The sequence below is a fragment of the Quercus lobata genome, chromosome 5 (assembly GCF_001633185.2).
Source record: "Quercus lobata isolate SW786 chromosome 5, ValleyOak3.0 Primary Assembly, whole genome shotgun sequence".
NCBI lineage: Eukaryota > Viridiplantae > Streptophyta > Magnoliopsida > Fagales > Fagaceae > Quercus > Quercus lobata.
In genome coordinates, this window is record NC_044908.1 from 51,419,277 (window position 1) to 51,476,446 (window position 57,170).

The following is a 57,170-nucleotide window of genomic DNA, read 5'->3' on the forward strand; positions in this document are numbered from 1 at the left end:
TCCTCCTTCCTGTTTTGATTTTTTTAGTCAAAGATATATTTACTAATTTCAATTTTTGCTTAATTTCCGATTGTTACTAAGGGGTTTTGTGTTTTTTTTAGGCTAACTTTATAATCTACTTGATAATTTAATGTGCTTTTGATTTTAATCCTATCAGGGGGTTTCTCTACTTGAAAAAAGGGTCAAAATTAATGAAGTCCTTGCTTTTTATGAATACAGGTATATGACCTTTGTTTTGACGCTGAGAAGAAATGCAAGCCTTTTGTTGTTAATTTTCTGTTCCAATTTTGTTTCAGGCCCTTTTGTTCTGTTATAGTTTTCACCGATTTAATTTTGATTTCGTTTTTTTTTTTTTTTTTTTTTTTTTTTTTGGTATGAATATGTATTGTGTAGAGAGAGTTGGAGAGAGAGAGAGATCTACGGGAGGCCCTTCACTACTGTCAGACTAATGCCCTCTAATACTGATGAAGAGATTGCTGTATTAATTGCTGATCTGACATAACCAGATGAAGCATGGAGTTGAATATAATTGCTGATCTGACACAACCAGATGAAGCATGGAGTTGAATATTATGTATATGAGATTGGTCTAGTATTGGACAGATTCTTTTTCTTCTCTTTTAGTTTTATACTCTTGCACAGATTGTTTGTTCTTCTCTTTTCCATTATTATTATTATTATTATTTTATTTGAATGCAACCAAATGACCAATATTTGGAACTCTGGCATATTTTTTTTATATATGTTTTATTTAATTATTAGGTGTCTATGTGTTAGGAGGAACTGGAGCATGACTATAAGAAGAAGAATAAAAAGCCAATTCAATCTGCATATTTTATAATTTTAATGAGAACCAAAGCAGTCACAATGAATCTAAGAGGAGATATGAAAAACTTGAAACCTTTGACTTTCAATTCTTTTATTCGTTTGTATATTATATGACTAAACATGTACCAAACATTGACTTTGTTATCATGCGATTGTTCATAATTGTTGGCTCATTCTAAGAAATCACAATGTGTATCACTATTGCACTCTTTTCTTTGTAAAAAAAAAAGGGGGGTATTTGGTATCGGATGTTGATTGAACTCTTTTCTCTGTAAAAAAAAGAGGGGGGGGGGGGGGTTATTTGGTATTAGATGCTGACCGGTAAAAATAAGCTGAGTGGATGTGTTTTGTTTGATTAAATGATGGAGATTACTAACAAATTGTTTCTTATGATTTAGTATTTATTTGTGTCTTACACATTACAATTAAGTGTTGGATTTTGAAAATTTTCTTGGTTTTAATAATTGAAGGATGGGAGAGAGGAAGATGCTAGACAACTACTACTCACTTGTCTTCAACCCAGAGGTTTTTGAGGGGTCAAGCATGCATGATGCTCCCCATAAGTAGATGTTATTGGTGACAATTATTAAGGTATTCGAAGGTTCTGATTCTACTTCAAATGCATAGATGCTTTGTTGAGCTTACCATCAAGACTAACCCACAAAATGTCGACTATATTGTTGAGTTTGGTGCTACCAAAAATTTTGAACCTATGTGAAGAGGATGAGGTCAAATAAAAGTCTTGCAATCTTTTGTACATATAACATGGTTTTTAACTAAATATTTTGATTATTCTTTTAATTCATTAGGCAGCAGAGACAATAACCATTAAAGAGAAGTTGGAGAGATGGAAGATGCAATGAAATCTTTAGAGAAGAAAAGCCTTGGATTTGAAAAGAAAAATGGACATCATTACTACATTGGATGGGATGAAATCTATGAAGTAATTATTTGCCTTACCAATTCTATTTTTATTTATTAGGGTAGGCTATCAAATAGCCTATGTAAAAGATTATATGATGATATATCAAAGTAGAAGGCCATGAAGGTTGTCTCTGGCCTTTCAGGTATATGTTTTTATTTTTTGGGATGCTCTTCAAAGCATATACTTGGTTATGTGATGGCAATGTTTCTTTTAAATTTTCCTTCAAAATCACTCACTTTCTTAAAGTAATTTTTATTTTCTTTAGTTTCTAATATCTGGGTCTTTATTTTTCGTTCAACTTTTATGGGTTCAGTTCTTTTTCTTTTATTTCATGGACTTAATCAACAAACAAGGTACCCCCTCACGGTACTGCTCTTTCTTATCAATTTTCAGCTTCAATCTTCTTGGGTTTAATCCTTATTCAAATATGTTAAAACTTTTAAGGTTTTTGTTTTAATTGGTGGTAGTTGAGACTTGAGTGAGGGTCTTGCAAAATATGCAAAAGTGTTAGTAGTAGGGGCTGATGGATTGGGCAGTGAGCTACTAAAAGACTTGGCTCAGTCAGGTTTCCAAAATCTCAAGGTTATAGACATAGATAGGATTGAGGTAATCAATCTCAGGAAAAAAAAAAAAAAAAAAATCAATTTCATGGTTTTTTTTAAAAAAAAAAAAAAATCATCACACCCATGTCATAGGTAATTTAGAAGATGTTACCATATAATAATAATAGAAAATTAAAAATAAATAAATAAATAAAGAAGAATGTTATTTGGAAGATGTTGAAGCACTTGGGCAAAGTAGGTCAAGTATTTATCTTCCTATTTAATGATTAATTGTAAGCATATAAAATAGGTAGTCATGAAGGTTTCAGTTGCAATAGTGAAACTTGGGATAGTATTTAACATTTTATGGCTTTTACAGAAATTATGAACTTGAAGCAGAGGAATGAATTTTGTTGCCAAGTTGTGATGGGTGTGAACCCTCATCCCTCAATTTTTAGCAAAGACAACATTCTTGGTGGCTGTGATGTTAAAGTTTACTTCATGCTTTTTCATTTCATTTTTTACAATTTCGTGGAAAGAGTAATGGAATTGAAGTTGAATAAGATGAAAGAGAGAATCTTTTTTATGTTATGGCAATGGTATCTTCTACATCGTCACAATTTGGCATTCCAACTTCTATGATTGGTGAGAGTATGTATTGGTAACTGTTTCTTCACTATGTTAGCATGCTTGACACAGCAATACGTGATGGAAATGTATGGTGCTAAGGACATAGATATAGTTGTTTCTTCAAGTAATTTCTATTTGAAACCAAGGTAAACTACATATAGTTTCGATAATGTTTTATAGAAAAAGAATGATTGAAACTTTACTTTTAGTTTTAATATAGAGCTACATTCCATTTGCAACGAGATGTTGACTCCAATTCCATTGATGATTTACGAAAGTCCCCTCTCTATATACCTATTATCAATCAGTTATTTATGAAATGTTTTCCACATTGTCATTTGACCCTTTGACAATAGATTAATAGTTTTGTACATGAGCTATAATACTACTTAGATTGATTACTTGATGAACAAATTAGTCTCTTATTGGTTCTTTTATTTTTTTTTACCATGTGGTTGATTAATTATCTTTTTATTTAATAGTCCGTGCATCGCAAGGGTTAGCAACTAGTTTATATATAAATGTGTGATTAGGGTGGAATTACTTTTTTTCCCCTACCCTATACACTCTTATAACAGTTACAAAGACAGAAAAGTTTGTAAAACTCAAGTAAGCAGACTTACAAAGAGTCTCGGCAAGGTGGTGTAGAGCACTCTAACAAATTATTGTAAGAAAGATCTATTTGGCTGCACAAAAAACATAATTATCATAACTCTGAACAAGAACAAAAAAGGAACATTTTAAGAGTATTTTAATATAAAAAATTCAATAGAAACAATTTGATATGTACAAAATATTGTTAAAATAAATCATTTCAATATTCCATAAACAACCTTGAAATAAGGCCTTTGCATATTTTAACTACTTTAACTGTCATTCAATGCTTTCGTTCTAGGCTTTCTTCCCTAAATTAGCTTCAAAATTAAGGATTTTGGCTAATTGATATCGTCCTTAAAGTAGTAGTATTACTGAAAACATGAAACATGTAGTCTAAATCAGCATTCTAAGCTATCTTCCATATTGCACTATTCCTTAAGATATAAATCTGGCTTGTCAATGTTAATGCAAGATCAATTCAAGCTCATTCCACTGAGCTTCTGTAGCCAGCAATTTATCTTTCAGAATGATCTTCCCAAATATCAAACAACCAACATAACTTGGAAAGTAACTTTTCCAGCAACTGATTTGTACTAGAGCCACAGGCAAATTGAAAATAAAAGCTGCCAGTAAAATTTGTTATTTCTCCGTAGCACATGGCAATTAATCATCCAAAGAGAGAGAGAGATGTGCAACTAACCCCTAAAGAAATCATGAGATAATAAATCACTATCCAGGCTCCAGAGTAATATATATAATATCATGTTAAATATTAGGAAAATATATATATATATATATATATATACCCAGATTATGGATGAAAACCCATACTAGCAACTTTCAACAATGATATCTGCCCAAGCTTTATTCATCGATTAAATGCAAAACATTGATTAAATGTCTACACTGTATAAGTGAAATAATACTAACAGTAATCCACTCTTATAGGTGAAAGAAAAGTTATGTTTTTCTGTTCATTTAAATGGCCACCATTTTTCTTGTTCACTGAAATAAAAACATGATTACTTTGTATCTTCAAATACCATCCGAATCAAAGGCATTTATACTTATAATAATGATAACTCACACACTGCTATCTAAGAAAACACCATGCTCCAATACTTGAGATGCTTTACTTACAACATCTCCTGATTTTTCATTGTCCAGATGTATGCAGGGATTTCCCCCAAAATTCTTACAGTTTCTCAAAATCCTAAAATACGTAACTGAATTATATCAAATTGACCATCATCAAGTCAAACATTTATATCATTTGACAAAGTAAGTACCAAACATACAATCTTACTATGCCTCTTATGTTTCTCGCCATATAGGAAAATCCTGATTTGGCCCATCTATATCACTAATCCTCCTGTATAAAGGATGCAAACCATAAGCCAAAACCATTGATTAATATACAAAAACAAACTCACATCATATCAAGCTACTAGATGGATATGAGAAAGCTTTTAACTCACAACTGAAGTAAATTATTCAGAAGAGATATATTTGGTAGAATAGGTCCCTCGAGCCCACTTGCATGCATTTCTCTTCAAGAATTTAAATTTGAATAAGAATATACGCTAAATTTAGACTCATAATAAGAATATATGCTAAATTTGAATAAGAATATACACTTAAAAATATACGATAAAATATATAATATAATTTCTATATATATATAATTTAAATACTATTGATAGTCATTTTTATATTTTGTTAACTCTTTAAAAAAAAGTTGTAAGGATATTATTAGATATAAAATGTAAATTGTCTATTTTAAAAAAAAAAAAATTATTGTGAAGCACTTTTTTTTTTTTTTTTTTTTTACAATTCATTTATTCTACACTCTTTGATTTTTGTACTTAATAACTCACTTGGATAAATATTTATGATATGATTCCACATTTGATTCTAAAATTAAGAAATAAAATTATTTAAGAATAAATAATTTAGGACACATGGCGCAAAATTAGAACTCCAATTTAGAATTTTAATTTGAGTTTTTCTCAGTTTTACCTATTATTATTATTATTTTGATAGACGTATAATAATTGAATATATATACCACCATTACTTTTCATTATAATAGAGGTAAGCATTTTCTACATCAAAAGACACGATAGACATATATATACTCTCTAATTCTAATCACATAGTCTAAGAAGCTGAACTTTAATCATATAAGGCTTAATTGTATTTGTTTAATTAATTCATAAATTCATTTTTTTCATAATGTATTTGCTCATATAAAGTTTTTTTTTTTTTTGGGTGTGATTAAAGTGCCTCTGTAAGGTTTGATTGTATTTTTATATTATTACTAGTGTGTAACCCCATTCATATGCATCAGTATAATTAAAAACAATCACAATCATATGGTTCAAATTGTGTGTATATATATATATATATATATATATATTTTAGAAGATGTTGAAATTATACATGGTATAAACTTATTACACCTTTTTTAAGTCATAGATTTTTAAAATATATAATGGTTTCTCATTATATATTTATATAGTTTAGAATTTAATTGGATTTAGACTTCTCGATTTTTGCACCCAATAATTCACTTGCTACAAAAATTAAAAAAATTAGATAGACACGTAGTGCAAAATTAAACTCCAATTGAAATCCAATTTAAAATCTAATTGAATTTGGATTTTTTCAATTTTTACATTCAACAATTCACTTGACACAAAAATTAAAAAAAATATATATAATAATAATAATAATAGGTAAAGTTAAGAGAAAATCCAATTAAATTTCAAATTGAAATTCAATTAGAGTCTAATTTTACACCACATGTTCAATCTATTAGGTTCTAAAAGTTTAGAATAATTGGCAAATCATGAACACAAACTTGTCTAGATATAGATCCTAGAGTTTATAAGTATTATTAGATAATACTTAAGGTGATACAAATCAAGATTCAAAAACATACAAGCTGTAGAAAGAAGAGTTCGGAATCTGCCTGGTTCGATCGATTGAAAGACAGGCTCAACCAATCGAAACACGTAATTACAGAATTTTAAGTTGGCCCAAAAAACAGTTCAAGCCCATTAAGGATTAAGGTTTTAGATCTACTTCTTCTAGTATATAAAGGAAACCTTAAGCACATTTTTAAAAGGTTTTTCAAAGAGAGAAGAGTGTGCCTCTTTTGTAGATCTAGGGTTTTGTACCTAAAAACTCTCTAGAGTTTTTGTTGAGTTGTGTGTTGAATCTTTTGTGAGATCGAGAGGTGTTTACCTTCATACACACACATAAGGCTATCAAGATCAAGATTCGCACCAAGAACTTAATGGTTGTTTCAGTTGCTACATAATGAACATTCAAGAAGATCAAGATTCACAAGTAGAAGAACTTGTGGTTGCTACAGATCAATGAAAGAAGTAGTCCATGGACTCGGAGCTATCATGGGGTTATGGTAGTAAGTTTTTACTCGAGATAGCAATAGGATGTTATTGGTCTAAGTAAGAAACCTAAGTATTCACTTGGCTTGGCTAATTAATTAGGTTAAACAATCTAGTTTACAGGAATCTAAAACTTAACACCATCTAATCTAAGTATTTAAATTTTTGTGCCAAGTGAGTCAATTCAATGTAAAAATTGAATTTCAATTAGAGTTTAATTTAGCAACATGTGTTCCATCTAATCTAAGTTTTTTAATTTTTATATAAAATGAGTTAATTTAGTGTAAAAAATGAGGAGTCCAATATAAGTAAACCATAAAAAACATAATTTTTGAATGATTTTATAATTATGAGCCTTTTTTTGTAGAACTAAAAAAATTCAAGTTATAAGTCACATATATATATATATATATATATATATCTATATATAATAATAATAATAATAAGTGAAATTGAGAGAAATTTAAATTAGAATTCCAAATTAGAGTTCTAATTTTGCACCATGTGTCATAAATTATTCATTCTTAAAGAGTTTTATTTCTTAATTTTAGGGTTTTTTTTTTTAATAAATCCTCCACTTTTGGAAAAATTCTAGAGATACAAACTTTTTTACAAAAACTTTCATAAACGGTTGATGTGATAAGTGATTATTGGTAAATAAAAAAGTGATGTTATTGGTGGGTTCTAATGAGAACTAGTAAGAAATTGGCCATAACAAGAGTTTGTAAAAAATATGATAAAATAGTACGTGGCCTTAGAACTACTCTTGGCACAATTAAGTTTTCTTTTTTTTTTCTTTTTTTTTAATCCTCCAATTTCAGCAATTCAATTGCCACAATTCAATTTTTTTATTTTTGGCAATATCATTGTTGAAGTTCTTTTTTCTCTCAACCACATCCATTACATCATTTCCCCCTCCTCTCTCTTACTTTTTCTCAGAATTTTAGTAACACCATTGCCGAAATTCACTTCTCTCCTCATTTTGCCAAATAAGTTTGAACAATATCCATATTACAAAAAAAATTTATTTTTTACAATATTCAACCAAAAGACTCGCTGCATAAGACCTTTCTACACGTCATATGTTGTGAAATTTTAAAATACTCGCAAGTGTACGAACCGTACCGAAGTATAGTTGGACAAGAACGAGGTCGAACCCACAGAGACTTGTATGAATGTAGGAAAATTAATTAAACCTTAACCAAATTAATCCTAATCTAGTTTAAATAAAAATTGGTTGGTTACAATAAAGTAAACTAAGCAATTAATAAAATTAAGCAAAGAGTTAAACTAAGAAAAATATATAAAGTAATAAAAAGATGTAAACAATCAAGAGAAAGGAATTAAGGTTTTGGAATCCGCCTTCTAAGTCATATTAGCATATATTTATGATCATTAATTTTTCCCAACTCACTACATGTTAATCTAGAAATCAATCTTGCTATCATGGAAAATATCATCATTAAAATCCTTATTTTAAAAATCAAAAGCATGTTCTTCTTCGCTTCTTAAGTATAAAATCAAATCATCAATTGTATCCGTAGCCAAACAAATCACAAGTGATATCCAATTTTATAATCAAGAATTAATAAACCAAGCATTCAATTAATTAAGACAAATCCTAAATCATGAGAAAAATATGATTGAACTCATATCTAGAATCGCATCTTAATCAATTGATATGAAGCAAGAACAATTTAAATCATTAAAGAACAATTATTGTGGGAAAAATCAAATCACATAAATATAACTGATAATCCTTAACAAGGTTTCATCCTCAACCCTAATTATAAATTTAGCTACTCATAGTAATTGAAAGAAAACATAAAAATAAAATACTAATCATTAAACTAAACAAATAGAATTGAGAAAGAAATAGTCACAGTGCTAGAGAACAGCCATAGACAAAAAAAACACGTTCTGCTCCTACGCACCAGTCCTAGCCGCAGCCTCTATATGTTCAGTCACTTATTTTTTCTGTTTTGCTCTCTATTTATATCACACAAAGACACGCACTTCAAAAGAGAAGCCGCCTGACTCTATGAAAATTCCTAATACAAGTGAAACTAGGATTGTAAGCCACACACTACACTTCAAGTTGTGCCTAGTCGAAACCAAAGACTAGCCCAAAAGAGAAGCCCAAGTTAACAAAGAGCAATTAAAACCCCAAGCCTACTGTATATCTCTTTGACCCATGAAAGCACTTCTATTGTTATTTTTTTAATTTCTTTTTCTTGTGCTCCACATGTCTCCAGGTCCTTATTCTTTTCATGTTGGCTTTGAATCAATAGGCCTGAACCTCCTTTCTTTAATTTTCTTTCTACTTGCTTAGCTCGTGTTGCTTTTCTTTTCTTTACTTCATGCCCTCCACGTCCTTCAAGTTGGGTTAGCGATTGACTTAGCTCCACGTTGCATGTAAAACCCTTATCACCTATTAAACAAAGATAATATATAATCAATCACAAGATAGCATAAAAATATGGTAAAAAATGCAAATATGAGAGTATTTTATCATATATATTTCATGCACATCATCATAAATGACATATGAATAGTATGAATCTTAGTATAAAATGAGAGGTAGCTAATAAATATGAACAATATGAATCTTAGTATAGATATGAGAGGTAGCTAATAGACTTGGGCCGGCTAACTAATGTTTTTAGAGCATTGTTTAATGAACTATCTTAGAAAAGTTTTGATACTTTTTTTTTTTTTTTTTTTTTTTTTTTATGGAAGATATAAAAAAAAAAAAAACTGTAAAATAAAAAATAAAAATAAAAAGTAGTTATATTTTTCTTTTTCCATAAAAAGTTTCTAAAAATATTTTCTAAACAAATACCCTTAAGGTATCCATTAAATTTTTCCATAAACTTATGTGAGAGATAATTGACTACAAGCCTGTTTGGTATAAGTTTCAACTTTTAGCTTTTAATTTTTATATGTACGGCTTTTTAAAACCTTACTTTTTCTTGTCTTTTCTTACTTTTTCAAATTTTTTTCAAGGTACAAATATATTTTTCTACACTTTTAGCAAAAAGATTTCAGCAAAAAGTTAGATAAACTATTTCTAAACGGATACTACATTTTTTTTTTTTTTTAGAGAAAAATAATTGACTACATTGATCTTGATAATTACACTACCTATAGAATTCAAAGAACCTAAAGGAGTATCGATTAGGTTACATATTTGTAATTAAGTGACAACTACATCTAAGTGCCTAGATTAGGGAGATGCAATATCGATGGTTGAATTTCCACCTTGATGTTTGCTACCTAATGATTCCGACGCTCTTATTTGATGAATATGAGTGATACAAAAATTTGTAATTAATGAAAAAAGATTATTTAAATGGAATAGATAAATTATAAATAAAAGTCCAATACAAGTATACCTAAATAATAAATTAGTTTTAAAATTTTAAAAAAATAAAATAAAAAGAGAAGGTTTTAATTAGAATTTGACTAAAACTTTATCTCTGTTGACTGTTGGGAAGCTAGCTAGCATATGAGAGCAGCTCCTGGTCATTTTCGAACTTGGCCATGTCTTCTTCATTCATGTTCACCCATGTCTCAATTCCATCACCATCTTTGGTACTTATCATGACTACCTCATTCTTAATAGGAATGCCTGGACAACACACCCAGGTGGGCTTTCCCATACCAAAATCAACTTCATACACAGGAAACCTACACCAACTACTAAAGTTACAGAAGTTTTGGAATTGTTTGCCTTCCTTTCCTAGAAAATCCAAATCTCCAACAGGGCCATCTTGTAGTTTCTTCGAGTACTCAGAATTGATTTCCAAGAAAGCGTTCCTAAGCTGCCTCACTAAAAAATGGTAATCCTTCTCCATCTCAACCGGTATTTCTGCTGTAATCGCAACCCCCCAAAGATTCCCAAAGGAATGCACTGGAAGTTGTGGAACCATCCTCTCTCGCAGGTTCACTGCATGAACTGCTGGTACTTGCTTAGGTTTTGTTGTCCTTGTCCGAGCCATCACCATGAAACGCATCCATATGAATGCTGAAACGACCTCAACGCGTGATGCAACCCTGTCTTCTGGACCAAATGCAGCAGAGGCTTCTCTTTTTAGTGCGGCTATGCTCGATTTGTTGAACACAAACCTTCTGGTCACAATCTTTTCTTTTGAAATATAGACTTCATTTGGCATGAACCCAGTTATATCTTTTGAAGGAAAATGGATGTGTGCATCAAAAATAGGGCTTATAACTTCACTTTCTCCTCTACATGTGCCAGCCCATGAATTAACAAAATTGACTACAGATGTTCCATCAGCAAGCTTATGTGAGATACACACAGCAATTGCAATTCCACCACACTCAAAAATATTATATTGGACAGCTAGGAGAACTTCCTTTCCAAAATCATTGCAGCTATCAAATGGTAGCAATTGGATTAGATCGTTGCCATTTGGATTGTGTATTGCTTGTGATAACTTGCATAGGACTCGAGCTTGAATATAGTCTACACCCTTGTCGTTACAGTTGATGGAGAATTCTTCATTAATAGGTGTTCCAGCTAATGGAAAGAAGTGAGTTAAGGTTTCAGCTAGAGACTCTTTTAGCAAACGAGATCTTTCAAATGGTTCAACATCCACAAATTTCTTAGAATCATAGAACCAAATGATAGGAAAATGAAAGGGAGGTGCAAGTTGGTCTATGAAGGAAAGCTTGAACTTCCTAAGGTGATGGGGTGTCGGAGATGATGGCTTAATTATCTCCTTGGAGATTATCTCAACATTCATCACCATCTTGCTTTGTACAACCCCAAATTACAAGGAAAGGAAAAATGTTATGCTTCTTCAGTTCAAGTCCATGTAGCCTCATTATATAGAGGAGGAATGACAATTTTAGGTACCTGATTTGGTAATTTTCTTTCGAGAAATATTCCTATTCAGTTTAGTGGCTTGTAATCACAATATTAAGGCTAAATTGCAAACTACACTCCTCAAATTGCAAACTAATTTTTATTGTTGTTATTTTAACCTTTTATTTATTTATTTAAGGGGTTAAGGATTATGTTTGAGGGAACAAAGTTATTTTTAGAGTAATATTATATCTGCAATATTTTCACTATAAATCTTATGTGACGAATTTTTTTTTTTTTTTTAACAAGATAAAAATTTTACTCTGGCCTAATCTAAGTGTATATGTGTGTGAAACTCCCTCATAGAGACTTGAACCCTGGTCCTTGCTCCCCACACCCTACAAACACTTATATATACTTGGTGTCAGTATTAATTGCAAATTGGAATTAGTAATTGCTTACTAGTTACTATATAAAATTTATTGTGAAAATGTTATAAATATAGCATTATTCTTATTTTTATTAAACTCAAATTCTGGTGATTCTCAAGTTAAGGCATTACTCTCTTTTTTTTCTTTTTCTTTTTTCTACTTTTTGTTTCGTACAAATCTTTTACTTAGGAAATACTTTCTTTCCGCACAACTACTATGTCCACCAAACTAAGGTTGCCTATTTCTCTAAAGCTTCGTCACTTTCATGAAACTTGTCAAGTCAAAAAAATTGGCAAGCATTTATGACCAAATTGTCATCCATTTCGGCCAAAAGAAAAGAAGTATGAATTTGGTTTGCATGTATAGGTGTTGTTCTTGGCCACCTTCTTTGACAATTCTTTAGACAGGGGTGGGGAATTCAATTGTGATCATGATGTTCCAAGTCAAGTCTGCTTAGCCCAATTCAAGTTTTCAAATTGGTTTAACTAGAATCAAACTCACAACATATAGCATTATGCTAAAACACCAAGGAGTTCTTCTATGTCCACAACAAAATTTTACAACATTTTCACAACAAATTTAGATGTTGACCCATCATTAGTCAAAATAAAAATAAAATAAAATAAAATTTTAGGACGATCGTTTGAACAATGCTAGGACTACAACTATTTGCACAACTTTCACCATAACTCGCCACGTGACTAGTTGTAAGCGGTAGAGAAAAAGTGGTCGTAGTATTTTTCTTTAAGGAACTATTTGGATATCGCTTATTGTTGAAAACTGAAAACACTGTAACAAAATAATTTTTAAATGTGTGAATAATACCATGGGACCCAGTTTTAAAGAAAAATTTGCTGAAATCCATACTTGTGGATCCTGTGAACAGTGCACGGGACTCACAGAAAAAACGCAGACACGCATTTTGTTGCTTTTCATCACAATCCAAACCCAGCCTAACATAATCAAAGCTCATTAGTCTTTACTCTAATATTAAATTGTGACTCAATTTGCAGCTCAAAGCAAAAGGTCGTAATCCATCACAATCAAAGACTCAAGGAGCTAAGGTTTGGTAGGTAGAAAGGGGAGGAAGATCTAATTAGATAGAAGCATTCAACATTTGGCAATTGTGTTTGTAGGGAATCAAAGTCAAACACATTCATTCAAAAACCAAAAGAACGAAAAGGGAGGATGTTGCGAGATTCATGTCAAGTCTATTTCTTCAAAACCTTTAAGCGTTAATTGATCCCTTAAAAACAAATCAAATGACTGTGCTTGGATTCTTTACTTTCTTTTTTTTTTTAAATTCAAATGACTCTATGTTTGGCTTAAACATTTTTATTTTTTATTTTAATTCAAACTGCTATGTGTGTGAAATTTTGACTGTTTGTAGAGTCAGGTTGCCAAAGTTAAGAGTTTGGGACTTTATAAGATTTAAGTATTGTTTAATTACTGCTATTTGGCTCTACCTAAATGATTTGCTGAGGGATTTTTTTTTTTTTTTTTAAGTTTTTTTTCCCTGCTTTAAAGTTTTAACCTGGCAACGCATTAGAAAAACATAGGACATATTATAATAATTTATAGAAAATAATGTTGAGTGGCTGAGGTAGTTTTAACTTTTGTTTCAATGTCTGAGTGTCATTTTTTTAACTTCAAAACAATAATTAGTTTTGTATTTAGAAGAATGCTTGACATAAATTTTGTACATTAAAAGAAAAATTGTCAAAAATTTAATGATTTTTTTTTTAAACGGTCAAGTTCAATTTTAACAAATGATTTTTGTCTTTTATTTTATATATATTTTTAATATAAAAATATATATTAGTTTGGATTTTTATATATTAATTTATTTTTAAATTTTTAGTGTTACTTTTATTGTTTAGTGGTGCTTCCTTTTTTCTTTTCTTTTTTTCTTTTTTTTAATGCATAGTTTGGCACCTCCAAACGAATAAAGTCATGGCTGTCCCTATGAATCATTATTTTGTTAGTATAAAAATGTTAGGCTTTCGAGTGATAGCACAAAGTGGTATTTTTCTTATTCAATTTCAAGGAAAGGTTTGCTCATGAAGATGCATGCCAGCGTTTAAAATTTCATTTAAGCCTCATGTATATTAGCCATCTCTTGCCTTCTTAAAAAATAAAAATTGTTAGCCATCTCCTGTCCAGAAAAAAATTCGTAAATTAAAGTACTTCAATTCTTTATGTTATTTGCTATTTCATGACATTATCACCCAGTTCGTATATGGCGGAGATGCTTAATCATTGCACTTAAAGTAAAAGTGTAGATGAATTGTTGAGGAAGGTTTGTGCCTTCTCTTTTCTCCTTTATTATTTTATGCAATTTATCTATGTTTTTATATGTCCATGTTCTCTTATTGGCCTATCCTTTTAAATTATACACATTATCTTTAGTTTTGAATCTAGAGACTCTAGACATCATTTTAATGAGTCGATCACATGTAAAACAGATTCTACATGGTTTGCATTTCACAATCCACACACTATCCGATTAAAGAGGGTTTTTCTATTGTTAAAAAAAAAAAAAAAAAAAAAAAAAAATCAAAGTCTCCCATATTCATAATCTGTATTATTGAGACTCAACAATGATGTTTGTTTATGAGAACAAAACACACAGCATTTACAATCTAAATGCTTTGATGAAATTGATGAGAAAAATAAAGAGATATTTCTCTATGTATTGTTCTCTACAACACCACTTGTAAGTGAAAAATTATGTCACATGCACAAATGAGCTCTTGACCCCTTTATATAGACAACCAAAGGGTGTGAACTCAAGAGATGGCAACTATTTGGCAATGGACACAACTCTTTGAAAACAGACTGAATCGAGCCCACTATTGGGCATACTCTATTTGAGTTATGTTTGACCCAATAGTGGCAGAAGTGACATCTGATGTGGTGAGGAAAGAATTAAATTCGAGTGTAATGGGGATAACTTGTCGCAACCTAGTGGCTGTGGTGTGTCAGGGAACATATTTGAGCCTGCCTCCACCTGAAAATCAGCCTGATGTTAGAAACATAAATTAATAAGTTAGGTACTTAAATAGTTAACTACCCTTGGAAGAAAGATGTTATTGTTTTATGCTCGAATTTAATTCTTTCCTCACCACATCAGATGTCACTTCTGCCACTTGATTTTTTGCAACATAAGTGTTATAACCATTGTACTCAATGGGCACTACAGTCTTAGTTGTTATTCCATCATATTTTTCTTCAGGAAGACATCGAAAACTTGTGCGATAATTGTCAGCTTCACTGCCTAATTCTGGAAACACTGAAGCTGGGGCTGGCATAGACTGTGCTTCAAGAGAAGCTTCAGCTGTGGAAGGATATGAAACAGCAGTAACGGGGGTTAAAGTTGATGGGGAGAAAAGGTTGCAATCTAATGGCCCTGTTGGAGGGATATAGAACATTTCGAAGGCTTTGTCCATATCCAGATCGAGGTCAACCTGATGGAAGACAAATGAATAGCTGAGATAAGTATATATTTTTAGTTATCTGCACTTTCAATTCCCACAAAATAATAATATTGACAACTGTTTTAAGCTGAAAGTAAAATTCATTCTCACTTCTGTAGTCTTTACTTCTGCCACTAGATTTTCTGAAGCACATGCATTATAATCATCGTTACATGCAAGGGGTGCTGCATTGTCAAATCTTGTCGTGCAATTAATTGGATGGTATTCAGTTGCTCCGGCAATTCTTGAGATGCTGGAGCCAATGTTGGTTCAGATTGGGTTTCTTTATGAGAAGTTTTGACAGTGATCGGAGCTGAAACATCAGGAGTGGTGAGGGGTAAACTGGATGGAGAGTCCTCTGGAGGGACATAGAACTCACCCATGAGAAGTTCTATGTCCTCCTCACTTAAATCAACCTGACGAAAGAAACATGAGTGCACAAGTACTTGTTTAATTTACTATACTTCTCAAAAAAAAAAAAAAAAAAAAAAAAAAAAAAATTATCTCACTTTTTCTGCTTGATTTTCTGCAACATATGCTTTATCATAGTCGTTGTCATTGTTACTCTGAACAAGTTCTGTAACATCAGACAGTGCTGGCTTGGACTTTGCAGGTCCACCTTTGTTACTCTTTTCTTCATTATTGAATAAACGACAAAGTACAAAGGGCTTCTGCATAATGTTAAGCATCCAAGTGAATTGGACGAACAAATCATCCTTGCCTGATATATACTACAAATTGAATTACCACAAAGATGAAAATAACGGAATGTAAATATATATCAGAAATGTTGAAACTAACAATAATGACATAGAGGAGGTTGTCCTACAAAGCCATTTGATATATAATAGGTGTCAGTAAAACTTCTTTTGATTTGGAGCTAGTGAGAGCACATTCACACGAACAATTTAAAAAAAAAATCATTACAAGATAACAATATTAAGCATGGTTCAGTCAACTCCATGCAGTCCATGAGCAACAACACCAATCAAAATCTACTATCAATAATATGGATTGCAACCATGTTCAACAAAACCTCAATCAAATTAGCACACTCTCACAAGCATCACACACAAATGTCAAAAACAAAAATTCTCCCAAATCCTATTACATCATAAACAAGACTCAAAATCTCAAAACCTTTATACACCCAATGCCACTCTTACATTAACAAAAATATTGTCATTAGGACAGATGGTTTTGAGAGATATTGGGAGAGGGTGAATCTGCTAGAAATATTGTGTCATTAGGTCTAAATTACAATGCTCGAACGCCAAACTTCTATCCCAAGCTGGCAGAACTACTCTTATTTCTTCTATACTGCAATCCATGCCCCTTTACACCTTTTCCTGCTTTAGGGTCCCTGAAACTGTTTGTAAGAAGTTAGACTCCCTCACCAGAGCTTTTTGGTGGGGTCATGAACCCCACCTAAAGAAACTCCATCTTATTAATTAGGATACAATTTGTCAACCCAAAAAGGAAGGAGGCCTTGGCTAAAATAATTTTAGCTTCTTGAACCAAGCAATGCTTGCTAAACAATATTGGAGAATTATCCAACACCCCAATTCACTTTTAGACAAAGCCCTTAAAGGAAAATACTTTCCCAATGGTTATAGAACTGCCCATCTTGGTCACTCAATTATTCTCAAAACTTGACAAAGGGAATCAAAATATCCATGTTGTTGCATCCCATAGTTGGAAGTTTGACACTGTCAGGTCTCTATACCAGCAAACCACTTGCAATCAAATTTTGCACATTCCTCTAACAAACACAGAAGGGGGAAGGGACAAAGTCTTGTGGAAACACTCCATCTCTGGAGAATTCCCAGTTAATAAAGCTTATGAGTTGCCACATAAGAACTTTATGGCTGACAATCCGACAGGTACAAGACAACTAGACCTTCATAGCAGTGTTCTGAGTGTGTTATGGAAAGTGAAGCTACCATTAAAAATCCTCACTTTTATATGGAAACTTCTCCATGATTGTATATTTCCATTAAAACTACCAATCTCAACCAAATCTTGGTGGGTCGATGGCTTGCAAGATGTATTTTGGAAAACAAAAAGTTGGATCAGGAGAACTTGAACACCTCACAAGCTCTATTTACAACCTTATGGACAATCTGCAATCACAAAAACCAGGTCGTACATGAAGGTAAAAGCCCTAATCCCATTGAGATAATACTAACCTCTCAAAATCTTCTTTGCAGCCCAAAGATTTCGTTGTGGATACTAGAAAATTGGCAATTACTTGTCAAAATTGGAAGCCATAGGGACCGACAGACCAGAAGGAGCAGTTATGCTTTTAAAACACTAAATAAGGAAGGAAGAAAAGATCTTTAGAGGATGCAATAGGAATGGTTTTGACACCCCACTAACAGCAGCCAAGGAAGCACCGGTGGGAGCTCTTTTGAAAGCTAAAGAACTGGGCTTTCATCATATCATAGTGCTCACAAGATGCAAATATGTGAAGGAAGTTTGCAACAATAAAAGAAAACCTTTTTGGCAGGATCTAGTGATGCTTACAGACCTGAAAGCTTTGCAGCAGCAAGGGATGAAATTTAGCATAACGTTAGTTCCTAGAGTTATTTTTTCTGATGTTGATGATATGGCCTCTTTAGCTACCAAAAATACCTATCCATTGTAACTGGCTACACCCAGAATTTTGTAATGCTCCATACTAATGTACTTATGACCCTAATGTATCTGTGATCTTTATGTTATCAATATTATCAAAAAAACTAGGAAACAAGAATCCAAAGGTAGGACTTGTTCTAAAGACACAGATAACTAGTGTTTTTCGAAAAAGAAATGGTACACAAACACTCATTCAGCTCACAATTACGGATTACCCATAGATAAGATGCAAACATCAGTCTACATGGGCAGTCAGCCTGGGGGAGCTCCCATCCCATTAGAGGCTCAAATGGCAAGTCAATGGATGTTTTCAACTAATGGATTATCCTTCAGTTATAAGCCACTTAGCCATGGAAACCAAAATAGGCATAACTAACAGTGAAAATATTTCTAATAAATCAAAGCACTTTCAAAGCTCAGACCTCTTAAATTTTCCCACGACTTCCAAAATAGTGAAACTGAAAATTTCATTACAAAATGGGGAAAATTAAATTGAGATTTTTAGTTCCCATCATCTAGACACCCTTCATTCATTCTTGCCACATGTTTTTATGCTTATCAGCAGCAGTCAGTATACAGCTAAAGTTTTTTTTTTTTTTTTCCCTTTTTTCTGTCCAATCTGGGAAGAATCAAGTAGTTTAACATGAATGCCATTAACAAGTTAAACCAGAAATTACCTTATTACAGATTGATGTTGAAGACTTGAATACTCCTTGATCTTGATTTGTAGATCACCAAAAAAATTTAGTAAGGTGCATAGATGATGAGTTGATTCCATAGAAGATGTGAAAACAATGCACTTCTCTCCTCCTAAATTTTGCAGAAGGCCAACCAAATACAATGGTTTGAGTTTTGATTCACAAATCTGTAAACAAGAGATGGAAATTTGAAATTACAGAGAGCAATGGGATTCCCATTAAAAATCAATTAACGACAGTTATCAGAATCTAATACCTAGATTTTGAGTATACAGAGCATATAAATGTAACCATGTCTTAGGGGTGGTATTGATCAAAATTTTCTAATAAGCACCAAAAGATATCATGGTGACCAGCTCAAAACACAGCCCAAAATTGACACACACAGAAAATTTCAAAGTTCTTTCCAAAATTTTAAAATTTGACCAGATGCTTCTTCAGTAATTTTTTTTTTTTTTATTGGTAACTATACAGTCTATACACACACCCGGTGATTCTTGAACCCATGAGTCACAACCTCACCCTTTTCCTTGCGATTACAAGGGGAGGAAGTGTCATTTGATACTTTATGATCACAGTACAAAGTTGTATTAAATTTGCTACTTTATGTTTGGTTTTTGAATTTATATTGTTAAAAATTGAATCCTGGCAAGTGATTTTGTTGAGTCGAATTTAAAAACAATAAAAAAGTATCCAAGATTCCTCCTTTCAAAGATAAAAAAGACAGAAAAGTAATACCAAAACTAAGATTTGATCATTTGACTGTTTCCAGTGTCAAAGTATCTTTGATGATTAAAAAACAATGCCCAATTAAGGTTTATGTGCCTGAAAGTTATTCAAAATTCTCAAACAGAACAAATTGCCAGCAACAAAACTAAAGCTAAAACTTGCCTTTAGTGGAAAATACCATGAAAGTAAGCTTTTAATTATGAAGAACTTTTAGACAAGTGAAAAACATAATTGTCATGTTTGTTTTTAGCACAGGATGAATAACTTTTTCAACTTGAAAAGTAGTCTTAAATGCAATAAGTGAGCTTGCTTTTAGAAATTGAAATAGAATAAGAATTGTGCTTCAAAAATCAAACATTGCCAGTACAGTTACAATGGCATACCAATTTGTACGATTCTAATTGTTCTGGAGGCTTATAACGACTTTACCCAGTTGTCAAAAATAAAGGATGATGCAGATCGAGCTGAGCAAGCTTGCTTGGATCTCGGGTCAGTGTTGCAAACATGTCCATCTTCACAAGCCTAGGTGAAGGTTTACCCTTAAACCCCCTCTCAAAACCACTACGATAAATAATATATCAATACATCATTTCATATAGTTTTCATCTTTAATATAATATTAAAAAAGGTAATCTTGAGACAAATAAATCTCTAAAATGAATCCTCCATTGGAGGTGAGAATACCTCATCTGTTTGCTCATTTATAGAATAAATTTTCATTTTCATCCTGTAACAGGTCCTCTTTTGAGCATGGTTTTGAATATTGCTAATGGTCTCTATTTATGAGTAATGGATACACTACCTAATCGATACATAGGTCACAATGATTAGGTATAGCCTTGACTTCTTTGGCACAAAGGTCATAAGTGAACGTAATCCACTTCAATAAAAGTCCTCTGTAATCTAAACTAATGGATTGTCACAATAAAACATTCAATTTGATAATAAATAACTAAGGCTCAACCCAAAAGAAAAATATATAATAAAAACTAAAACCAGATTTGTCCTTTCTATAAACATCCACAATGTATGTTGAAATTACACTGGGAACATTGGTATATCAACTCTATGCAAGTACCAACACAATAATCACATTTAAGGTGGACTTTAGTTCCTCAATGAAAGTAAGGGGGTGTGTGCGACAGTCAAATGTGTAAGCACCTCCAAACTTGTAATTTGTCATAGATTGTAGCCCAATAATGTGATTCTGTGAAGAAACCAGGAAAAATCTATCACACAGTGGGAAGTTACTTTGAAGGAAATGCCACTAAAAAAAACCTAAATTTCCCATAGGCAAGTAAGCAAAATAATGAAACATACCTGATAAGTAGCTATGTGTGTCACAGCTCTCAGCTTTTTGTTTTTTGATCAATACTTGTGCAGTTTCACTTTCACCCATCAACTTCACAATCTGCAAGAGATACCAGAGAGAGCAGAAAATCAATGGACCAGTTTGTTCAAGAGAAAGACCATTCTCTATGTAATAAGGACCAGATTTCAGAGCGAAGTATTAGTTTATGCAGATTTATCCTATCCAGTTACTTAGGCACAAAGCTGAAAAGCTCAGAACAAGGAAGCACTACACGTAGTGTATAAAATTTGGCAGTGAAGAGTGGATATAAATATAAACATCTTCTGAGAAACAAATAAACCAAAAACCAAAAAACGCTTCCAGGAGGAAATATTTCACGCAATGTGCTTGCTTTTGTAATCTTCTTGTAGGAATACAATGACGAAATCAAGTTTTAACTGCAAAAGCAATTTGTGAAATCACAGCAAAACTGATCCTGGTTAGAGTACCTTTCACCTTACATGTTTTAAAATTGATAGCAAATTAATCATCTAAGCATAGAGTTGCTTTAACTTATTTACTCTGCTAAGTTCTTCACCTGTATGTACAATGAATGTAAGGCACTATCAGAAAGCGAATGAACCACGATTTTTATGACCCAATTTTAATTATATATAATATGATGTGTTAATTTTGTTAGGAATGAAATATGAATGGAATGTGTGCAAGTTTAATTTTTTTTAGTTTTTATGGATTTTCACAACTCTTGCATATTGGAGTTTATTGCTTTTTATCCATGTTCACACACACACACACCTTATTTGTTTTTGCTAGCAATGGGGTTCCTAACTTAGATGCTAAAAAAAAGGATTCTTGGTTGCAAGGAATTCAAATTCAATCCCAGATGAGAATATGCAGCTTATTAATCTTTATTTTGCAAACTAAATGATTTTCCCAAGAGCTGATTTACTCCCATTCCAATTAGTGTAAAGTGTTTGGAAGACTTTAAAGTGATTTTTGGCTTGTAGATTAATATTTGTGTAGGTGTATCTGCTGGCCTAAAGAACCAGATTTTGGTTGCTCTTCACTTTAAGGAAGGTAGTCTCCTAGTTGGATATCAAGGTATGCCTCTAGTCCTCGGTAACCTAAGCTTTTATGACTGCAAGCCCTTAATTGAGAAAATAACTAGAAGAACAAATGCTTGGACATTTTATTACATATCCTTTGTACGCAGATTGAAGTTATTACAATTAGTCTTGTATAGTGTCTTTGGGAGGTGAGTGAGTCAATGCAGCTTTTTTCAAGTGTAGATTAATACAAGATTTATGGGGAAAGAAGCTACACTTCGTACAACTATAAAACGGAGGTGGAATGACTCCAATGTACTAGTCACATTTTTTGTTATTCTAAACAAAATAACGCTCAATGGAATACAATCTTAAGTGCGACCAAAGCTGTGCCACAGAAGACAGCCATTTCATAAAACAAAAAAAGTGAGCAAGGCACATTCCCTCCACCACATTGGAGTAATTGGTTGATCCAAACCATTACACAGACCATTATAGCAATTGGGTTTTTGATCTTCTAAGAAAAACATTTCCATATTGATTATAAGAATATGTTCCGTTTAACTTTTGTAACAAGTAACAACTGCTCTGTGCCTAAGTTATAACAATGGCATTAAAATTTAAAGTTGTACTAATTGTGTAGAAGCAAGAAAATGAACAAACATAAACACAGTATAGATATTGAAGATGAAAAAGTGAAGAACTCCCAACACTTAAAAATAAATAAATAAAAGAAAATAAGATTTCCTAAAAAATGCAAGAGTGTGAGAACTTGAGAATAAGATGAGCACATTAGGCAAATTCTCCATACTTGGAATGCAGCAAAGTTGATATTTTTGGCATATTGGACATTATTTAAACAAAATAGTAGACATCTTTTAGAAGCAAAGACCAACTTCACATTTGACTAACAATTACTTCTAGATTATTCCATATAACTTAAAAGAATTTGTATTTAGGAATAACTATTAATTATGGTTCCAACAAAATAACAAAAAAAAAAATGCTGCATTTCTAAATTTATGAGCATAAGTAGCTTGTATATTATGCAATTAATGCAACAAAGACTTGAGGTTTCTAAGAAGTTTTGTCAAAAAGGTAGGATAGACCCCAAACACCAACCATAGCCCCAAAATGGTCACATCATCGGCAATTGACCAATGTCCCAACACCTAAACATAGATACACACCAACAACAAGATCAAATATTGTTCAAGACACCCAAACATTTTTTTTTTTTTTTTTTAAACCCTCAGGCTTGTTGCCAGCATCAAGATTGGTAGGTTCAATGAAGAATAGAGTAAGTTGCTTGTATAATTGAAATCTATTTTAACAAATGTTACAACATGTTAATTGTTTTGGCCATTTGAGAGGTACAAAACAACAATACTAATGAGCTTAAACTCAAAATAAATAAAAGTTCTCCCGTAAACTACACTAATGGATTATCGTAATAAAAAATTCAATTTGATAATAAGAACAAAGGCCCAACCCAAAAGGACAAATATATAAATAAAAATAAAAACCTTTATTTGTCTTTTTCATAAACAATTATAGTGCATGTTGAAATTACATGGAGCACATTGATATATCAACTCTACACAAGAACCATTACATCTGTTACATTGAGGGTGGTCTTTAGTTTCTACAATGAAAGTAAGAGGATGTGGGTGAGAATCAAATGTGTGAGAAACTCCAAATTTGCACTTTGGGTGTTTCCCAAGGATACATTTGGGATGGGCAGGATAACTACAATTCACACAATAGTAAAACCAATGCTTTGGGTCTCTTTCTTCTTCACAGATATCACAATAATATTTATCGGAGTCATCTTCAGCAATATAATAGAGAGTAAAGGGGTGGTCATGTTGTTTGTACCCTATGACTTGTGGTAGTGTAGTGCATTTTATGTCCAAAGCAAATTCACAAGTGGTACAACGGAATATTGGGTAAGTTTTAGAATCACAACAACTACAATTATGTTTAGATTCTATGCTTGAGAGAAGAAGTCGATGCTCATGACCAGGGTGGGTAAGGATGTCTAAGATTAAACTACATGAAATATCAAGATTAAACCAGCATGTCACACTGACACACAAATAGATGAAGCCATTGCAACAACGTTTACAGGCATAACACTCAAATATCTTATTCCTCCCATAAGGTGACTTTGGGAAGAGGGTAAGTGGGTGTTGATGAAGCAAGTGTCGTTTTTTCTAGGTAATTTAGCACAAGATTTATGTAGAAAAAAACTACAATTTACACAACTATAAAAAGGAGGGAAAATAGCTTGCACGCACTCATTGCATTTTTCATTATTCAGAACCTCATCATCTGAAAGCTTTAAGTCATGCTCGTGACTAACTTGTTGGATTTCTGTGGCTATTTCAGTTCCGTCCTCCCCCACTTTGATATTTTTGACTTCATAAGTTGCCAAGTAAACAGACTGATCGAGCTCTGAATCTTCATTCTCCTCCTCTTTAAGTTCCTGCAAATTTATGTACTCCCTATATCTGTAGTCTGTAGCACAATCAATGTGAGCAACGAAATCGCATCTGGAGCAAAAGTAAAACCCATAGTTTGTATTCACTTTTTGAGCACAGATCAGACAAAATCGGGAGTCAGATTGATGGAGTCCAACTTCAAGATAAGAATGGGTGAGGTGGAGGAGGTGCTCGTGACATATAAGTTTGAATCTGCGTGGCAAAAAAGCACAACTATTATGAACCCAGAAACCACGTAGGTCACAATGATTAGGTATACCCTTGACTTCTTTGACACAAAGGTCACAAGTGAACGTAATCCACTTCCAAAAGGGGGTTAATGGGCGGTGGTGGACTTCAGATTCGATGGTGGGCGTTAAGGGAGTACATGTGACGTGAAGGTTGAAGTCACAGAGGTAACAACGATAAGTGTATTGTCGGCGAGATTCATTGCAGAGCTGGCATTTGGTCTTTTCCTTTCTTTCTTTCTCAATGCTTACTCATGTGGTGTTATGATGATGGTGGTATAGTGATCCTCCTCTAGAGGTTGCTCTAGTTGTGGTTGTGTTACTATCCACAGCAAGGACCCTTTATATACTGCCTGTCGTGACTGGTTATTACTATTTTAGCCTTTAACCACTTTTGTCTGGTTTAGGGCGTTCCTCCTGATCACTCACTAATTTGTCAGTTGTCCAACCGCCACCACTTACCTGTGTTGGCTGTGCCACTTTCTATTGCCAGACGAAGAAGACTATTTTGTTTACTTGCTCACCATAGCATTCTCTCTTGCTATCTCTCATGGCATGCACCTAATGATTTCAACTCATCTTACCTTCTTTTGGGTGATATGTCATCCCAGCAGAACATCATCCCCAAAAGAATATGAGCAAGAACCCCTAAATAGGCTTTCTTTTCTCCCCATGGCCAGACCATACCCTCTCTTACCTCTGGTCCATGACCCACCACTCTTATATTGGTTGAGTACAGGTTGGTAATGTCTAAGCCTTATGCGTGCTCCACTTCTAGTGTATGTTGAAAGCTTGTCTGCTGCTCATGCATTTGTCATGGTCTAAAGGCTCATCTATGCATTCTGCCACTCATCCATGACCTCTTATGGCATGAACTATTTTCTGATCTTTCATTCTTTATTGGCTTGCTCCTTTCAAAGGATGGGCCTTGCTTGATCGTAGTTTTTTTTTTCCCCCTTTTAGCCCATTCTTTGCTCCTTCCATAGTCTTGTTGCCATTCCTACCATCTCACTCTGCCATTCCTACCGTGGTTTTATTTAACTTGTGCTTGCTGGGCCACTTTGGACCTACTGTCTATTCTTCTCTTAATAATTCAATATGGTCATTGGATTTATATTCATGCTACTTTGGACTTTCTTAACCCATTACATTGCTCGTAGGCTCTTTTGTCCCATTTCTTTCTTCCTAAACATCCTTGGCCCATTTGCTTTCCTTGGATATCCTTGGCCTATTTTCTAACTCTGCATTCCCATGGGCTTTTACTAACTCTTTTGGACTTTCCTAACCTAATTACTTTATTCTTCATCCTTGGGGCTCATAGGCTTTCCACTAACCCCTTACTTTCTTGCTTCATTACGTCGGGCTTGCTGTAGCCCATTCTTACTTTTCTACATCTCATAATGCCCATGGGTTTACTACTTCTCTCTCTAGGCTCCTTTAGACCCATTACTTTCCTCAAGGCCCACTTATTTACTTTATGAGCCTATAATCTATTGTTCCTGCCATTCGGACTTAATAGTTTTTTTTATTAATCCACTAACTCTACTCTGTCCATATTGTAGGGCTTCTTTCTGCTATTGGGCTTTCCAAAACGAGCATCAACAATAAGAAAAACGGTATCCTAAGACCACTAATTAGGATTGAGGGAGAGTAGAGTGGAGTTGACCGAAAATTAGCCAACTCTAATATGCTAGATAACTCTACTAGTATATCTAATATATTAGAGTTGAGGTTTAGAACTTGAGGTTTAGAATTAGTAAACCATATTTTCTTTATCCAACTCTGACGTCCTCTTTAGCATTGCCCTTTCATATTAGTGATTTCAGTGCTACGTAACACTACCTAATCGTGAGCATCCTCATATGGCTTTATTCCTTCTCTACTAGTGATTTGACCACTATGTAGCATAACTTTTTAAGATTCATCCCCTCCTTCATAGTTCATACCACCATTTTAATTTACGAACGACTTGGGTCTTGTTCTGCAAATGCCGAAAGACTCGTCATTAGAATCTTCCGCTCCTTTTAGTTCACTATCTCACATGCTCAATAGCCTATATGACTATACACACACCCCAAAATGCACATCCACCGACCTCTTCAGTGGTCATACTTTTACTCCAATCTCAAATTGTTATCAATCTTACAATTTGAGTTTGAGCAGAACATTATAAAAATACCATGGATACAATGAACCGTAATTTTATATAATAGCACAGGCTGTGGTTTTAGGATTATTACATTTGTTATCATATATTTAAAAATGATCATTGTTATGGAATATGACTTTACATTAATCATATACCAACAGTACTTAGTAAAAAATTTGATCACCACTAAAAAAATACTTGGAATAAGGCTTGGATGTCAGTAATTATCAACATGAAACTATTGCAAAAGCCTAGAAGCCCTTCCAAATAAGACCGGATTTGACAGTAACCATATGAGAGCAAAGTTACCACAACACTTATAGACACATTCACACACAAACAATTTTTCTGAGGTTTGGTGCCTAATAAAATGGTGAAAGAGGACATGCTGAATTAGCAATAATGCAGGCGAAGACATCCAACTTATTGAGTTTAGTTTAATGAAGCTCTAAGAGGCACCATAAAAATTAAAAGACAATCCTTACTATTTATTACGAAAAATCCATTTTGTCACTACAACCAGAATGTTTTTCTGAAGTTTTATGTGACCAATGGCCTGCAACTTGATGGACCATCTTTCCATATCTTCCCAGGCTTCCCATGTCACGCTCTCTTTTTCCCAGTCCCACACAACCTTAAAAGCTGAGTCAGTTCCTCGCTTCAATTTGTCGGATACTCCCAGTCCCTAGTGAACAAATCAAACAAGTTTTTTAACGTCCGGCATAACTTCGTAAATTTCTTATGCATAACCAGACACCAAAGAAAAAAAAATGGGAAAAGAAAAATTATCAAGGGTATGAAAATTTAAATTGATGCATTTGTAATTTTTTTCCCCTAAGGTACTATTTCATCAACTTATATTGGATCATCCAAAAAAAAATTGTAGACACTATAAATAATGAGATAGCATCAAATTAAAAGAATTCACAAAATGCACTGTCATTGGTTTTCCATTCTTTTTGTAATATAAGACGATGGATGCCAGTCTTGGACCATCGTGTTTATAATTATGAATTCTGCTCATATTATATACAAAACAGATCAAACCAACTAAATTTCATGGGACATCGATAGAAAAAAATAAATAAATAAAAATCATGGGACATTCAAACAGGGCCAGACGTGCATTATCCCCCTTGCTCTTCTTCTTTTTACCTTTGTAGCGAAATCCTGACCTTCCTGCTTGTAGTAAAATCCCAAGAATTAAGAGAACTCATTTTAAAAAAACAAAAAAGTAAAAAGAAATGTTACATCCACAACATTTTCACAGCAAATCATAGGTGGTAAGTTATTAATGGTTCAAATTTAAACTTATCACTTAATTACTTTTTTGCCCATCAATAATAACCTGTAACAATCCGCCACTTATGATTTATTGTGAAAATGTTATGACATAGCATTTCTAAAAAGTAAAACAGAAAAGGAACTGTTAAGGTTCATGATAATACAAAGCCATAACAATGGGATTCTGGGCAGATGCATCTACAAATCAGAGAGCAATTGTAGATTTATTTATAAATATGTAATAATAAATAAATAAATTGTTTATAATTCATCATGTCAAATGAATTCACTACCAAAATCACTAAAATAAAAAAAATAAAAAATAAAAAGTTGCCACCCTCAATACAGTCATATAGCAGAGGCGTTGCATGAATTTGAAGGAAACCAACTTCTGAAAATAGGCATAGAAAGAATTAACTTACATCCTTAGGCAAGGGTGATAGATGCAAGAATCCATCAGCATATTCTGACACAAAAACATGCAGATGAAGACCTTGTTTCACAACCAAAAGTGCCGTTTCAATATCAAGAAAACCAACTTCCACCATCCTCCTTAAGACTCTTGCTTGGAAGCTCTTCCCCCTATGAGAAAACGTGAGATGCAAGATTTTGGTTTGTATGTAATTATTCATAATAAACATAGAGGGAATCAAGAACATAGTGCAAAAATCAATGCAATACAATAAATACAATTCCAGAAAGGAATGGTTACCAGACGTAGGATTAATACGTATATAGTAGCACCAGACCTGCTAGGATCCCTGAGTGGAGAACGAAGTTCTGGGGCAGGTATAATCCCAGCAAGCATTGCAGACTCCCCCAAACTAAGAAGAGATGGATGCTTTCCAAAGTAGAAAATTGATGCTGATTTAATGCCATATATACCATGTCCCCAGTAAATCTGTAATATAAAAATACCTCTATTACAAGCTGACAACCTCTAAGGATCATATGAAATATCTGAAAAAAGTAAGGCATTCATATGAACCCTTAAAGTTTTAGGTGCTTTCACTTCACATGGTGAGTGCATGAATTTAGTACAAAGTGGAGGGCTGCACGAAATTAAAATAATTTCCAAATGGGCTAAGCAAAATATTTTCTAAAAAGAAACAATGCTACCACTAAAGAAATCAACTTATCAGATCGATTATAGAAGTGTAGGAAGAACAGGGTCCAAAAATTACAAACCTCAGGATTTATGCCAGCAAAGTTCACATATGCCACTGGCATAAAGAGTGAGATCTTTGTCTTAAATTTACAGTGACCTTACAACATTAATTGACAAGATGCCACATAACTTATTTAAGTGAAAGAGCAATTTGATTAATTTTTTATATAAAATCAAGCAGCTAAATAGACTCCAACATTCACAATAGGCTTAGGCAGCAAGCAGAACAACCATGTAGCTTAAACTAGACCTTTTTTACAGATCTTCAGACTTCAACCTCAGTTGTTAATAAAGACAAGCCAAGCTTGTGTAGGAATTTTGAGCTTGTTAGTTCTATCAACAAAACCTGAGCTACACTTCTAGCCCCTCTCCAGGCCAATGAGCCCTAGCTCAAACAGAGCCTTCTTTACTTGTAAGAATAGGATAAAAGGTGAACTCATGGATTCAAGTCCCACTTTGTGCATGTAACTTACCAATGAAAAAAAAAAAAACTTATCTATCCTTCCTTCCAAAAAGAAGGGATAGATAAGTTTATGCTTAATTGAGCTCACATATATTGGCGATAAATTACCACTTGTCTCAAAAGCTTAAATGGTTAAGAAATGGAAAATTGAATCGTTTAACCACAATTCTAACAATTGGATTAAATTTGAAGAGTCAAACTTTACTAACATCTTTCCTTCCCTAAATCTTTGTTTTAGAGGACATAACCAAACCCTTCTTTTGCAACCTAAATTCTCAAAATGAATGTCATTACAGCACATCTTGCTCATTATAATATTCGTATTCACTTCTTTGAATGAAAAATTCTCCAACCATATATTAAAAGGAAATAAAATAAAATCATTCTGAAAACTAAGTGCTAATTTTCTAGCCTGTCATGGAATGAAACCCAACTAAGAAGTCTTGCGTTGCAACCTATTTTTCTGATTAATTAAGATATGTATTTGAGCTACAACCATGATCCAGTCACTTCCTGGATTACAACCTTTATATAAACCTTGAATCCTTGATCCCTGTCTACTTTTCTTTCCTCCACATCCTCTTCATTCTCTAAAATTTTCATCTCTAACATTCTGAAAGTGAAACCTTTATGTACTATGAAATGATGATTACATGAATAAGACAAGAAAACACCAACAATTCCAGAAAATTTAATAACTTGCAACAAACATGATTTTGTAATAACGTGGAATTTGAAAGGAAGGAGGGAGGAAATGACTCACAATACTGACTTAAGCTAATATGTCTCCGCCCACACAACCAGCTAGAAAATTAAGCCACCGTGACACATATTAAACTTCAAAACAAATAGAATGATAACATTATATGCCTAATGTATCCAATTAATTGAGCTTCCTGGAATCTGTGGGTGAGTGGGGGCAGAAAACATGCTTCCAAATACACACTAAATGTAAGATGCAACTATAATAAATCCTGTCAACATCTCCTTAAAACTTTTCACGTGCAGACATAAGCACATTAAATACAATCTCACATGAACTTCTCAGATCACCCCTACTCTCCCCTCCCAACACCCCCCCCCCCCCCCCGGTGCCCCTCCCGACACAACGCATGAGGAATAGAATACACAGTATCACCTAATTAAAAAGAACTATAGTTGACCAAACCTTATTCATATAGCAGCTCAGAATTCTCCTTTTTGACATTGTCCTCTCCAATGCTAGTGCCAACACCATCTCGACTACTTTTCTTGAAAGAGTGCGTTCATTTTTAAGGAAGGTGTTTTTGACAAGCTGCAATGTGTTTCAAGAACAGAAAGAAAATAATATTAATTAAAACACATGATGTTGAAATAAACCAAAAGATGAAAAGAATTCAAAAACAAGCTTCATATTTGACTCCACATAAAGGGTGGGTTTCAAAGGTACTGGATGATTCAAGCCAAGAACAACCGTAAGGCCAGGTCTCGGGCCCTTAAAAGAAAGCCAATATAAATGCATAGTGAAGTATTCAAATGTTTGTCTTTTTGCATAAGATATTTGATCAAAATAAAAACATGGCAATATATTTCTTCACAGCATTATCCATGTAAAATATATCCTATAATTTTGAAAAGCAGCTACCCGAATTTTCTTTTGATTTAGTGTTAAAAATCCTGGGTTTTTTCCTATTTTCTATTTCAATTACTTCAACTATCATATTAAGACATTAATTTTCCATCAACATCTATTAGGCCTTGATGGAAGTCAAATGTGTTACAGAATTCTCCCATACAATTGGCCAAGAACAATAAATGTTCCCATCTCTAGTGTCCTTTTTTTTCCTTTTCATGCATTGGGTCCTACTCTAGAACCAGAATAGATATCAGATCATAAGACTTTTCAATTTAAATATCAATTTGTAAAAATGTTACATTAGCTTAGCAAGCTTCAAAGTGGAGACTGCTAATGGTAAACATGATACAAATTTGTCAGTTTGTGTTTTCAATAAAATATTACCACTATATTTGGAAGAAAGTTTCTATATGAGAACTCTCATAATTTCTGCAGCTTTAACTATTGTAATCAGCATCAATGGCTAACAAATGAATAACACAAATAACCAATCAAAGAAACTGAAATTTTTTATTAGCTTTCACTATCCTAATGAAACCCGACCACAAAGTTTTGGGAATAAGGCTTTGTTGCTGTCTAGCTATACTAATGAAGTAAATTAGGCAATCAGATAACTTTACAGATTTACAACCAAAAAATGTTAGGCCAACTAAGATGGTTAGCAATTTACTTAAAAGAGCTATGGCTAAATAGAGTCAATCAGGCGGTTTAAAAGAGCCAGCCCTATCTTTAAGTGAATTTCCTCATTTCGAATCCTATCTTTTTGTGTATTTTCACTTATCTATTATAACATTCTCATTTCAGCTATACTCATGTTATGAATATATTGCTTTTTAACAGCACAACGTTCAATACCATCTAGCATAGCTGGTCTATTAGCAGCCTTATAAATATTTCCCTTTAACTTAATAGGTATTCTACAATCACACAATACTCCTAATGCATTTCTCCAATTCATCTACCATGCACTTATCCTATGATTTCCATAATCTTCAATCTCTCCATCTTTATGGATTATTGATCCAAGATATCAAAAGCTCCCTCTCTTTAGTATCTTTTGGCCATCAAGTCTTACAACGTCTCTTTTTATACTTTTACTAAACTTACATTCCATGTACTCTATTTTAGTCTGAACTAATTGAAAGCCTATAGATTCTAAAGTGTGTATTCATATTTCTAACTTGGCATTAACTCCACATCTAGTTTCATTTACTAAAATTGTATCATCTACAAAAATCATAAACGAAGGAACTTCTGCTTGGATCAATTCAGTGAGCTCATCCATCACTACTGCAAAGAGATATGAACTTAATATTAATCATTGATGCAAATCAATAGTTAGAAAGCTCACCTATGATGTCTCCACTTGTTCTCACACTAGTTACCACTCCGTCATACATATCCTTAATTAAATTAATATACTTTAGAGAAACTCCTTTCTATTCCAAAAGCCACTAGATAACCTCTCTAGGGACTCTATCATATGCTCTCTCTAGATTAATACAAAACATATGAAGAAGATATTAAAATAAATTTCCATTAAATAGGCAAGGATAAAGGAAAATAATTGACAGCAAGGTAGACAGAAAGGGGCCCCCTGTTCAGGAAAAAAAAAAAAAATTAATAGGAATGCAAAATTACCTAGATACATTCTGTGTCAGCCACGTAATATATATATATATGTGAATGTGTGTGTGTGTGTGTGTGTGTAAGTGTAAAAAGACATTCCATAGCAAAATTTCAGTGTCTCCCATTCTGCCAATCTACTATAACAAGATATAATAACATAACTCAGATGTTTACTAGAAAATACAAAGATCAAATGGACCTTTACATAGAATTGAATCATATTGTACATTCAAAAGAACACTTTACACAAGTGTAAAAGGTCACAGCCACTCAATCCACCTTGAGCTTTGTAGCTAAACGTAAGAATGATACAGTAGATTTCAGTTTTCTAGAGTAGGCAACAACTAGAATTCCTGAAAACATACATTTCATAGTCATTCACAGAAATCTATACATAAGCCGCAAAAACAAAATGCCATTCAATACTATCTTGGGCCAGAGATCTGCTGTGAAGATATATAAGAAAAACCAGTCTGTAAGCTATTTCCTTGTGGATAAGATAGAGAACCATTTGGGTCCATTATTGTGGAAGCCTCAATAAACCTACGCCCATAAAAGCGCAAGAAGTTTAGAGATTCTGTTCTTGGCTGACCTAAAGGAATCCCACCCTCCAACATACCAACAACACTAATCATATTTGGCCTAAGTGCTGGTTCCTCATAAAGACAACACAAAGCTACACGCACTAATTTCTCCACCTCTTCCCTTGTCACCCGTCCTTCTAGCCTTGGATCAACAAGCTCCAAGTACTTACCTTGCTCATGCATCTCTAATGCAAATAGAGGATAGTAAACAAGTCCTGACCATGATGACGATGAAAAGTGACCACCACCACTACCACTATCCTCTATGCTATGGCTTTGTGATCGTAATGAGCAATTTTTTCTTCCACTCACAAGTTCAAGCAGTACCATTCCAAAACTATAGACATCAGTTTTTTCCGAGATTGCTGAGGTGGTAAGCCATTCAGGTGCAAGATAGCCACGAGTACCTCTCATGGTAGTGAACAGACCAGATTGTTCAGGACTTAGAAGCTTGGAGAGTCCAAAATCAGAAATTTTTGCCTGAAGGTGGTCATCCAAAAGAATGTTCTCTGGTTTGACATCACAATGGATGATCTTGTGTTCGCACCCACTATGCAAGTATGCAAGCCCACGTGCTGATCCGAGCGCAACATCAAACCTCTCTTGCCATTCTAAAACAGGTCCACTACCAAACAGAGTCCTGTCCAATGAACCATGATTCATATGCTCATAAACTAATAGGCGCTGTCTTCCATGGACACAAAACCCTTTCAATCGAACCAAATTGACATGGTGAACATTTCCAATAACCGCAATCTCAGTGCAGAATTCTTTTCTCCCTTGAATGCCTAAATTGGTTATCTTCTTTATGGCCACAACACTTTTATCAGGCAGTGTCCCCTTGTATACAGAACCAAACCCTCCTGATCCAATCTGAGTGCTAAATTTATCAGTTGCCACCTCAAGCTCTTCATAGTCAAACCTTTTAGGTAAGCCTGGGATGTAGAATGCATCCAGGTCTTCAGAAGACTGTGAGTTGAAGCCACCCAATTTAATTTCCTTAGTTTTTGAGAGTTTCCATCTCATCCAAATGAGAAAACCTAGTGCCACAAACAGTAAAATTGAAGTGAACAGTAAAAGCACCAGAACAACTACACGAAGCCTTTTTCTATGATTACTAGAACTGTTAGGGGGAGGACCATTGTCATTTGTTGTTGTATTTGATCCAGAGACTTTGATGTAGCCCAGCAGGTTCATTCCACCAGAATTGCTTGATGTAAAGGACCCCAACTCATTTTCAAGCATGTAGCAAGAACCAGATGAGTTCCCATAGAAAATTCCCAAGCAAGAACAGTCCCTTGAGCAGAGATCTTGACAAACTGTCAAATTCACACCATATTTTAGAGGCTGAGAGAAATCATTGGAAAAATAATCTATACCATAGCCAAGCCCCAAAAATGAAACAACAGATGAGTTTAACCAACTGCCATTATTGGTTGAGTTACAAGCAAGCGGCAAAGATTGAGAATCATCACTTGGCACACAGCCACTCATATTCTGTGAACCTGCATGGAAGCCTGATGGACATGAACATATTTGGGTAATGGATGGAGAGTTGTCAGTACACAATCCCATTTGGCCACAAATAGATGGAGTTCTACAAGAAGAATCTGGCCCGGAAAATTCCTGCTCCCATTGGGCATCAGAAAAGCTATGGACAGTAAAGCGCCCTAACGGACCCAACTTGCCAATTCGGAAATCGGCTGGTGGCAAGCTGACCTGTATAACAACTTCCGATGCATCATGGCCAAGGAGAAAAAGACCCGTTCTGTTAATTGCCATGTATTTCACAACATACTTTGAGATAATATAAGCCTTTGTATCCATTGACAATTTCCAGTATGTCTGTCCATACCACTGCAGTAAGGCATCAGAAGTACTTATTGTGAAGTTGTAAATACTAGATGATAAGTCATAATCTGATGCAGCACTAGACAAATACATCCCAACAGGTAAGTGTTGTCCAATCACAATTGTGTCTGTTGGATAGTGGAAACTCTCCCAAAGAGAACTATTGGAATGATCAAGTAAGACAAGGTTACCCATCTCAGTTAACAATAATGCGTATACCGATGACTGTAATGGCGGAGTTGACCATCTGAGATTGCCATATGGATCAGAAACTGTAATCCCTTTGGTCGTAAGATTCATTATACCAGAACTTGAGATGGGAGCATCACGGTTAGCAGACCAGATGATGGCGTTGGATGCCATATGGATGACGCAAAAGTAGAAGTTGGTTTGTTGAACACCAGGGTTAAAGATAGCAGCTGCGAATGTGCCATTACGGGAGGACAAAAAAACACCACTGCTGTCAATATGTTGAAATTCCGAAGCAGTGAAATTTGGGTGTATGTACTCTAAGGATGACAAACTCAAGGCAGGAGGAAAGACTAAGAAGATGGTGAGGAACAATAAACAGTATCCCATGTAGAGGTTTGATGAAATGAAGAATGAAGAGAAGTTGGGAGAGGGTTTCATGAAGAGCATAATGGTGAGATTGTAAATGACTTCCTCCAGTTACTTCCATTTCTTTCCTCCCAAATCCAATAGGGTTATGTGTTGACTATGAAACAACTTGATTCTTATTGGAGGCCAAGATTATATTTATTTAGTGCTAACATCAGCTGCCGATGCAAGATATAAGAATTTTTAAAACAAGTCAAACCTGAATGAACATTTATTTATTCTAAGATTGATTTCCTTAAATGCTACACTCATACACAATCATCAACCAGCTGCTCTCTTGTATACCAATAAAGTGGACCTAAGATTTAAAGATTTCTGTGCAGTTCGGACTTAGGACCTAACTCGGTGTTTCTTTATTCTAAGATGAATGCTGTATCGTGCACTATTACCATTTACAATATATTAGATGCACTCAATCATTAATCACTAAAATATACCTTGCACAGCCTACCCATCTCCACCTTGCCACCTTACCATCCCAGCTAAGACCCGAACACCATAAATGAATACCTCTCTTTAGAAATCAATGACTTCATTAATAAACATAATAATAATTGATTAAATATACAACACCCACAAGTCAAACAAACAAACAAAACCAACTTGATTGATAAAACCATCAAACACATGGTACGCGTAACAAACAAGTCAACCAAAAATACAACCTCACCTGTTGGGTAATGGTGCTACCACCTCCACGAGACGAAAAAGACAGCACAGCACGGGCAATGCCGACGGGGTCAACCCCATGATGCATAAAGAAGCGGCGGTCCTCGTAAGCCACAATGGCTTGCCATAAATGCCAAGGATAAGAGCTGGCTCTGAGTTCAGCCTCGGCGGAAAATTCAATGAGGTTTCGCCAACGACGAGGGAAATCGGGCAAAAGGGCATTGGAGAAGAGCCTAAGGCAGAAAAGGAGCGTGGAAAATGTGAGTACAACAAGTGTTTCGGGAACAATGAGGTGGTTCTTGAAGGAGTTCTGGGTCCAGTGGACTCGTCCTTCGTGCACTGAGTTGGAACGAGTTGGAGATCGGTGAGTGTGAGTGTGAGTGAGAGAGAAGAAAGGGAGTGAATGTGGAATGGGAAAGAGAGATGGGTTTCTCTTGAGATTTGAGTTTTGGTACGAGGAATGGTTTGGTTGGTTTTGTAATGGTAATGGGAGTAAGAGACTGAAGCTCATTTCTCTTTCACATGACAATGTTGTTTCAGTTCAATCATTCGGTAGGTAATACGGTTAAAAGCAACTGTTTTGTTCCACTAAAAATCTTAAAATTTAAATAACACAATGTAATAGCAAAAAGTTTCACAATTTCTCTTCCAAGAATTGTATTAGAGCAATGGCTAAATGCACATCTTCCGCAATTTGTTTTCATCATTATTAATATGATAAGGTTGAAATCAGAGTAATATTCTTTTTTTTCTTTCACAATTGTATTTAAGTGATGGACTCATTAGTTTAAGGCGTGACGTAAACCCAAAAGTTTCAATCTACCTATAATATCAATTTATAGGTTTTTCAATATGATACTATTTTTATTATGCACTAATTACAACAAACTATATCAATCGTTACGAAAAAAAAAAGTTGTTAATAATGTAATAATATCCCTAAATTTATTGATTGCAATATCTTATTATTATTAGATATTTTGTTATGATTATGTTTAGATAAGACAAATGCAAGAAATAATTGTGCATTACATTGGGTGAGCCCATGTCTGAGATTTTTTTTTAGCTGAGTAGCCCATGTGTGAGATTGATAGGTAGAGTGATTACCTCTATATAATGAGGTCGTAGTATATTAAAAGCACTATACAACTTCATGGAAGCTATTATCGTCTAATGTCTATTGATCCCTTCACAAATTTTAAGAAAAGTGCTAAAAATAAAATATTAGAATTTCAATTTTTGATCTTATCTCTAAAGACTTGCTTCTCAAAAAAAAAAACACCTAAAGATTTAGTCTTGTCATTATTACTAGATATTATTTTTATTATCACAATCATTCACACGTTATTTCAGCCACAAAATAAAATAAAATAAAATAAAAAATCTTCCACACGCTATTATTCTAACCCACTAGAAATTGTATGTAGCATAATCTTTATAGAGCAAGACTTACTTACAGTATTTAAGTGTTGTACCGAAGTTTTGTCCATCTTTATATATATATTTATATATATATATATATATATATACACACACTATCTATAAATCTTATGACTGCCCTAGTTTGGTACCTGATTCTAAAGAGTAAAGACACTGTAACTCTCTTTTTTTTCACTCCAAGTCATTTTTATTTCTTTCTAAAAAAAAGTCATTTTTATTTTTATTTTTTTTAAATCCTATCATTAAAAGGAAAAAAATGTTGGGTTTAGAGTTTAGTTTGCTTTTCATTTTGAGTAATTCTTGTTTAGGGTTGCTTTTGAATTAGTGGACAGTTAGTCCAAAGTCCAAACTCAAAGTTGCAATCATTAGATTTATATGGAGTATTCTCCCATTATAAAAAAAAAGGATTTTATATGGAGCATAAGTTAACAATTTTGGCAGCGGTAGTATGTTTATGCCTTAAGATCGTACTTGAGTTAGAATAGGAAATAATTAGTGAACTTTGAATATATATAGTCTTTTTCTTTTTTCTTTTTTCTTTTTTTTGCTGAATAACTTTGAATATATATATATATATAGTGCAATTGGGTTAGGTCTCAATCTTCTATATATTCGTTGGTTGGAAATCAAAGATAGGATCAACACGTAAAAAGGTTTGCTAAATACGTCTATGACGGAAATTTAGTTTATGTTTATTATTGTAGAAGCAAAATAGATATTTGTATGTTCCATTGCTAAAAGGCAATGCATCAAAGTTTTGTAATTAATTGAAATCATCCCTCCCCGACAACCGAATTATTAAAAAAAAAAAAAAAATATATATATATATATATTATAATTATATGGTGGAAGTTGTTAGATTTACTACTCTTGTATTATCTATGCTTATGCTTGTTTGATTAAACTTCCTTTCATTAGGGGGAAAAAAATCCTTAGAACCCAAAAATATTGTTCCGTTTTAGATTATCCAACTAATAGTCTAATACAATGACTTTTTCTACTTTTATGTTTGGGAATTTATTTCATTACGTCTTGAGGTTAAAAGATATTGATGAATAACATTTTTGTTAAAAAAAAAAAGTGAGATTTGAACCAAATTCCTTTATTTTACAACAAAAAGGAAAAAGCTTTACCGTATAAATTTATTGTTACCACGTGATTTTTTTATTAGCTTTAATATTTGTCTTTAAAACATTTCACAAGGCCAACTTACAATTACTAGTGTAGCTTATGTACATGATTATGGAAGTGTTTTTATTTTGGAAACTCATTTTGAAAACGCTTAGGATAATTGGCAAATAAGGCTTTGTTTAGAGAGCCAAACAGCCCATCAAACCCTAAAAACCATATGGCTCAAATAGCAAACCTTCTCCACTTTGGATTTTCCCAAACTTATAGTCATCTCAACTTAGGTTGAGAAAGGAAATGTGCAACATGTTTGCTAGCTAGCTAGATTCCTAAGTCCTAACTCCTAAGAGCATTCACAATATAGTTTTTACTAGAAAGTCATCTTTCTATTTTAACTACCTATCATTTTGGATTCACTCCTCAACAAGCTCTCTATTTTTTTTTTTTCTCTATTCTATCTAAATATTATTTTACATCGTACATCTAAGCACCTAAGATTCTTCACTTCAGTTCTGTTTTCAAAAAAAAAAATAAAAATAAAAAGATTCTTCACTTCTCACTCTCCCTCTTTCACATCACCACTACCATCATGGCTGATCCACCACAATCAATCCCAAAACTCAGGCCCTCAAAATCATAGCTAGAGTCAACTTCTTTTGTTACACCCTAAAGGACACCCTCTGTATCACGTCTCCACTCTCTTAACATTAAAGTTGAAGACCCGCACCTCCTCTTACCACTCCATCGCTACCAAAGCTGGCTGCCTCCTGTTCCACTAAAACCTGCAACCTCATCGCTTGTGACACTAGCTGCCATGAGAGAGATCTGTCCATTCAGTGGTGGCTTCAAGAATTTTTTTAGGGAGTTAATAAGAAACATAAATTATACAAAATTTAAAACAAAAGAGAACTGGTGTCCAGTCCCACCCATCACAATGAGTTGCCTGAGCTGGAACTATCGTGGACTTGGAAACCCACAGATAGAAGAAGAGCTTGCCGCTTTGGTGAGCAATAAAGATCCCAAGATGGTTTTCTTGATGGAAACCAAAGTTGAAAAAAATACTATGGAAAGAATTGGTAGAAAAATGCAGTTTGCTAACATTTTTGTTGTTCCACATGTTAATACAGGTGGTGGTTTGGCCTTACTTTGGAAAGCTGATTGTTCTGTGGATGTTCAGTCTTATTCCGATAACCACATTGATGCTATTGTGGACCATGGAGTTGATGACGCCTGGCGGTTTACGGGTTTCTATGGTGACCCTGACACCGCCAACCGGGAAAACTCTTGGTCTTTGCTACATGTTTTAAGTCGTCGTTTCTCTCTTCCTTGAATTTGTATGGGTGATTTCAATGAAATCTTGTTGGGTGAGGAGAAACTTGGTTGGCTTGATCAACCTGAAAGACAGATGTAGTTATTTAGAGATGCTTTGGATGATTGTAGATTGAAGGATTTGGGATTTAATGGTTACCCTTTTACATGGTGCAATAGGAGACCTGGTGCTCACAATGTGTGGATCCGACTTGATAGGGGTGTTGCCACAGTGGAATGGATGTTGAGATTTCCTATGTCCCAAATCCATCATCTTAATGCTTTTCATTCAGACCATAAGCCAATACTACTATGCTCGAACTCTAAACTGAAGCGTTTCAATAGGAGGGGCAGGCCTTTTAGATTTGAGGCCATGTGGGTTAAGGATGATTCATGTGAAAAGGTTATCAAAGATTCTTGGGGTTCAGCTAGTCTTGCAGCTTCGGTGTGGGGTTTCAGCAGAATACTCGGTTCAGTCCAAGACAATTTGAAAGCTTGGAATAGACAATCCTTTGGTCATGTCCGTAACTCCCTAGCCAAAAAGCTAAAGGAGTTGAAGTCGTGGAGGAGTCGGGTGGGTATGTTTCAAATCCTACCCGTGTTCACATGCTATGCTCTGAAATTGAGCAACTAAAAACTAAGGAAGAATGTATGTGGAAGCAGCGTTCTCGTACGGCTTGGTTGAAGGCAGGTGACAAAAATACCAAATATTTCCACTGTAGAGCAACCCAAAGAAATAAACGTAATCTTATTTTGGGTTTGGAAGATGAGGCCGGTGTTTGGGTTGAAGAGGAAGAGGTTTTGGGTAAAGTGGTTGAATACTACTTTCAAGACATGTTTACATCATCAAACCCAAGTCAGTTTGCTGAAATCTTGGTGAGTTTGCAACCAGTGATCACAGCTAAAATGAGTGCTTCCTTAAGCCGAGACTATCAAGCTGAAGAAGAGCTCATTGCTCTTAAACAAATGGCCCCACTCACTATGCCCGGTCCAGATGGTATGTCTCCCATTTTTTATAAAACTTATTGGCATATTGTTGGTGATTATGTTATCTCTATTGTTCTTAATGCTTTAAATTCTGGTAAGGTTCATGAATCTCTCAATTCTACATTCATTGCCCTTATTCCAAAGGTTAAAAACCCGAAACGAGTTGCTAAATTTAGACCAATTAGTTTGTGTAATGTTATTTACAAATTAATTGCCAAAGTGGTGGTTAACCGGTTGAAAAAAAAATCTTATCCCATGTGATTGATGACTCTTGATGACGTTGAGAATTGTCACCAATGAGTCGCACTGTACTCGCGAGTCAACGAACCTGCACAACAAGAACGAACGGGAGAAAAACCCTTAGAGAGCACCGGTGTGGTGCCGGCCAAAAGTTCTCCGAAGGTCAAGTTAGAATTCGTCCCTTGAGTTATTTTTTAAAGGCGTTAGAGAGGGTCAATTAATCTTACCTCGATTTGCGTGAAAGTTACTCCTTTTATAGCAGTGGAGAGGTGGCTTTTCTTCTTGACCTCCAGATCTTTCCAATGTGGGACTCTGATACCATTTCCCTTATTGGATCTTAAGGCTTTTCCAGGCAATAGAGATTTCGGGCTATGGGCCCTTACTATGTCTGTCCATGATGGGCCTTTAGGGAGCGTGGGTCCCGCTTTACACAGACCAAACAGTACCTATCCGTCAGGCCCATTAAGATAGGCCCACCAGACTAAATCTTACCATCTTCAGTTGCCCCCTTCACCCCAATGGTCCGTCTGTTCCAAGGATCAATGGGGTGACGATCCTAATGTAGGGGCATGACGGGTACTTTAATGACGGAATGGATCCGTGAAACAGAAGATTTAAAGTAATAGGCGGACACAACCGTCAGAATGTATGACGGTTTCAGATCTTTAACCGTCAGATAGGATGACGGGTATCTTGCAGTTTCAGACGGTTTCATATAGTCGACGGTTACCATCTACTGATGCGAGCAGACAGGTTAGCATTTATTAGCATGCCACGTGTCAATCTCTGACTGGCCGTTGTATAGGATCGAAGCGTCGCTTCGTCTTCCGTGTATCTCCTATATATATGAGGCGTCTCAATCTCTCATTTTCGCATTTCCAAACAGAAAACGTCTGTCAGAGAGAACCGTCAACCTTGCCAGAGAAGTCCGTCGAGCACTGGTAACCACCAATTACCACAACCGTCAGCATTACTCCGTCAGGTGTGGTAAGTATTTACTTTAATTTCATATTCAAGTTACATTTTCGACCAAGCAATATTGTTAGGCTTAATATACCCGTCAATGTTTTTAAACTCGTCAAGTCTTAGGTTTCATCATTAATTGTAGGAAATGTCTAGTGCGTCAAGTAACCAATCGGTGGTTCGTGACGGGACGGAATACGAGAATGTATACCCGTCCGGTCATAAAGACCAAGATAGTCCAGGCGAAGATAGGAGTCCGTCTGCATCCTCTTCGTCCTCAACAAGTGAGGATGTGGAGAAAATTGAGATGGAGGGTCCTGACGGGAATCAAGCACTGGAGTCCGTCGTAGGTGCTGATGGACTAAGGCAGTTCATCATGTTACCAGAGTGGACAGTGCATAGGTTCACATCCGTCATCCGGGAGAGACATTTCAGTACCTTTAGAACAAATTTTCAGATTCCAGACTACATCCCGATCCGTCTTCCCTACGTGTCGGAGAGATGTTATTATGACGGAGTAGAAGGTGTTGGAGTGTACGAGCAGGTGTTGAAGGCTGGACTTCGGTTCCCGCTCTCTACACTCCATAGGGAACTCTTGCATTACCTGGGACTGTCCGTCACCCAGATTTCTCCAAACGCCTGGAGGGTCTTCATAGCAATGGAGATTCTTTATGGCGCAATGTCGAATGGAGAAAGGAGACTGACGGTCCGTGAATTTCTTCACTGTTACCGTCCAGATGAGATTGATAGATCAAGGGGGTTGTACCGTTTTGCTAGTCGAAGTCCCTTGTTGAAGGTCATCTTTGAGACCCCAGACTCAAATAGAGACTGGAAGAGTCGCTATTTCTTCCTGGAGGGTGACAGGTGGATGAACCGTCCAGGAGAGACGGAGTACATGCCCGTCGATACAACTTGGGGGATAATAAACCAAGCGCGTATGCACCCGTCTTGCTTGTTCCTTTTTTATACACCCGTCCTCTATTATGTGCGTATTTTGACCGTCTCTCTTTGCAGGTAGAGGGCGCCCGCAGGTTAGCCTCGAGGAATTTAGTTTCCTTGAAAAGGTTTGTAGAAAAGCTAAGCCGGACGAAAGGACCTGGGCCAAGTTAGTGAATCCAAAGACAATACACTGGTATTGTGACGGTCCAGAACCTACCCGTGAGGCCATTGCTTACGACGAAAGAATACACAAACGTGAGTCCGTCTACTTTTACCCTTGAAATTGAAATTTTACTTTTGAGAGAACATCATCATCCGTCCTGTATTGCAGAAATGGACGACGCCAAGAGAAGAGCCATGATAAAATCTCTAGCCGTCGAGCAAAAGAAGACGGGTGAGATCGTTGTTCCCAGTGTGCCGGGGTCATCGGGCAAGAGGAAGCAGCCACCAAAGTCCGACCGTCCACACAAGCAGCCAAAGGTGTCAATGGAGCCCATCGTGGGCTTGATGGCTGAGGGCCCTAAGGCCGTCAACCAAGTTAAACAGGGGGCCGGTAAGGGCCTAATGCATGCTCCACCCGTCAGCGAGGAGAAGCCCCCTCCCCTTCTTCGTGATGATTCGAAGTTCGCTTTGGAAAAGCTTACGTCCATACTTTCTGCAGAGGACTATGAGGATCTGGGGAATCACTCGACGGAGGCGATGGGAGAGACGGGGTTATTTGCCGTCGGACAGGTAACTTTTCATTATCCTTCAGTGTATGTCCGTTCACTTTCTAGTTTCATTTTTAACACTTCTAATTTTCTTTATTTCAGTCCTTGGTTATGATGAAGGGCTTGATGGACCGTTGCCTCAACCGTGAAGCGGCTCTGGAACGGGTACGGTCAAAACTTGGGAAGACGGAAGAAGAGCTTAGCCAGCTGCACAAGTGGAAGTCCACCATGGAGCAGAAATTTGAACTGTCTGAGAATACAAGAAAGGAGCTTGAACAGAAGACGGAAGAAGCTGGGAAGGTCTTGAAGAGCAGAGCGGACGAGGTGAAAGATCTGAAGAAAAAGCTCCGTCATGCAAAGGACGACGCCGTCAGCGAATATCGCAACTCCGAGTCCTTGTTGAAGGAGCTGGGAGGATCGTTCCTTCAAGGCTTTGACGATGCGCTCCGTCAGATAAAAAAGACCTACCCAGATCTGGACGTGTCCATGATAACACTTACTGACCAAGATCAGACTTCTGCCCTGCCCGTCGCCTCCGAAAATACGGAGGACCTCTTTGGGGAAGAAGCAGCTCAGGGTGACGGAGAGTCCGCTCCGCCGAATGAGGTCGCTGTTGCCGACCCCAAGAAAGCAGAGTAACCCATGTAATTGTTTAGGAGGATCCGTCTCCCTTTTATATACAGTTAATTATTTGTAGACGGTTTGTTTAAAGTTTGATTTTGTATTGAACAATGTTTGATTTTAAGTGTTGATTTGCATAAGCTAATCTGTTGATCCGTCCACTTTAAAAGCTGTTGCTGACTTATATAGTCATGTTGTCCGTCCACCTCGTGGGCGTTTTGGAGCCGTCCGCTTTATTTATGTATGTAATTTTCCCACCGTTTTGGCTGAACCGTCCAATTTATGGACATGTAGAATTATTCACCGTTTTTTAGATGATCCGTCCACTTAGTGGCATAAATACCTCGAACTTATGGAAGTATTGAATTACGTAGGTCCGTCCACTTTGTGGAGGCCATACCGTCCAACTTGTGGACTTGTTTAAATACTCACCGTTTTGATGATCCGTCCATTTCGTGGACATGTAGAATTATTTACCGTTTTAGGTTACCCGTCCACATTGTGGCGTATAGACCGTCTACTTTTACGGACGCGTAGAATTATTCACCGTTTTTAGGTGATCCGTCCACTTAGTGACGTATTAACCGTCCACTTTTACGGACATGTAGAATTATTCACCTGTTTAGGTGATCCGTCCACTTAGTGGCGTATTAACCGTCCACTTTGACGGGCATGTAGAATTATTCACCTGTTTAGGTGATCCGTCCACTTAGTGGCGTATTAACCGTCCACTTTGACGGACATGTAGAATTATTCACCTGTTTAGGTGATCCGTCCACTTAGTGGCGTATTAACCGTCCACTTTTACGGACATGTAGAATTATTCACCTGTTTAGGTGATCCGTCCACTTAGTGGCGTATTAACCGTCCACTTTGACGGACATGTAGAATTATTCACCTGTTTAGGTGATCCGTCCACTTAGTGGCGTATTAACCGTCCACTTTGACGGACATGTAGAATTATACACCTGTTTAGGTGATCCGTCCACTTTGTGGACTTTTAACTAGCATCCGTTCAATTTGAGGACAATTGTAGTGACATCAAAGTAGACAGAAAATCATACTTGTTTCTAATTGCGTAAAGGAAAAGTGCCTGCCCCCTTGGGCTTAAAAAAGGCACGACTGGATTGTAGCAAAGAAACACATGTTAAAGAAAACTTATAAATAGTTAATAAAAAGCCAAATGGAAAATTGGTTGCCGTTCGCCGTGTTACTATCACTGGTAGTATTTCCTCAAATGCTCCGCATTCCATGGATGTAGTAGCTTCTCCCCCTCTGTAGTCTCCAGGTGGTATGTTCCTTTCCTTTTCCATGCCGTGACTCGGTAAGGTCCTTCCCAGTTGGGGCCGAGCTTTCCCTGTGTAGGGTCTCTAGCTGCGCCCATGACCCTTCTGAGTACCAGGTCTCCCACTTGGAAGTCTCTGTGTCGGACCCTGGAGTTGTAATGTCTGGCCATGCGTTCCTGGTATCTTGCGATCCTTTGCTCCGCGGCCGACCTTACCTCATCTATCAGGTCCAGCTGTAGCCTCATTGATTCGTCGTTCCTGCCTTCATCATGGTTATGAACCCTGTAACTTGTGAGGCCAACTTCTGCGGGGATGACCGCCTCATTCCCGTATGTCAGTCGGAATGGCGTCTCTCCTGTCGGAGTCCTAGCCGTCGTCCTGTACGCCCAAAGTATGCTCGGTAATTCTTCGGGCCATATCCCCTTTGCCCCCTCGAGCCGAGTCTTGATAATCTTTAGCAGGGATCGGTTCGTGACTTCAACCTGGCCATTGGCCTGAGGATGGGCGGGTGATGAGTAGTGGTTCTTTATTCCTAGCTGTGTGCAGAAATCCCTGAAGTGGCCGTTGTCGAACTGCCTCCCGTTGTCCGAGACAAGGACTCTAGGAATACCAAACCTGCATACGATGGACCGCCAGACAAAACTTCTAATGTTCTTTTCTGTGATGGTGGCCAAGGCTTCCGCTTCTACCCATTTTGTGAAGTAGTCAATACCCACTACCAAGAACTTGAGCTGCCTTACCGCCGTTGGGAAAGGCCCCATGATATCCAATCCCCATTGAGCGAACGGCCATGGAGCCGTCATGGGTGTGAGCTCCTCAGCCGGCTGTCCGATAAAATTGCTGAACCGCTGGCATTTGTCGCAGCTTTTAACGTAAGACTCGGCATCCTTCTGCATGGTCGGCCAGTAGTACCCAGCTCGTACCAGTTTGTGCACTAACGACCGCGACCCAGAATGGTTCCCGCATATCCCTTCGTGTACTTCCCTCATTACGTAGTCTGCCTCTTCAACCCCGAGGCATCTTAGGTAAGGACGGGAGAAACCCCTCTTGTAAAGAATGTCTTTTATCAAGACGAATCTCGCCGCTTGGACTTTTAATTTCCTCGCTGCCTCCTTCTCTTGGGGCAGTAACCCGTCCTTCAAGTATGAAGTTATCTGTGTAGTCCAGTTTCTTTCGGAGCGTATCTCCTGCATATTGTCGGGGTCTATTAGTGGGAAGACTTGAACAAAGGAAAGTACATTACCCGGTGTCGTCACATGTTCTGCTGAAGCGGCTTTGGCTAGGCGATCGGCGAGCTCATTCTCTCCTCTGGGGATTTGGACGACCGTCGCTTTTAGCCCGTTGATTCTCGCCTTCACTTGATCAAGATATCTCTTTAGCCTTTCCCCCTTACATTCATACTCTCCGTTTATTTGATTGGTTACGACCTGCGAGTCGCAATGAACGGCTACACTTTCCGCTCCGGCGGCTTTTGCCAGGTCGAGTCCTGCCGCCACTGCTTCGTACTCTGCTTCATTGTTGGTAATGGGAAAGTCGAGACGGACCATACATTCGATCTTGTCTCCTTCTGGTGACAGCAACACTATGCCGGCCCCTCCAATTCGCCGATTGGAGGACCCGTCGGTGTAGATGCTCCATTTGGGGGGTTCTTCTGCCCCCTTGTCCTCGTCTCGCGTAAACTCTGCTATGAAGTCGGCTACAGCTTGTCCTTTGATGGCTACACGCGGACGGTACTTGATGTCAAACTCACTCAATTCTATTGCCCACAACGTCAGTCGACCCGCGGCTTCGGGATTACTCAGTGCCCTTCGCAAGGGCTTGTCGGTCATTACATTCATGGTATGGGCTTGAAAGTAAGGTTTCAGCTTGCGAGCCGCCGTTATCAATGCGAAAGCGAGTTTCTCCATAGGTTGGTATCTTTCTTCGGCGCCGCGGAGCGCCCGGCTGGCGTAGTATACAGGCTTCTGTGCATTATCCTCTTCTCTAATTAAAGCAGCGCTGACGGCGACAGATGAGACTGCCAAGTAGAGGAAAAGTTCTTCGCCAGGTTGCGATGGACTCAATAGGGGTGGTGAAGATAGGTATGCCTTTAACTCCTCGAACGCTCTCTGACACTCGTCCGTCCACTCGAAGGATTTCTTTAATGTGCGAAAAAAGGGCAGGCACTTGTCCGTGGCTCTCGACACGAATCTATTTAACGCCGCTATCTTGCCGTTAAGGCTTTGTATCTCCTTCACATTTCGCGGGGGTGCCATTTCTAATATGGCTCGGATTTTGTCCGGGTTAGCCTCAATCCCTCTCTGGGATACCATGAAGCCTAGGAATTTGCCTGCCGTTACGCCGAATGCGCATTTTCCCGGATTGAGTTTCATGTTGTAGGATCGTAGCGTACCGAACGTTTCCTTAAGATCTTCGAGGTGGTCTTCCTCCTTCCGGCTCTTCACAAGCATGTCGTCGACATAGACTTGAACATTCCTCCCGATCTGCTGCGCGAACATCTTGTTCATTAGCCTTTGGTATGTTGCCCCCGCATTCTTCAGGCCGAATGGCATTACTTTGTAGCAGAATAGTCCTTGGCTGGTTACGAACGAAGTCTTTTCCTGATCGGCCTCGTGCATGCGGATCTGATTGTAACCCGAGAAAGCGTCCATGAAGCTTAGTAACTGGTGTTGAGCCGTCGAGTCTACTAGGACGTCGACTCTTGGAAGGGGATAGCTATCTTTAGGGCACGCTTTGTTAAGATCGGTGAAATCCACGCACATGCGCCACTTGCCGCTCGCTTTCTTTACCATTACCACATTCGCCAGCCAATCGGGATAGTAGACTTCCCTGATGAGGCTTGCCTCTTGGAGTTTGCGGACCTCCTCCGCTATTGCTTGGTCCCGTTCCGTTGCGAACACTCTCTTCTTTTGTCGGACGGGTGGAAACGAGGGTAATACATTCAATTTGTGTACCATGACGGAGGGATCGATTCCCGGCATATCGTCATGGCTCCAGGCGAACACATCCTTATTGCTCCTCAGGAAAGCTACTAGCTCTTGACGGATTCCGGGTTTGGCAAGCGTTCCGATCTTGGTTGTTCTGTCCGGATTGGAACTGTCAAGAGTTATCTCCTCCAGCTTCTCTGTCGGTTCCGCCACCGTTCGGTGCTCTTCTATGTTCAAGGCCTGGATTTGGTCTTGCATCTCCATCATAGCGACGTAGCATTCTCGTGCGGCAACTTGGCTTCCGCGTAGCTCTCCTACCCCATATTCCGTTGGGAACCTGACCATTAGGGCGTAAGTTGATGTTGACGCCTTCCACGTGTTGAGCGTAGGTCGTCCAAGAATGGCATTGTAGGCGGACGAGCAATCGACCACCAAGAATGTCACGTTCCTGGTGATTTGTTGGGGGTAATCTCCTACTGTCACCCGTAACGTTACTGAGCCCAGAGGGAATACCTTACTCCCTCCAAAACCAACGAGCGGGGCGTCTGTCGGTATTAGCAGGTCCCTATCAATCCTCATCTGCTGGAATGCCGGATAGTACAATATGTCGGCCGAACTGCCGTTGTCGATCAACACTCGGTGGACGTTGTAGTCTCCTGTCCGCACGCTGACGACGAGGGCATCGTCGTGTGGATGGTGTAGGCGCCGTGCATCCTCTTCCGTGAACCCAACAATAGGTTCTTCTCCGTTTGCTATCCTTGGCAGTCTGCTCGTCAACTGGACATTCTGTACCGTCCGAAGGTATGTTTTGCGAGCCTTCTTTGACGATCCGGCCGCAGCAGTCCCTCCGACTATCATTCTTATGTCTCCAATTGGGGGTCTTGGTCGCTCGTTTTCTCGACGGAGGTGTTGTTCCTGTGGGGGTTGATCCGTTCTCCCCTTGTTGACGAACTTCTGCAGCTTCCCTTGTCGGATAAGTGCTTCGATTTGCTGCTTCAAGTCGTAGCAATCGGCCGTGTCGTGGCCGTGGTCACGATGAAAGCGGCAATATTTGTCTCTAGGCCTTTTGCTGGGGTCACTCTTCAGCTTTCCTGGGAACGTCAGGGACCCTTCGTCCTTAATCTGCATTAGGACTTGGTCAATCGGCGCGTTTAGAGGGGTGAAACTCGCGAACCTTCCGCCCATGGGTTTTGGACGTCTGTCCTCCCTTCGGTCTCCCATCCTTCCTTTCTTCCGCCCTTGGTCTTGTCGAGAATCCTCCTGTCGGTCTCTTTTCTTGGGCCTATCTTCTCGCGATAATAGTGCGTCTTCAGCGTTCATATATTTGGTGGCCCTGTAAAGGACCTCCGACATGGTCTTGGGGTCGTTTTTGTATAGGGAGAACAAAAACTTACCCCCCTTTAGTCCGTTTGTGAATGCTGCTACCAATATCTTGTCGTCGGCTTCGTCGATCGAGAGTGCTTCTTTGTTGAAGCGTGATATGTAGGCCCTTAACGTCTCCTCTTCCCGTTGCTTGATATTCATCAAACAAGCCGTGGATTTCTTGTACCGATGTCCTCCGATGAAATGCGTAGTAAATTGAGCGCTTAGCTCCTTGAAGGTGCTGATGGAGTTGGGCGCTATCCGGCTGAACCAAATCCTTGCTGCGCCCTTCAGGGTTGTAGGAAAGGCCCTGCACATAATCGCGTCTGCCACTCCCTGAAGGTGCATCAGGGTCTTGAAGGTCTCTAGGTGATCTAGAGGGTCCTTGACTCCGTCGTAACTATCCATACTTGGCATACGGAACTTATTTGGCAGGGGGAAGGAGTTAACAGCTGCTGTGAATGGTGAGTCAGTCCGGTTGACAAGGTCGTCAAGATCACTTGACACTCGCCCCTTGAGAGCGCTCATCATCACATCCATCTGCTCCTTCATCGCCTGCATCTCCGCGATGATGGATTGTGGGGCAGTGTCCGTCGGGGAAGGGATGCTTATGTCCCGTCTTACTGGTTTGCTCGGGGCGTTACTCCCCTGTGGTCCGTCCTGATTTCTCCTTTCGGCGCTGTTCCCCTCTTGATCCGCTCCTTGGTTACTGACCGCGGCATTCTTTTGGTTCAGCTGCTCTTGTAGGTCGTGGTTTTGCTTGGTGAGGCGCTCTACGGCTGCGGCGAGCGTCCTGACCTGTCTCTCAAGGGCCGTCGTAGGGGCTTCTTCCTGAACGTCATTCGTGGTTGCCATTGAGCGAGTGAGTACCATGTAACTCTTTTGTCTGGGAATCTACGAAGTACTATACGTCTCTCGTTCTTCCCCACAGACGGCGCCAACTGATGACGTTGAGAATTGTCACCAATGAGTCGCACTGTACTCGCGAGTCAACGAACCTGCACAACAAGAACGAACGGGAGAAAAACCCTTAGAGAGCACCGGTGTGGTGCCGGCCAAAAGTTCTCCGAAGGTCAAGTTAGAATTCGTCCCTTGAGTTATTTTTTAAAGGCGTTAGAGAGGGTCAATTAATCTTACCTTGATTTGCGTGAAAGTTACTCCTTTTATAGCAGTGGAGAGGTGGCTTTTCTTCTTGACCTCCAGATCTTTCCAATGTGGGACTCTGATACCATTTCCCTTATTGGATCTTAAGGCTTTTCCAGGCAATAGAGATTTCGGGCTATGGGCCCTTACTATGTCTGTCCATGATGGGCCTTTAGGGAGCGTGGGTCCCGCTTTACACAGACCAAACAGTACCTATCCGTCAGGCCCATTAAGATAGGCCCACCAGACTAAATCTTACCATCTTCAACTCTCAAAGTGCTTTTCTCTCGGGTAGACTTATCACTAATAATGTCCTTGTGGCATTTGAAACCTTGCATTACCTTAAAAGAAAAACCCAAGGCAAATTGGGATTTATGGCTCTAAAGTTGGATATGAGCAAGGCTTATGACCGGGTGGAATGGGTTTTTTTGGTGAAAGTCATGGAGCATTTAGGCTTCCCAAAAAAGTTGGTCTCCCTTATATCTTCCTGCATGAGTATAGTCTCCTATTCTGTCCTCCTTAATGGCCAACCTGTGGGTAACATTAAACCTACAAGGGGCCTTAGACAGGATGACCCTTTATTACCCTACTTGTTCCTCCTTTGTCCTATGGGTTTACAAGGACTTATCAAAAAGGCTGAAACTAATGGTGACATCAGAGGTGTATCTATTTGTAGAAATGGCCCACGGGTATCTCATTTATTTTTTACAGATGACAGTGTACTCTTTTGTCGGGCTAAAGTGGAGGAATGTCAAAGGGTCCTTGATTTACTCTCAATCTATGAAAAAGGCTCCGAGCAAAAAATAAATAGAGATAAGGAGAAAAAGGCTCCGAGCAACAAATATTTTCTTTAGTGCAAACACCCATCGAGACATGCAGAATCAGATTCAACAACTTTTAAGAGTGCCAGCTATTTGTCAGTATGAAAAATATCTGGGTTTTCCAGCATTGGTGGGGCATGCCAAAAAACAAAGCTTTGTCTACATCAAAGAAAGAGTTTGGAGAAAATTACAAGGTTGGAAGGAGAAGTTCCTTTCACAGGCTGGTAGAGAGGTGCTTATCAAAGCGGTCATCCAAGCGATACCTACCTACACTATGAGCTGTTTCAAGCTCCCTAAAGGTCTGATCAAGGAACTGGAAACTCTCATTCGAAAATTCTGGTGGGGGTACGGCGGAGATAGTAAAAAAGTACACTAGGTTAAATGGGAAAGATTGTGCGAAGATAAGGAGAAGGGAGGGATGGGATTTAAAGACATTGAAAATTTAATGATTCTTTGTTGGCCAAGCAGGTTTGGTGTATGATTAATAATCTAGATTCTTTATGCCATAGAGTGTTCAAAGCTAGATTTTTTCTGGATTGTTCAATCCTTGAAGCTAAGGATTCTACTTTGGGGTCCTATGCATGGAAGAGCATTATAGGTGCTAGGGATGTGATTCGGGAAGGGATGGTTTGGAGGATTGGGCAATCCGTAAGAATAAGGGAGGATAAGTGGCTGCCGATTCAATCCAACAGGTCAGTCATCTCATCTCTTCCCTTAGTTGCACCAGAAACTAAGGTGAGCTCCCTAATTAACCCAAAGTTGAGGGGGTGGAATTCGACCTTGGTGAATCAGATTTTCCTACCCCATGAAGCCACTATCATTTGCGACATGCCCCTGAGCATAAGACTACCTCCTAACAAAATTATATGGGGCCTCACTTCTTCGGGTATGTTCACAACAAAGAGTGCATACAAGCTTCTTATTTCTCGTAATTCTACTAACCTTGCAGGTACATCATCGTCTGAGAATCAGAGGCTGTTCTGGAGAAATTTATGGTAGCTTAAAGTGCCAAACAAGCTCAAGCACTTCTCCTAGCGTGCATGCAACGATACCCTGCCCACAATGACTAACTTGGTTCGGAGACATATTGCTACCACAGAGGTTTACAGCGCCTGTCAAGCTCAGCCCGAGGACACCCACCACGCCCTATGGTCTTGCACGAAACTTGAACTAGCCTGGAGCTCACTTTCTTGGTCCCCGCCCTTTGCTAATGCCCACGCGTTGAGCTTTCAAGAACTTCTTCACCGATACATGCAAATCAAGGAAGAGTACAGAGCCAAGATCTTCGTCATCATTGCCTAGATGCTGTGGAACCGACGCAATGCTCTGAGACTTAACCTTCAAGTCCAGCCCCTCATCCGTATAAGCTCTTTAGCCAGAAGTTACCTTCAAGAATTTCTGGACGTCCTAGATCAGACACCAGCTACTACGGGCCCTCATTTGCCTTAGCAATGGCAGCCACCTAATGAAAATAAGTTCAAAGTTAATTTTGATGCTAAGGTCTTCAAGTCTTGTAACCAAGTAGGGATATGTGTGATCGTCCGGGATTGGTGTGGTGAGGCTATTGGAGCATTATCCACGTCAGTTCCTGTAGCTCAATCAATTGTGGAGTAAGAAGCTGTTGCTTGTCGCCAAGCGGTATTGTTTGCAGTGGAGCTAGGCCTTCAAGATGTTGTCTTTGAGGGTGACTCCCTCCAGGTGATCCAAGCTCTTAATCAGGACAACGTAGATCACTTGACTTATGGCCACATTCTCGAGGATATCCGAACCCAAGTTGCTACTCTTTCTTCTTTTTAATTTATTTTTAATACTAGGCACTGCAACGTTGTAGCAGATGCACTAGCCAAAAAAACCAAGAACTGTAGGGAGACTCGGATATGGACTGATTTCATGCTTGAGGACATTGCTCCTCTTGTAGTTTTTGACATTCATTGAGTTGTTTTCTCGTGGAATAAAAGCCTAGGCTACTGATAGTCTGGTTTCTCAAAAAAAAAAAAAAAAACTAGAATATATCAATATAAAATATAAAAAAACAACAAAAAAAAGGCAAAAACCCAAATATAAGTTTTACAATTGTCTTCTTTAAGGTTTCATATTTTGAAATCATTGCATAATATCTTCATTATCGATCGTATGAGTTACATCTCTTTCAATGTACATTGCCTCCCATTTGATTGATTTATTTCAATTTTTTTAAGATCTTAATGGGCTTTTTCTAAAGTTTAAAATGAACAAATCTCTATTTTTGTTTTTAAGCTTTTTATTTTATTATATTTTTTTTCAAATTTTAGATCAAATTAGTTTGTTATTGGGTTTTTTGTGTTTAAAAATATCAAGATATTAATAAGATCCTATTCAAGCTTATTTAAACGGAGATTAAAAAATTTAGGGTCAAGATGTTTAAATTTTTATTTTAGGGGTCAAAAAAAAAATTATATATAGCATCCTGTTTGCCAATTTTGGGAGTTTGAATCCCGAGGGCTTCAAGCGGAGCTGCCTTTATGTCTGTCATAATAAATTAAAATTGGTGACAAATGATATGGTAAAGTTATAGCCTATATTACTACTCACCATGGTTGTCAAAATTGCGATCCGGATCGTAAAATCGCATGATTTTCACGATCCTACCTCACCAAAAAGTTTAAAATCGTAGCAAGATTGCAAAAATGGTAGGATCGTATGTAGAATCATGTAGGATCACATAGGATCATAGTATTGTATGGGATCCTACCGATCCTACCATTTGGCTATTTTTTTTTATTTTTTTTTTTTAAGTGGGATTCATTTAGGTAAGATAATCCACCTAAACCCACAAGCCCAATGGGTTATCAGAAGCCCAATAATGAATTGAAGTCCCAAATTTACCCCTATGTCAACATAAAATCTCAAAAAAACCTATAGTACTTAAGTTTAACGTTTTCAAAAACAAAACCTAAAATATTTAGATGATGAAATGGAATATGATAATGACAGTGATTAGATTAGAGGAACCTTAGAATGAGAATTCTCTTTTAGATTTCATATTTGTAATCAGTTAGTTACCTTAGATTGAGAATTCTCTTTTGGATTACATATTGTAAATTTGTAGTTAGCTAGTTTTTATATGTTAACTAGCCTAACTTATTTTGGATTTGGAACTTAGAATTTGGAAAACATTTTCCATATGTGTAGATAATATTTTGGTACTTAGTTGCTAATTAAACATGTATTGAACTTTTTAGATACATTATGTCAAAAGTTAAGTATATTTTGTTTCATTAGAATGACATAAGAACGATGTAGTGCGTGCAAATTACATTTTATGATGCAATGTTTTAAAAAAAAAAAATGAATGGATTCATATTTTAAGTGATTATATAACAAACAAAGTCATTATCAATAGGTTTTTTGCGTAAAATCTGAAAATATGTAGGATCTTACAATCCACGATCCTACCTACCTCCCGCGATTCTATGTAGGATCCCGATTTTTGACAACCTTACTACTCACAGTGGCAGGGCCACGTTGACTTCAAGGGGTTCAATTGAACCTCCTGACTTGGGAAAAATTGTTTTTAGTTATAATATTTTTATAATTTTTTGGTTATGAACACCCTAAAATAAAAATTTGAACCCCTTAAAAGAATCTCCATAACAAACCAATTTTATCTAAAATCTAAAAGGTAGAAAGAAAAAAAAAGGACCAACAACAAAAATTAGTAATTTGTTGATCTTAATCCCAGATAAAGACAAGTAAAGTGTAAGCACTAAAAAACAATTACGTGTGAGGTAGTGAAAGTTATATGTGGGTTAGTGGGGAGTGAAGACAAATTTTTTTTTTTTTTTAATGATTGTATAACAAAAATTCTTCCTAATGAATTAGAAAGACCAATAAGTTTTCAAAGTTGATTTGAATTGTTAAATAAAATATTTAAAAAGAGTAAAGACAGAAACTAATAAATAATAAATTAAACTATTCTAAGCAATAATATTAAAAGTTCACTTAACAACAATAATTAATAACTTTATTATAGTAAGGATTTCCAAAATTTAATATTAGCAACAATAATTAATATTTTCATTGCACTATGAAACAATATGCCAATGAACTTCTAGTTTATCCTTTATTCTCTTACTAGTACACACACACACAAAATCATCTCTTACCTAAAATATATCTTTTAAGAGAATTTGTGTTAGCTTGAAAAACCTTCTTTTGAGTCATGGATTACGGTTTATGAAAAAATATCTATCTTATTATCCTAATGATCAAGATGGGATAAGAAAATATTATTTACAAAGAAGTTATTATCAACTTCTTCAACACGAAATTGAATAAACCCCCTAAAAAATATTCCCGAAAACAGCCACTGTGTACTCAAAAATATTGTTATATTAGTGCAGCTTTTGAATAATTTGTTGAGTTGCAGGCAAGTTGGTTGAAAAAAAAAAAAAAAAGGA

General features: G+C 36.8%; 4 protein-coding genes across 6 annotated transcripts; 1 reads left to right on the forward strand and 3 right to left on the reverse strand.

Moving 5' to 3' along the window:
• Positions 1-10,432: 10,432 nt before the first annotated feature.
• Positions 10,433-11,710, reverse strand: LOC115990646 (stemmadenine O-acetyltransferase-like). Its single transcript, XM_031114457.1, has one exon. The coding sequence runs from the start codon at positions 11,708-11,710 to the stop codon at positions 10,433-10,435; it is 1,278 nt and encodes a 425-aa protein (XP_030970317.1).
• Positions 11,711-20,717: 9,007 nt separating this feature from the next.
• On the reverse strand, positions 20,718-37,434 carry LOC115988417 (biosynthetic peptidoglycan transglycosylase-like). 3 transcript variants are annotated; one of them, XR_004091483.1, is made up of 7 exons: positions 36,858-37,434; positions 31,059-31,184; positions 29,009-29,160; positions 28,682-28,841; positions 27,461-27,660; positions 21,058-21,148; positions 20,718-20,944 (listed from the first exon to the last, which is right to left on the reverse strand). XR_004091483.1 is itself a non-coding variant. In XM_031111988.1 (5 exons), exons 1-5 carry the CDS (start codon positions 37,365-37,367, stop codon positions 27,460-27,462), a joined length of 1,149 nt encoding a protein of 382 aa, XP_030967848.1. In that variant the 5' UTR covers positions 37,368-37,434; the 3' UTR covers positions 27,270-27,459. The 3 variants fall into 3 exon arrangements, 2 of the variants coding, with proteins under 2 accessions (XP_030967848.1, XP_030967849.1); XM_031111988.1 differs by lacking the exons at positions 20,718-20,944; positions 21,058-21,148 and having other exon boundaries at positions 27,270-27,660; XM_031111989.1 differs by lacking the exons at positions 20,718-20,944; positions 21,058-21,148; positions 27,461-27,660 and adding an exon at positions 27,701-28,154.
• Positions 33,302-36,769, reverse strand: LOC115988416 (G-type lectin S-receptor-like serine/threonine-protein kinase At5g35370). Its single transcript, XM_031111987.1, has one exon. The coding sequence runs from the start codon at positions 36,206-36,208 to the stop codon at positions 33,560-33,562; it is 2,649 nt and encodes an 882-aa protein (XP_030967847.1). The 5' UTR covers positions 36,209-36,769; the 3' UTR covers positions 33,302-33,559.
• Positions 37,435-43,229: 5,795 nt separating the features above from the next.
• On the forward strand, positions 43,230-45,210 carry LOC115990647. Its single transcript, XM_031114458.1, has 4 exons — positions 43,230-43,857; positions 43,937-44,116; positions 44,193-44,593; positions 44,674-45,210. The coding sequence occupies exons 1-4, from the start codon at positions 43,230-43,232 to the stop codon at positions 45,208-45,210; spliced, it is 1,746 nt and encodes a 581-aa protein (XP_030970318.1).
• Positions 45,211-57,170: the final 11,960 nt, after the last annotated feature.

Coding starts and splice junctions, on each gene's coding strand:
- LOC115990646 (XM_031114457.1), bottom strand. CDS start 11,710: ATGGTGATGAATGTTGAGATAATCTCCAAGGAGATAATTAAGCCATCA.
- LOC115990647 (XM_031114458.1), top strand. CDS start 43,230: ATGGAGGGTCCTGACGGGAATCAAGCACTGGAGTCCGTCGTAGGTGCT. Junction 44,117..44,192: donor CGACGAAAGAATACACAAAC/GTGAGTCCGTCT, acceptor CCTGTATTGCAG/AAATGGACGACGCCAAGAGA. Junction 44,594..44,673: donor GGTTATTTGCCGTCGGACAG/GTAACTTTTCAT, acceptor TCTTTATTTCAG/TCCTTGGTTATGATGAAGGG.
- LOC115988417 (XM_031111988.1), bottom strand. CDS start 37,367: ATGAGCTTCAGTCTCTTACTCCCATTACCATTACAAAACCAACCAAAC. Junction 31,185..36,857: donor GTAGCACCATTACCCAACAG/GTGAGGTTGTAT, acceptor AACACATTGCAG/CTTGTCAAAAACACCTTCCT. Junction 29,161..31,058: donor TGAGCTGCTATATGAATAAG/GTTTGGTCAACT, acceptor TTTATATTACAG/ATTTACTGGGGACATGGTAT.
- LOC115988416 (XM_031111987.1), bottom strand. CDS start 36,208: ATGCTCTTCATGAAACCCTCTCCCAACTTCTCTTCATTCTTCATTTCA.